Genomic DNA, 72089 nt, shown 5'->3' with positions numbered 1-72089 from the left:
CCTCAGCTTATATAGCTCATTCTGAACTGAATTCAGCTTTTCAGATTTTTGAACTTTTTCCCTAAACCTCCTCCAATTATCCTTTACCCAACTAGTATACCAAAACAATTTTAAAAAAATCAACCTTTTATTGAAAGAGTTGCACCTGGCATTGACTGTGGTACCTACTGCAAAACATCCTTTGCTTGATGGTTTCCGATGTAATGGGAAGAATGAAAAGTCTAATATTTGCATAGTGTGCAGTTTCAGGACATCCCATTACGTTGAGCCTATAATCATGCCTAATTAAGGTTATATACTCTGTGTGTTTGTGCTAATTAGCTCATCACACAGAGCTCCTTTCAAAATCGACTTCAAAGGAAAAAGAAAATCATCTACCAAAGTAAGTGACTGCTGAAGAAGAATCTATCAATCATCTCACTTCGAAAGAGAATTAAAGAGAAAGGAAATGATATGCAAAGTGACTGGAAAGAAATTTTAGCTTCATTACCATTAAAGGGTGAAAATATGGGCTGGGCAAGAACCCAGTTAAATAAATGTGGTAGATTAATTTTCAGTCCCTAGGAAACTATAAGCCAATCATAAAATCAGGTAAAAAATGGATGCTTCTGAGCTGTGGACTTTGTCAGTCCTTTAGTGGGGAAACAGAGTAGGTTCCTCCTGGCTTTTCAGTTTACATTGTGAACAGGGTTGTCAGGGAAGCAAAGTTGTATTTGCTGATTTGGATGACAATGAAATGCAGAGCCTGCTTCAGTTGAAGGGTAATCTTTGCCTGTCACAGATTTAATTATATAGAGATGAAAACAAATATTTTTGAATGAATAAATAATAAGTCGGCTGGGCATGGTGGCTCATGCCTGTAATCCCAGCACTTTGGGAGGCTGAGGCGGGCAGATCACTTGAGGTCCGGAGTTCGAGACCAGCCTGGCCAACATGGTGAAACCTCATCACTACTAAAAATAGAAAAATTAGCTGGGCGTGGGGGCGCACACCTGTAGTCCTAGCTACTCGGGAGGCTGAGGCATGAGAATGGCTTGAACCTGGGAGGCAGAGGTTGCAGTGAGCTGAGATCACACCACTGCACTCCAGCCTGGGCAACAGAGCGAGACGTCTCAAAAATAATAATAATAATAATAATAATAAGTTAACTGTGGTCACAAAGCGATTTGTACAGGGAATCTGTGTTCTAATTGCCTAAGCTCTTTATATGATTACATCTTTTGAATATCTTATCTCCACTTATGGATAATGTTCTGTTATTATATTTTGAATTTTAGACATTATCATCTCTGATTGTCTGTCAATGTCCTTAGCTTCTCACTCCTAAAAGTAAAATTAAAGTTGGATTTTGTCTTTTTTCTTAATCCCTCAGCCCTGTTGTAACACAGCCAGCCACAAATAAATTTAAGTAAGTGGCTTTATCAAAAGCCAAAAATAGATGCTTTCAAAATAGGTAAGCTTCTTATTTTACAGATCAGGAAACTGATATTGAGAAGGCAATTGACTTGCCCAGGGTCTCATATTCAGATCTTATTCTTTCATTGTCAAGGAGAAATAAACAGAAAGGGAAGGGTAAATAGTCCCATATTTGACCCACGACACCCTCCCCACAATGTACCCCACCTGAATGGTACATTCAGGAGTGTACCTGATTTCTATTTAGAACGAGCTGAGATTACCCAGTACCATTTCCATTTTACAAAAGAAGAAACTTCACAAATCACTAATATTTTCTTGTCTTAGTGCAAGGAGAAGGAAATCTTGGACATGGACTACAAATCATCTTTAATGCTGAATGAACCACCCACCTACACCCCAAAACTTGCTAGCTATCTATAAAGAGTAACATTGGAAGTGCCAAACATTTGATGGAACCCATTTCTTCCATGATATTTGTGGCTGATATAATCTCAGCCTCGAGCATTTATTTCAGTTTCTTGGTTACAGAGACATTGCTTTCATATTTTGAGCTGTGTTATTTTGGGCCCTGCTGCGACTGCCACATTTCAATGATGCCAGGCCCTGACCCTCTTCATACTTCCAGTTCAGAGGAAATGGTTAAGCCCAAACCTTGAGCACAGAAAATATAGAAAAAGAGTACCTATACTGTTTACAGTGTGAGTGATAGCAGCTGTGATGCTGGAAAAGGGTGTGTTAGGTGACAAGAAATACAGGGTGTTTGCACAGTCTGTGGCAGGCACTGACTCCTAGAGCTAGAAGAAATGTTAGTGAGTTCTGCTGTCTCATTTTAAAGAGAGAATATGAAGGCCCAGGAAGGTGAAATGATTTACCCAAATCACCCACACAGTCTGCTGGTGGCAGAACCAAGATGAGAGTCCAAGGGCCCTTGACTCTAATGTGATTTTCTTCTCACTGCCTTTACCATCATTCACCATCTTCCCCAGAACCTCTTGAACTGGCATGGCTTCTGGCTCTAGTTTTCTGCCCAGTTTGCAACTTCAAACCCAGCCCCACCAAACTTCCTGCTAGGTCTTGGGTACCCACAAACACAAATCAGCAAATCATTTAAGTAAAAAAACATATACATATGGTCTCATAGCAGCATTAATCACAACAGCCAAAGTGGAAACATCCCAAGTGTCCATCAACTGATGAATGGATAAGCAAAATGTACTCTATCTACACCACGGAATATTATTCAGCCATAAAAAGGAATGAAGGTGCATGCTACAACATGGGTAAACTTTGAAAACATTATGCTGAGTGAAATAAGCCAGACACAAAAGGACACGTATTGTACGATTCCACTTATATGAAATATCTAGAATAAGCAAGTCTGTAGAGCCAGAAAGCAGATTATTGATTGCTAGGGAATGTGAGAGGGGAAAATGGGGAATGACTGCTTGGCGGTATGAGATTTCCTTTTCGGGTAATGAAAACGCTCTGGAGCAGCATAGTGGTAACTGTCACATGATGCTGTGAATATACGAAATGCCACTGAATTGTACACTTTGAAACGGTTAAAATCGTCGATTTTATGTTATATGCACTTTACAACACACACGCAAAAATACGGTCATATTGACAGATTCTATAGGCATTCACCGTCTCAGAAAGCACACCATTGGTCTTACAGTATTATTGGCCATGTTTTACTCTCCTCTGAATGTAATCTGGCCAAATCTGAATCCACGTTCCACTTCTTTCCAAGTGTCAAAAGAATGAACTGGTGGACACATCCTCCATGGGCTGAGGCAAGGAAGAAAGATTCTGGTTATTTCTCATAATCTGCAATTCTGATCCCACATCACACTGAACCATCACCAGCCAGAATCTGAGATATGGATCACTGGCTCTGCCCTCTGCTGGGCACAATTTTCTAACAGGTTACTCAGCTGTGGACTAACTAAATGAGATGGAGGGAAGCCATGTTAGAAAACTTTGGCCCAATGAACTGTATTATTCCGGTGTGCTTTAGGAGAATATGATTTAGAAGGAGCTGGTTACATTAAGTAGCTTTCCTTAGTAGACCCATTTCACAGATTATGTTCTAAGAGGAAAATCTCTGGCCCAACACTTCAGCCATAAGGAAGAAACTAAATAATTGTATTTACATGGTCACGTCAGAACCTGTTGAGGGTAATAAGAGTAATGCACTGTAATTAAAACCGAAGCTCTTTGGTTTTTGTCTGGCACACGCATAGAGCTCAGTTTCTGTATGCACCTAATAGGACCATGTCATGGCAATGACATTGTCTGCTTAGAAATCCATTGCTTATATTTTTGTTATTTCTCAACATTATTTAGATTCAGTCTGATCACATAAAGTTCTTGCCACATGCAAAGTTTGAACTTTGTAGTTCTGGACATTTCTGTTCCATCGGTTAAGAAATGCTGACAAGTAGAAAACACCAGAAACATGTGTTTCCTGTGCTCTTAAAATATAAGCAGGTCAAGAAGCTTCCATCAAATGCATCTCCTGCATTTCATCCTTTGGATAAAATAGACAATTGTGAGCATGAGAACAAGTAAGTTTATTTGGAATTTTAAGCTCACAAAAAAAAGCTAAAGGAAGTTATGATGTTTAAAAATTAAATGTTTGCCACTGGAATTTATTATCCTGATTTATAGGATAAATTCAGTAAGCAAGTTTATGATCATGTTGCCAAATAAATGCAATTCTTTTTCTCATCATTTGTAATCACTATTTCCGTTTGAGAAAATAAATCACTTCCAAATTATCTGAATCTCCCTCCAAATAACCAGGCTTTTTTTTTTAGTTTAACATCATAAAATGTCTATGTAAGTGAATGCCATTTGTATAACCTGATTTTACTCACTGATTTCACTATCTCCTGTAGCAAAGAAAAACTGAAAAAAATAAGTGAAATCCTTAAGATTTTTATTTTAAGAGAATGAGAGTAAAGAAGAAAATGAGAAGAATAAGAGAAATGACAAACAAATGAAACAAAGGAAGAAAGACAAAACAGAAACTTTAAATGAAGGATAATTTGCATGTATTCAAAGAAGCATCGATTCTGACCCATCTGACAGAATTAATCAGCAATAAGAGAACATTGGTTTTTATTGTGGGTGGAACTTTCCTAAAATTCCCAAAACCTCTTGATATCACAAAACCCCAAAAAAGTGCTCTGCTAGATGTTTTTATACAAAGAATGTACAGATAATGTCACTCTAGTACTAAATTTAGCAAATAAAATTGATTGATTGATAAGATTCATTGAATCTATTTTAGAGCCTTTAACTCAAATTTCTTCAGCATAAATGGTTTTTTGAAGTCGCAAACCTAAAAGGAAATTCTTACTTAGATTTAATCATGTTTCTGTTGACACTGAGTCAGATAACAACTTTTTAGAAATTTATAGCAGTTTGAGATGTTACCAAGATTCAATGCCTCAAATCGTGTCGTTCCTGCAGAGAGACCTCAATTTGAAGCTTTAAAGTTTGAAAACTCATCACAAAATGTACAAATTATTTCTTTAAAATATTTTCAATAAATTCTGTGTTAATCGATCCTACCCACTGTTTTCCAGCAAACATTTAGCCAAGCTAAAGGACATAAGAGGAAGATAAGAATTTCTCATGCTCTCTAATTCCAATTAATCACACTGGATTTAGTCATAGCATATGAAAAGTAAGAAAGGACACCTGTAAAATGCATAAAGTAGTTACCCAAGATTTAGGAGGTTTTAGTTATAGGCCTGGCTCTGATGCTGCCTAAATGTGAATTATTTCAGTTATATAATTGCATCAGAGTTTTTCTCACCTGAGAGATAAGAAGGCACTATTAGGAAGGATCTCTTACTTTCAACTCTCAACAATTTTTAATTAAAAGTGTATTTTCCCTTCATGATATATAAATTTTAAAATCAGATTAGAAAATCATATTTAGAGTATGATCTGCTTTGTAAAATTAAACCAAAAATATACGTAGAATTATATATAGTAACATCTTAGTGATGCTTACATAATTTTTACATAAAATTTTTATTTTCTTATTTTACCTATCTGTATTTTCCATTTTTATGAATGTATATGTGTTACTTTGTGGTTAGAAAAAAAGATATTACAAACAACAAAAATTAAGTCCTTTTAATGTTTACATAACACTAAGTATATGTCAGGTCATCAGAACTTTGGCATTCCGGTTTTTGGAGAAGTTGAAAGGAGATAAGAGATGGATTTAGCTTCTTCTCTTTCATGCAGAGATTTGAAATCCAAGATTAGTCTATATGAGAACTCTAGTTTCTAGAATATACATCAAAGAAGCAATTTCTCTAGCACAATGTATTATACCATCGGCTTCTCCACTTTTTTTACTCCATCATCATCACAATAACCGTAAAGCACTTCTTGTGTTAACTTTCCTGAAATGCTATAAAAGATACTGTACACATTAAGAAACACATTCTTTTCCCCAAAGATAAATTACATTATTGGATATGGTCCATCCGACATGCAAATAAGTGGATTATGTGACCTATATAAGAGTGACACTTTAGTGGAGCAAAATTTTTTTAAGCTTTTGAAACCACAACCAAGGTATTAAAGACATCCATCATAGGTAAATTTTAGAAAGAGGTAAATTTGTTTAATATTTACCTGAGCTATCTGGGCCCAAACTCATTGAGACCTTGAATATGGGAATCAGAACTTTAAGGTTCATCTCTTACTGGTTGTGACCCTCAAAGGCAGAGAGCTAAGCCTGGCTCCACATCAACTGCTGACTTTGCATTTTCTGAGTGCATGTCCTCAGTTTCTAACTTTACAGAAATCATACAAGATACACCAAGCATGTCAGGCAGACTACCTTCAGTTTACAGTGGACTTCAGATGTCAAGGGTTAAAACTGTCAGAATCAGGTATCAGATAATTCCCAGAAATTCCACATTCAGTATAATAAATTAGACATGACCTTGAGCATACCATGGACAGAAAATTAAGGGACCAATCTTATGCAATTTTAGAATAATTCTCTGGCTGATTCCTCTCTGTCAGAATAATATTCCTACTTAAAGATACGTATAGTCCAAGGCTCCCGACCATGCCAGCCTCTTCTCTGGCAGAAGGAGGCAAAAGAAGGAAAAGAGGCTCATCTTTCTTTAGCACGTGGAGCCCTTTTATTTACCTAAGTTTAATACAATAGTATAATATTTAAGGAGACATCTCCACCAGTAACAAGGAGAATCCCAGGGAAATGTAAGCATGGCTGGCTCCCCACAGCTCATCATAGCTTCAAGAAACTCTCAGTAATGAAAGGTCAATTGTTTCATCTTTACAGGAAGGTGAATATAAAACTGCCAGTCCAAGTGACTGTAACCCTTCAAATATGTCAGTTTAGAAGGCTATAATTTTCCAGTGATGCTGTCCTTGTTCAGAACATCTCTGGGATACCTCTTGGAATTATTCTCACTTTTATAGGGGAGAAAAAATGCAGTGTGTTATTACTTTGTGATCGTGTCTTCGTTTTGCTACAAAGTGGAAAACACCTGGTTTGGTCACCAACTGTCCTTAGTTAATGAGAGAATTGTTGGGGGAAAAATCAAATTCACATTCAAACAATAAATAAGCGCTGCCTTTCAAGATATTGCAAAGATTGTGCTACAGGTCTTTGAATACCAGAAACATTTTCAGTTATGGCAGTGTACCACTAGAAAAAGAAATGAGCTATTACATTTTGAGAATTGAGGAGAAGGCATGTTCCTGCCTTACAACCGTACAAGGCAAGTAGAGATGGAGAGGAAGGAGATTTCCTCCTTACCTACCACTTGTGCAGGACTGCAGCCGAGTATCAGGCCCCCCTGGGGGATCAGAGCAGGTGTGATGACAAACTTTTACCAGGCATAATTCGAATAACCGCACTAGAACCTAAAGAAAAGATAACGCATACAGGCAGGCATATAGAGCACAAGAAGGAAACCAGGCAGGCAGCTGGATACGTCTTCATTGGGAAGGTGGGCCCACAGATGGGTGAGCCCCAGCTCCCAGGATAGAAAGATAAGAGTTTGGGTCAGGGCTTCTGGCCTCAGCGAAAAGAACTGGTCAGAGCAAGGCAGCCAAGAGAGCCAAAGCAGAAACTCAGTCCTCTCAGATCCAAGCAAAAGGGACCGTGGAAAAGCTGGGCCTTACCTGACTATGGAGGCAGTCCAGTGGCCATTTCCAAGACCAGGAGCCATGTGAGAGCTCAGCGATGTGAAATGCACTGAATCCAAGTCTTAGATAATGACTAGGGCTAAGGCTCTTTCAACGAAGTACTGAGACGTAAAACCTTTATAACTTCAATTAGGACTGAGGTGAAACAGAGCCCAGAGTGAGGTGAGACAGATGGGGGAGCTGAGATATTAGGAACACAGATGAAAGAAATTGATCAAGATAGAGATAAAAGACATAAATAAAGTCTGCTTAGATGCCCAAGCATCTAAGGAGCATCAGAGGGAGGCTCAAGGTCTCTCTCCGAAGAGACAAAAACTAATTTAAATTCTGATACGATTATTTTACTCTATTGGCAAACCTCACATGAAAAATTCCATGTTTCCTTTCCTTTCTGAGTTTATTGTCCTTCAAAAGATGCTATTGTATTCCATGGATTGCTGGGATTTGCCAGTTACTTTTTTTCTTTTTTTAATTCAACTATCCAAGGTTAGTAGGGTTGAAACTAGACCGTGGTTTTCAAACAGCAGACGAATTGAGACCAGACTACATTCTAAACTCCCCCACCTTCTGGTTTCATTACGCTCTTGAAACCCAAGTCAATTTTATAAAAAGAGTTGATAAAACTGGTCTTAATTCTTAGCAAACCTGACCCAGTTAGAACTTGAAGCTGGAGTGAATTCAGTTTTAATTTGGGGTGCAGTGCTGACAGTAGAAGTGAAACTAAATTTGTGCAAATGTGTAAGAACTGAAGAGGAGGAAAAAATTATTATTAAATGATAAATATATTAACCCAGATCTCTGAGCAGTGAGTGGACAACTGTTAAAAAAAAATATATATATATATATATATATATATTCCAAATCTAAAAACCCAGAAATTACTCTAAGATCATAATTCTAAAATAATGTTTCTGATTAAGTTCAAACTTTCCAAGAACATTCACCCTTGATCTGAAACTGAACCTTGAGAAATTTCAAACTAAAAGTCATCATAAACTCCTGGCATGAGAATTATGTTTTCATGATGGAACTATAGCGTAATCATTGTCAGTTACTAATTACCATCTTGAGACAGAGTCAGTGGGGCCAAAAAAGAAAGAAAGGGAGAGGAGAGAGAGAGAGAAAGGGGGAGAGAGAGAGAAAGGGGGAGAGAGAGAGAAAGGGCGAGAAAGAGAGAGAGGAGGGAAGAGGGAGGAAGGGAGGGAGGGGGAGGAAGGAAGGAAGGAAGGAAAGAAGGAAGGAAGGAAGGAGGGAAGGAAAAGAAGGAAAGAAGGAAAGGCAAGAATTAAGTTCATGCATTCTCAGAGCAAGTTACTTTGACCCTTGGAAATAAGACACTATTAGTCTTATTCTGAATGCTTCTCAGAAACATCATTTTTCTTGGTGTGACATCTGACATTTGGATCAATCCCAGAGAGCTCTGTCACAAAATAATGGGATCGATATTGATATCCAATGTCCACTGTCATCATTTCTCTAAGCCAAGATTCCCTAACCTCAGAACTGTTGATATTTTGGACCAAAATTGGATTAAACAAGCACGAATTTTGTTAGAGGAATGTCTCTAAAAAAATATGGGGAGGGAGATGAGAAAATCTGGAAGAACCATCAGATCATGATGAAAATTTGACCCCTAAGTGAAGGATAGAAGGAAGAGAAGTTGGGTGGAAGGGGTCTAGAACCTAGTGAAATCTAAAAGGTTCCTGACAAGACTGTCAGGGCATCTTGATCTGAGGTGAGCACCTGGAACAGGCTTGCTTTAGCATTCCCGCCCTGCTCAGTCACTGGCTGGAAGCAGCTTATAGGAAGCAAGACCTCAGCATAAACAGAGCACCATAGACTGAATGTTTCTGTCCCACCAAATTTCAGACTTTAAATCCTAATCAATTGGATAGTATTTGGAGGTGGAATCTTTGGGTGGTGACTAGATCATGAGAGCAAAACTCTCATGAATGGAATTAGTGCCTTCATAACAGAGACCCCAGAGAGTTCCCTCTCTCTTTCTCCCACCATGTGAACACAAAGAGAGAAGATAGCTGTTATGAACCAGGAAGTTATCTTCTCTCACCAGACACCAAAATGACCATTGCCTTGCTCTTGAACTTCCCAGGCTCTAGAAAAACAAGAAATGAATTGTAGTTTATAAACCACTCCGTTTATGGTATTGTTATAGCAGCCTGAATGGACTAAGACACAGGGCAATGGATGCCAGAGTGAAGCGGCTTGGGCCTTTGGTCCATTACACTACTTATAGGAGAGGGTCTGTAAGGCTTATCCTCATGGATGCCATAGTCCGTCCCTTATGCCATGCTGATCCGCTTGTCCACAAAAGTTCAGGCAGCTCTTCTTTAGTGATTCCTGTGAGCCTTTCTTCTTCAGAAAAAAACTCAGAAGAGGGAGATTAATGGGATGGACAACTCCCATCACTGTGACTGATCAAGGCCACAACTGGTCCTCCTCTCTCCCTCCTCCCCAAACCATTCTAAATGCCTTTCCCTCATTCTCAGCTATCATCTCGGCAGGTCTTGGTGGTTTACCTGGTCATGTGATCCAAGCCTTAATACCTGAGGAGTGTGTGCCCTTAAGAATCATACCCTTCACTGTTTGGAGTTGTTACACGGTTGTTCACAGTTATAATGGGACAAGAATACCAGGAAACACCTAAGTGGATCACCTGTTTTCCACCTGTATTCCTCCCTGTCACCATTGTATAGAACCAGCCTTGGTCTCCTTGATTGGGACCTATTATCCCTGCCTGTATTTTGACTCTGATTCCTGCCTGTTGGTCCTTGGAAACAGGACTCCAAAGTGTCCTACCAGCCTCTGTAATGTGTGGTTCAGTGGGACACTTGGGCCTTCTAGCAAGAATGTGCACCCTTGGGGGACCAAAGTAGCAAAGGCAGGAAGCACAAAATCCCCAAATGGGTTATTGGAAGCTATGGTAGATGGACCCACTCTGCTTCCACCTCTTCACTTCTGAACTCAAGTTCTCCTCTTACTGAGGATATGGTATTATATAGGAGTCTCTGATTTAATAAATGCATTGCATCCTTAAGGATAATAGCCCATTCTTTCTAAGTGTTTCCTCCATACTAACATTTTAGCTGCAAATTTTGAAGGCCATTGCAGAATCCTATGATGCCAGCTGCCTATTGGGTACACAATGTGATATGACCAGTGGATCCCATGAACATGAGTCCATTTCAAACCTCCTTTGATGTAAAGTGGGTCCATTGGTCAGATGATATTAAGAGTGAAGTTCTATGTACATGGACCAGGCATTCAGTAAGTCCCAGGATAATAGTGTTGATATGATGCCCCAAAGGCAGAAAAAGCAAATCTACCCTCAAAATAGTTATCATTCCCTGTGAAGATGAACCACTGGCCCTTTCAAAATTGAAAGGTCTCAGTGTAATCAACCTGTCACCCAATTGTGCCATATGAGAAGCTTGGTGTTGCTAACAATTTGTACACTCATTAAAATAAGTCACTAAATCTACTTTGGTAAGTGAAAATTCATACTACTGAGCCAAAATGTCATTTCCATCTCTTCTACTCTATTCATATGTCCAGCATATCAGTTCTGGGGTGACCAGTAATGAAGGCTGGCTAATGTCAAATGACCAAATCACTTTGTTCATTTGGTTGTTCAGCGCCTTTTCCATGGTGGATGCTTTCTGGTGGGCATTAATGTAAGATACAAAATCTTTGCACTTTGTGCCCACTTCCATATGTCTAGCCATAAGATTCCAAAGACCTCCTTTTCTCTAACCTTCCTTCCAGGTTCTTGACCAGATGGCCAGGCCATTGGTCACCTTCCAGGATCTATATTCTCATTTCAGGCCACTTCTCCTTCCACACAAATGGATGATCGGGTACATGGCTCATGTCTATGTCCATTGGGAACACTTTTCCACCTGACTGCCTTCAGGGCCGCCCCTGAATTAGGCTATAATGCAGCTACTGTCAATGTTCAGTTTGTACCCAAGTACCAAGCCAAGCCACCTGTAAACAAAACTACGGCTTTTTCCTCCTCTTTCAGTTGGTCAGCTGAAACACCAATTATAATCCCAAATTTGGCCATACGCGCAAGCTGAGGGAGGGGCCCTGGTGCAATTGTGGTGGGTGATGTGGGAGTCTGGGCCACCTGTTTGTTTAGCTTGCTCATATCCTCTCATTCTTCTTGGATCCATCTCAGATTTAGTATTTCCACCTTATGATGGACTGTTTCTGGGTCCATATGACTTTATGGCTTGGTGAAGCCAATAGAACCCAGTTTATAATGAGAAGTCCCAGATGCACAGTGACTTGGAGTCCTGTGGTCAAGGGTTCTACCTCTATCATGGTCCAGTAACAAATCAAGAGCTTTTTCTCCAAGGACATATTATTCCCTGTTGAAAAGGGCCTGACTCCAGAATCCCAAAGGTCTTCATTATGATTCTCCTGCTGGAGCATACCATATACTCCACACTGCATCTTTTCTACCACTGATGCCTTTGACACAATAGGATCTGCCAGATTACATGACCCAAATAGCACAGGGTGCTGCACCACAGCCTGGACCTGCTGTGGTGCCCTTTCCTGCTCTGAACAGTACTCAAAGCTGGCAGCCTTCCATATCATCTGGAGCATGGGTGGAAGCAATATCCCTAGATGTGGGATGTGTTGCCTCCAGAACTCAAAGAGTCCTACCAGATGTTGTTTTATTTGTGATAGGGGATATAAGATGCAGCAATTTTTCTTTTGCTTTGGAGGGGATATCCCAGCATGCGCATGACTACTGAACCTCTAAAAGTCTTCACTGAAACTTCCCAACCACTAGAGCACATATGTTTTCCCAAGACACCACACACTAGTCACCTCTTGCTCAACTTGTCCAATCATCGTGATGTTGTCAATGTAATAGATCAGAGTGATGTTCTGTGGGGTGTTCAGGCAGTCCAGTTCCTTCAGACTCACCATCACAGAGGGTGGCAGAAACATAGACCTGAGACAAAATTGTAAATGAATATTGTTGTCCCTCCCACATGAATGCAAACTGTTTCTGATCGTCTTTTCTAATGGGAATGTAAAAGAACATATTCACCAAATCAGTGTCTGCATACCGTGAACCTGAGGCCTTATTAAAATGCTCTAGGAATGATACCACATCTGGGATAGCAACTGCTCTTTGGGCTGATGCTTGATTAAGTCTATGGCAGTCTAGAGGACCACCAGAATCTGTTCAGTTTCTACGGAACGAGATTGGTGAATTAAATAGAGATAAAGTAGGAACCACCACCCCTGCATCCTCTAGACCTTTAATGATGGCATTTATCTTCACCATCCTCTCACTCCAAAATATATGATATTTTGGATTTATTATCTTGAATGAAGTGAGAAAGATGTTGGACAATTTGAAAAGTTTCAATTTAGCCTACTTTAATAGCTCATATTCTACAGACCAGGAAACCTATGTGGAGGTTACTACAATTTCCAAATATATCAACTCCAATTGTACATTTAGGGACTGGGAAAACAACCACCTCTGGATGGGTTCTTAGGATTCTATCTATTACATGACCCCCACAGGCTGTCATTCTAACAAGGGGTGCCATGATGACACTTTAGGTCTCCAAGTACTGATGTCAGCTCAGACCCTGTGTCCATTAATCCCAAACATGAGTGGTTGTTCCCCTCTTCCTCATCCGTGTAAGGGATCATAAGTCCCTTGGGGAAGGACTGAGGGAATTATCTCAGTATATTCTTGCCATAGTGCTGAAGGGTCTTTCCTCCTAGTACCAGGCCACCTCTTCAGTCAATGGGTTACAAATCTGAAAATTGGCTCAAGTTCAGGAACTGCACAAAGGATTGTGGCTTTTTATTAGAGCAGTTGTTCTCAGTCTCCTGATCCTCTGCTTTTACCTGTATTTTTTTTTTCTTTTTACAGTCAGCCTCCTGGCTTCCCAGAGCTCCATCATCCTCATAGATGTCAACAAACTCAACTCTGTGACTACCTCTCTTGCCATAATCCCTTACCTGCAAAGGAGGAAACCACTGTGGTGCTCGTGCCCCTCTCACCAGCATATTCCTTATAACCCTAGTGAATGATTTTCCCTCTGGTCCCTGTCATGGAACATCAACCTCCTCTTGGTGGGTCTTCTGGTCTCACATAATATATCCATTCCAGCGTCTCTACCTCTTCAGTCCCTTTATTCGTCTACCATCTGCCACGGTAATTCAGGCACTTCCACTTCATGAGAGTTGGCTATTTTTTTATCCAGGCTTCTAAGAGCCACCCAGCAATAAGTTTGCCCTATCACCCAACAACTTTTCTAGGGTGTTAAATATCAGGTCTCAAGAAAGTGCCCTTAGGTCAATGAATTCTTGCTTATCTAGTCTTACATTTTAGCTTCTTTGATCAAGCACCCTCAAAATCAAATCCTAGGAGTATTCCCCTGGCTTCTGCCAATTAATGCTGGCAAACTATTGCAATTCCTTAGGCATAGAGTCTCTTTCTTAACTTACCAGGCCCAGCATGACCTCAATCCTAGTTATTGGCTTGGCAGGCAAGAGAGGAGGTGGGGGCAGATTCTGAAGTGGCACCTCTTACAGGGGTGAGATTTCTATAGCATCTTCCAGCACTGTAGAACTGCTAGCCTTTACTATGGAAGGTGAGCCACATCTGCAAGCCCAGAGGATCTGAGGGGGTTGAAGAATGAACATCCTCAGGGTGCCATCCAGATGTCCCCATCCCATGTTGCAGTATTCTGCAACAGGGTCCCACCAGGTCCCTGACCTTTGCATAATATACCTGCTTTGGTTGAGCATTCAAACATCTCTGAAGCTCTGTGACTCTAACAATTGAGTCTTCATTCTGCCCCTCAGCTACATCTATCCTACTGCTGGGGATCTGGGCCACTTTGAGGGTGATCACAGAGGTTTTCTGGCTCACAAACTTAGCAATAAACTGCCTCCACTCCTTAGTCTGCCAACATCCTTTTGTGGGGCATTAAAGCAACTGTCTCTGTATGCATTATTCCCTCCATATTTTTTAATATCTTGGATCACTGCACCTTACTCACTACTACCCTCCACCTGAACATTTTCACAGGCCACCAGTGGTGAAACATTTAGCAATTTGTGCCAGGGACAATCTGTAGTCGCCCGCTAGCCAAGACTGTGTCCTTTTCACCTGCTATTTGGTGGAAAAGCCAGTCCCAAATTCCCAGCTTACAGCCTGTTTCCTCTGAAAAACAAGTGCCAAAATGGGATTAAACATGCAAGGATTGTATTAGGGGAAATGTCTGTGAGATAAAATGAGGAGGGAGCTGGAAAAGGCTGGGAGAGACATCAGACCGTTATGCAAGAATCGGCCTGATCGAGAGACGGAAGGAAGGCTGGGTGGAACCACCCCCAACTGCCACGTAGTAGAGGAAGGTTCAGAAAAGCCTCCAGAGAATTATCATGCTAAAAACAGCTATCCACGGAGTCCTGCATCTCCCAGGAAGGGGCTGCCTCAGTATCCCTGACTCATTCAGTCATTGGCTAGGAACAGCCCATGGCAAGCTTGAAAGTTTTTAACCCATCCTGGCTAACATGGTGAAACCCCATCTCTACTAAAAATACAAAAAATCAGCTGGGCGTGGTGGCGGGCGCCTGTAGTCCCAGCTACTCGGGAGGCTGAGGCAGGAGAATGGCGTGAACCCGGGAGGCGGAGCTTGCAGTGAGCCGAGATGGCGCCACTGCACTCCAGCCTGGGCGACAGAGCAAGACTCCGCCTTAAAAAAAAAAGAAAAGAAAAGAAAAGAAAGTTTTTAACTGCACCACGAATACAGGGATGGACGTCAGAACACAGCATCTGGGGACTTTGGTCAGTTATGCTCCTTGTAGTTGGAGGTCTGGAAGCCTGGAAGTTTGTGACTTTTTTACTGTGAGCTCATCTTACTGGAGTTGTTTACTGTTGACATTCCAGGACATTCGGGTATGGAGATGTTCTTATCAGGCAGTTTCTAGTTTGCTTCTGTTGGAGCACTATGTGTTTTACCAGATAAAGACTACTTTTTTTTCTTTTTTTTTTTTTTTTTTTTTTTTGAGACGGAGTCTCGCTCTGTCGCCCAGGCTGGAGTGCAGTGGCACCATCTCGGCTCACTGCAAGCTCTGCCTCCTGGGTTCATGCCATTCTCCTGCCTCAGCCTCCCGAGTAGCTAGGACTACAGGCGCCCGCCACCACACCTGTTTAGTTTTTTGTATTTTTAGTAGAGACGGGGTTTCACCGTGTTAGCCAGGATGGTCTCAATCTCCTGACCTCGTGATCCACCCACCTCAGCTTCCCAAAGTGCTGGGATTACAGGCGTGAGCCACCGTGCCTGGCCAATAGACTACTTTTAATGTGATTTCCTTGGTTTGGCTTACCTACTCTGTGCAGGGAGTTCTAATTCAAACCCCGTGGACTTTTGTAGTAGGCTTCCTTGCAGCCTCCCCAAACAAGACAGAGTTTTTCTAATCGCTGCTTCATGGGTATGTACCACAGTCATTCATGGTTCCTATGTGTATGCAAGAAATGAAATTCCGTATTTCCAAATAACTAAAAGTGAAACTGGAATGTTCCTTAAAAAAGAAATGATAAATTATTGAGGTGATGAGTATCCCAATTACTCTGATTTGATCATTACATGTTGTATGCTTCTATCAAAATATCACATGTACCCCTAACTATGTAAAACTAGTATGTATCCATCACAATTAAAAATTTTAAAACTTTAAAAAAGAAACTGGTCCCAGGTTTTATCTTAATATTAATTTTCAGGCCAGCCTTGGTGGCTTACGTCTGTAATCTCAGTACTTTGGGAGGCCGAGGCGGGAGGATTGCTTGAGGCCTAGAGTTCGAGACCAGGCTGGGCAACAAAGTAAGACCCCGGCCAGGAGCAGTAGCTCATACCTGTAATCCCAGCTCTTCGGGAGGCCAAGGCATGCGGATCACCTGAGGTTGGGAGTTCAAGACCAGCCTGACCAACATGGAGAAACCCCATCTCTACTAAAAATACAAAATTAGCTGGGCGTGGTGGCACATACCTTTAATCCCAGCTACTCGGGAAGCTGAGCCAGGTGAATCACTTGAACCTGGGAGGCAGAGATTGCTGTGAGTCGAGATCGTGCCATTGCACTCCAGCCTGGGCAACAAGAGTGAAACTCCGTCTCAAAAACAAAACGAAACAAAGCAAGACCCCGTTTCTACTAAATAAATAAATAAATATTTAAAAGATTAATTTCCAGCAACGGGACCATGAGTCAAAGAATGTTATGGCTTTTGATATATATGTAGAAAGTATTAGGCAAAATGCATCAGTTTACATGCCCATCAGCAGCCTATAGATTTTGCAACTTTTCTAACATACCTATCTTTTAAAAAAAAATCTGCTAATTAAATAAAGGTGAAAATTTTCTGATTGTTTTATTCTGTTTTTATTCATTGATTTTGGGTCATAAAACTGAGCATTAAATGACCAAAGAACAACAGTGACCTGAGGTGCTGACCTGAGGACTGTTTAATAATAGTCCACAGAATGGTCAGGATGAAGACCCAGTTTCTCTGGAGGTTGCTGTCCACCTCTTGAATCTTCCACCACTTGCACCCTGCTCTTTGGTCAGACCAATCCTGTGAACCTACGAGGCTCTCTGAAACTTTGATTTTCTCCTTCTGCCTGAGCTGCCCTGTTTTTCATTAACCTGATGAAGATCTACTTTTTCCATGCAGTCTTTCCCCTCTTCCTTTTCCCTCATCTCCACCCCGGTAGATTACCAACCACTCTTCTGCCATGACTGGATCTTATAGTTACTTCTGTCAACATCAACAACACTCCATTGCCCTTGTTAATTTGCAGATCTTCTCCCCATATTCTATTCCTTAAAGTCAGGAACCACCTTGGTTTTATTGTTATGCCATCAGGATTTTGAACAGTAAGTGTGCACACAGTAGATATAATAAATAAAGTGTTCCAGAATTACCTATGAGAGGGGAAAAAAAGTGGCATAGCTTTACATTCATGTGTTTTTTTTTTTTTCTTTGTCTGCCCTCTTTGCATTTCTTTTCTTTGGCCAACCAGCACACTCAAGTGTCTACCCATCTTATGTTAGCTTCTATAAGGCAGCAACAAAACCCTCCTAAAAGGTTAAACGGTCTAAGCCTAAAAGGTTTCCTAAAAGCCTAAATAGTCTGAGTTCACATGTTTTGGAGGTTCCAGGCAGGTATCAAAAAATCACAATGAAAACTCAAATAATCAGGCACCAAAATGTTTTTTTAAATGCAGATATACAGTGTTAGATAGAAAAACATATAGATGCCAAATCAGAACTTTCCATTTTAATCTAGACACACAGCCCTACTTTTACTAGGATGCTAGCAGGAATGCTGCTAAGACTCAAAGCTGCTCTTATGAATCTGTAACTTCTAAATTGTATTAGAGTTGACAGCACTTGCTGAGCCTCTGCTGTGCATTAAGAGGAGGCTTTAAATGATTTCCTGATGTCCATGGAAAAGAGACTTTCAATGGGATTGAAATTGATTAAACAATAATAGAATGCCATTTTTAAGATTCATATATCACAGCCTTTTTAGCTTTAGGTGAAAGCAACCTGAAGTGAAGTTATAACTTTCATGAACATATATACAACCCCGGCCATCTCCAGCAGACAGTGCAGCAATGCTCTTTCTCTCTCATTCCCAGAGTAAAAGTAGCTTAACAAAGAGCATGGAGTGTAAAAGGGAAGTCCCAAGGAGAAGGCCTTCATCCCTTTTACCACCTCTATTCTCCACAGTTCTAAGCTCTAACACTGGTCCAGAAGAAAACTAAGTCTTGTCACGTACTTGAATGTGGACCATTACTTTAACCCTAAAAATGCATGAGGAATTGGATCTGCTTGGAGGAAATCACATAAAAACATTTGTAAGCTGAAAATATGTTAAAAACATTTTAAAACATAATAACCTAGAGTTTCTGTGGCTTTGCTAAGCCAAAAGAGGGGAAAAAAAAGGAAAGAAAACATACTTCTCATTTCTAGATTTGCATCATCTGGAGTAACTGAATATATGCCCAAGAGACTTCCTTGGGTCTCAGGCTCCAATAAAGTTGAATTTAAAAGAATTTGCACCTGCTCATTTTTCCTACAACTTATAAAGTTATGAGGTTGAGTGGAATTACATCTATAAAACAGAAGAGAGTCTTGAAGCAAAGTCTGGTCAGGAGAGAAAAGGAAGCCAGAAAGGCTGCCTAACAAAATCCCTGCTTCTCTCCTTTCACCCTACAGCCCCTCCGTCAGCAAGTACAGTTGAGTTCAAGGCACCTCCTTATTTAAGTTACTTGAGTGACTTGAGTTCCTGTTCAGTTTTGTTTGGTCCTGGAAGATGGACTAATCAGAATCGAACATAAAATCACAGGGGGTACTCACAGACTCTAGACCTACCTAAAACAAACTGATAAGTGTTGTCATTGACTCCTACTTTCTTTACCAGGAATTATTACTCACCTGTGCACCATGTAGTCTGAACTAGAAGAAAGTACCATAATGGAAGACATTACCCGTAATGTTTACAAGAGAAGACAACAAGAAAGATGGTTGTGAACAAAACTTATGAAAGCAGGTATTTATATGCCCATACGTAGTATATGGGTAATGAATTAAATGATTTTGATTTTCGTTCACACAAAGATAGTGGAATAAGACTGATGCTTTGGATGTAGAAAAGAAAGATTAGATCATGATCAAAAGAAACCAGTGTAAAAGAAGATGAGGGCAGAAAAGCACTCTGTTACAAAGTTATATACCCGCAAGGAATGTGACTCATAAAACCAAATGGATCCATGAGGAGAGTATTTATATCCATTTTTTGTTATTTTTATTACAAAATCTATGCATGTTAAGTACAGAAAATTTTTAAGAAACTCATATAAACAAGATAATTCCTATACCCATAAATAATGTGTTAGCAATGGTATATGTATGCATACTAAACCATGAGCAAAGGACCCTAGCTGTCTTGTTCACAGCTGATAACTCAGTGGATATTCTTTGGATGAATGAATTTAAGATGTTTTTTCTATGCATATATACATATAAAATGGAGTTATCCCATACACACTATTTTGCACTTGACAGTATATGACAGACATAGTTCCATGTCGAATTATCTCCATGTCAGTATATTTCCATCTACCGTATTTGATTGCTGTGTTTTATGACATGGAGGTACCATAATTTACATGACTGATTCCTTTTCTGTCTGAGCCCACTGGTTGGAGGCATTTCCTCCTTTTTATATTTCATTTATTTGTCCCTCCTTTTCCGTGAGCTCTAATAGTTAATCTCACGCTTTCATGAGCGTTTTGGTTTCCTGAAGAACTTGTTAAAAATTCAGACTCCTGAGCTCCATCCCTGGAAATCTGAATTCATTTGACTAAAGGGGATCATGGGAAACTGTATTTTTTAGAAGATCCTAAGTGATTCATCCACAAGAGGGTGGGAAGACCACACTGTGAGAATCACCATTTGGTCAAGCTACAGAATACTATAGGCATATTTCCACTCCTTTTCATTATTTGCAACCCTCCACCCTCTGGAAGCCCTGACCCGATTTTGAGAGAAATATATAAAAATCTGCTTCCAGACCCCAGAGATGCAAAATAAAGGACTTGATGCTTACGGATTCTTAACCATAGAACAGGCCAACATATACAGTCAGTCAGAAACATGCAGGTCTTATCACATCTGCTGCTTCTGAAAACAAGCAACCATTTGAGACAAATCAGTGACAGAGGGACACCTCCCAGGTTGTGAGAAAATTTTGTCCGCTGATAAAATTCTACCTAATTCCAATTTTACAGAGGCTTTGGATATGTGTGTGTTCGGTTAATTAAACCTTTCCTTCAATTAGCCCATTAAAAAAGTCCAGAAAGATCAGAAAGCATACTGGGAACCTCCTTTATCATTTGTCTCACTGATTTGTCCTCCCACCTTCCTGCCCCTCCACCACTGCCTCTCACCCTGGTCTGTGGCTTTGTGCTGGGAAGGGCTGCCACAGGAAGGGGGATGGAGAAGTGTCACTTACAAAGTGTTTCAGTTGAGTAAGCTCCTTTTCCACAGTCAGACTTGGAAACCCAAGGCTTATTGGAAGCCAAATAATAAATCCTGTGACCAATCAATCACCGCATTAATTGACAAGCATGGGTAGGAACCGTAATAGCAGTGGGAAATGAGGTCTGATCCCTGTAACAAGGAACGCAATGGAGCTGGAATCATGTTCTAGCAGAAGCAGAAATCAGCCAGCTCTGGCTGCCATCATCTCTCCCCAGAATGGCCGCAGCAGCCCTCTGATTGATGTCTTTGCCTCCTATGAGTCCCCTCACCTCTTCTCCAGAGGCTGGTGCAAATCTGAGCACATAAGATGTCTTCTTAAAACCCTTCCATGACTCTCCATGACATCTGGCATAGAATCCAAACACTTTAGCATAGCTATCAAAGTCCCTCAAGATCTAGCCAGTGCTTTTCTCTCTCCAGACTCACCTCCTGTCTCTCCTCCCACAGCCCTCCCCTCATGCATCAACACACACACCTACTATGTGCTCCAGCCATAACCACACTCCGTGCAGATTCTCTGATTCACCACACTCCCTCAACTCAGGGCCTTTGCCACACACTGATTTCTCTGCTTGGAATATTCTCTATCACTCTTGCTGCTTCTCCTCCTGACAAAATTCTGCCTAATTTTTTAGGTCCTATTTTATACACTGTTCCCCCAGGAAGCCTTCTTTCATCCTTATCCCTTGTAGTGGTAGTAGGTTGAATAATGGCTACCCAGAGATATGTCCTAATCCCTGGAACTTGAAAATGTTACCTTACTTGGAGAAAGTGTCTTTGCAGTTGTAACTGAGTTAAGGATCTTGAGATGAGAAGATTACCCTGGATTATTTGGGTGGATCGTAGATGCCATCATAAATGTCCTTATAAAAAAGAGGAAATTGAAGATCATATAGAAACATACAAGGCAGAAGGTGATGTGAAGTCAGAGGCAGAGACTGGAATGATGCAGCCACAAACCCAGAAATGCTGGGGAGCCACCAGAAGCTGGAAGAAACAAGGCACTGATTCTCCCCTAGAGTCCCCAAATGGAGTGTGGTCCTGCCAGATTTCTAGCCTCCAGGACCTTGAGAGAATAAACTTTTGTTGCTTTAAGCCACCAAGTTTGTAGTAATTGGTTACAACAGCCTCAAGAAACTAATATGCCCTCCAACCTGGAAGAGTTCTCTCTTTCCCTCTTTTCCCAGGGTACTTACAGCACTGAACTATTATCACCTATTTACTTGATTTCAGACTCCACGAGATTAGAATTAGGAGCACTGTCTGCTCTGATCCCCACGGTATCCTCAGTGCCCAGCACAGGGCCTTTCACACAGGAGAGGCTCAATAAGTAACTGTAGAATCAATAGATGGATGAATGAATAATGGAATGAATGCATGCATGCACAGGGAAAGCTTTGCTTAGAGCGATAAAACAGGGATACCTAATAACTATTATTTGAAAGGCTGTTATTTAGAGAGGGAGAGGAAATACAAATGTATTGAATGTCTACTGTATCAGCCACTATGCCAGATGACTAATGTCCATTATCTCATTAATACAACATTTTTTTTTTTGAGACAGAGTTTCGCTCTTGTCACCCAGGCTAGAGTGCAATGGCGCAATCTCTTGGCTTACTGCAATCTCTGCCTCCTGGGTTCAAGTGATTCTCCCACCTCAGCCTCCTGAGTAGCTAGGACTACAGGCGCCTGCAACCACACCTGGCTAATTTTGTATTTTTAGCGGAGATGTGGTTTCACCATATTGGCCAAGCTGGTCTCGAACTCCTGACCTCAGGTGATCCACCCACCTCAACCTCCCAAAGTGCTGGGATTACAGGCATGAGCCACCGTGCCCAGCCAATACTCACAACATTCTTAAGGAGTAGTTATTATTGCCCTGGTTTTACAGAGGAAGAAGAAGTAGGCTCAAGAAATTAGGTTATTCACTCATGGTCACATAGGAAGAAACAGACATCTGTGAGGACCCTGGGGTTGTAATGAGACCCACAGGGTGGAAGCCACAGGGGAGGCAGAGTGCAATTTAGAAAGATGCTCTTTGTATTAATAACTGGAGCTATCCAACAATGAAACGAGTTGTAGAAATCTAGCAGAGGATTAGTAACCTACAGCCCATGTACCAAAACAGAAGTGGAAGTTGGCAAAGAGCATGGGCTTTTCTGGGACCCTCTCTCCTGTCTATGGGCTGGCAATCCACCGGCCCTTTCCCTCTCCTGAAGCCTCACTCTAACAAGGACCAATACTCAGCATTAGCCCAAACTTCCTCCCCATCTCCTGACACTAGACCAGGATTCAAACCTTCAGAAAACCACTTTTGAGAGTTCTCTGAGCCCTGCACAACGTTTCCCAAAGTGTGCTTAAGCCTATCAGGTATTCCATGAAAAACGATCTTCCCTGGAAAAGGACTCCCTCCATAAGGACTCCAATACAATGTATGAATAATCCTGTTTTACTTTTTAATAAAATTTCTGAAATTAACTTGTTTTCTCCTCGTTTATCTCTTTCTCTCAAAAGCAGACTGCAAAAGATCAGATCAGTAAGTCAAGAGTGCAGTTGGACTTGTGATCCTCAATCTGATATGACTTCTCTCCTTCCTTTCCACATGCAGAGATACTGTGAGCTTCTCTTAGCATGTTTGTGTAATCACTTTTCTCAATTGTTTGGTATTATTATTGTTTTTCTCCTTCTCTTATCCTCCCTATGAGATTGTATGCTCCTTAGGAGCCCAAGACAATATCTTGTTTTTCATTCCTTGCAGCACTATCTTCATTTCATAGCATGTGGCAGTCAGTCAATTGGACTGCTCAAAGAAGTTTGACTATATTTTATTTTTTAATTTATGTGAATCTGATTATATTCTACTAATGGATTAGAATTTCTTGGTGACAGAGTAATTAGTACTTTCTGAATTCATATTCAATGCGATAACCTCAGTTTGGAAAAATTCAACTTACTACATGCAGAAATCACAACCAAAAATTTAAGGCTTTTCTTTACTATCAGTTTAAACAGTTCCTTTTTATCTTCAGACACACCAATATATTTCTTGATTGTTGTTAGGTTTTAGCTTTAATTTTTAAATTAACACACAGCAAAATTGACTTTTAAAAATGGGTTTACAGTTCCATGAAATTTAACACATGTATGGATTAGTATAACAATCACTATCAGAATACTGAACAATTCCATCATTCCCGAAACCTCTCTCATACTATTCTTTTTTAGTCACACTTGCTCCCAGCCCTAGCCACTGTCCCCATGTCTTTCCCCATCACTATAGTTTTGTCTTTTGGAGAATGCCAAATAAATGGTATCATATGCTATGCGGCCTTTTCATATGGGCTTCTTTCACTCAGCATAATGCTTCTGAGATTCATCCAAGTTATGCGCATCAGTAGTTTCTTCCTTTTTGCTGATGAGTAGTATTCCATTGGATGGATGTCTCATAGTTTACCCATTCAGCTGTTGAAGGGCATTTAAGTTGCTTCTGGTTTTGGTGATTATGAATAGAGCTTTTACAAATATTTACGTACAAGTTTTGTGTGAACATAAGTTTTCATTTCTCTAGGGTAAATGTGCAGAAGTGGGATTGCTGGGTCTTATGGTAAGTGTATGTCTAGCTTCATAAGAAACCATCAAAGTGGCTATACCATTTTTGCTTTCCCACCAGCAATGTCTAAGAGCTCTGGTTGTTTTGACTCTTCACCAGCACTTGATATCAGTATATTTTATCTTAGCCACCATAATTGGTATGTAGTGATATCTCATTGCTATTTAGGTTTTTACAACATTTACACGTGAGGCAACTCAGTCTAAGTTAGGGAGGGTGTTATCTAACAAAACATATGACCCCACATTTTATTTGATTTTCCAACATCCCTAAGAATATAATGTAGCAGTTGCTTTATAAAATATCCAAGGATAAGCTCATCACTGTATCATTTTCCCAATCTATATTTGAAGTTTAACTGTTGGTGTATCGTAGTAGAGCAACTGAATGCTCCAACTGAACCTAAGCAGAAATTGTGCATGGACATAACAAAATACAATTCGCCCCTACATACAGAAAAGGCAACATGGTACAGAGCATGAAAGAGGTAGGTCACTCTTCTATGCATTGTCTCAGAACTGGGTTCCTCTTCCCAGATCCCTTGCTTCCTATACCCCAGCCACACTTGTCCAAATTCATCCCTACTCCAGAGCTTTGGCACAATTTGTCCCCTCTGTCTGAAATGTTCTTTCCCCGTATCTTAGTAAGACGGGTCCCTTCTGGCCATTCAGATTTCTGCTTAAATGTCATCTTATCAATCACATCAATGATCACGCATCCGAACGGTAGCGCCACAAGTCACTCCCTATTTTCATCATGCCGCTTATCATTGCCTGAAATTATCTTGTTAACTGTGATCTGTCTTTCTCTGCCAACTCAATAGCTCCAGTGCCGGGAACAACACTTCATACATAGTAAACACTCGTAAATGAGAGCTAAATGGGTGGATGACTGAATGGATAAACACATGTGTAAGAAACTTTCTTCTTGCAGACACTGCTGGGGGGATGTTACTCATGGTACTTTAAGCATAAGCCCTGCCCGTAACTTGGTCTTCACATCTTTGAAGCATTGATGGGAAGGGTAAAAACTGGAACCATCGTTTCGAGACTGTAAGCACTTTTCTGGCTTGTGAGGCAGAGACTCAAACAAACCTTTGGTACAGACCAATCTGTCGTTCTCGGAAAATCACTGGAGCAGGCCTTTTATTCGTAGAGCAGAGACCCTAATCATAAATACAGATGCCTGAGACAATGTCACAGCAGGAAGCGAACTGCTCTTCTGAGAATGTAAAAGGTTGTCTGTAGGGTGGGCAGACTACGCTTCCTCTGAAGAAACACTTCTTTTCTAAGAATGAACTTGGATGGTGCTGTGCCTGCCCACTTGCTCTGGTTCTCATGGGGCACTGTTTTCTGCACTCATGGGCAGATCTGCTGCTGAGGCCTTGAAAATATAGGACGTACAGATTTTATTTCACTTCATGTAAAAGCGGACTGACCCGGGCTGAGTGGCGCACAATCAGGACTCTGCTACGATACCCCTATCTGTGTTAGTATTGAAGCCGGAGCAACGAACACTTTGAGAAAGGTTTAAATAAATAAATGCATACAGCTGCTCTCACTGTCTTGGCTCTGACATGTTTTCAGAGTGCTCCTTACCAACTGCTTTTCTTCATAATAAAATGACAGTACTTACAACCAACAGCAGCATCCTAAATTATGGTAATAAACGCTTCCTCTTACAAAATAATTTGGTTTGGCTCTTCGGTCACGTGATAAATATTTGTTGAGTACCTACTACATGTCACACACCTTGTAGGCACTGAGAAAACAGTGGTGAACAAAACAGACATTATTCCTACACTCATGTATCTCATAATAGTGGGGAAACAAATATCAAATACAACAATCCAATTACAAACCATGAAGAGTGCGCAAAAGCCATGGAAACATTTAATAGAGAGGCATCGCCCCATCTAAGGCATGAAGGAGGCCATCCTGAAGAAGTCGTTGTTCTTGAGCTAAAATCTCAACAACAAATGGAACTAAACTAGGCAAAGAGGAGGGGAAGAACATTTCAGGCACAGGGAGTAGTATGTATGGAAGTCCTGAAGGAGAAGAGAACGTGACATCCTCAAGGACTGGAGGCCAGCCAGGCTACGGAGGGAGACTGAGGTCCAGGATGAGGATGGAAATGTTCAGGGGTCAAATCACACAGGCCCGTGGGTCATGTTAAGGATCTCTGCCCTTATTCTGAGAGCCATGAGAAATTTTGAAGGGATTTGGGAAGATCACTCTGGTTCAGGGCAGAGCTCCTACTTGAGAAGGCAAGAGGTAATCCAGAAGAAGTATTTAGGAGGTGTACCAATTAGCAAGTTATGGTCCCTCAGCTCACATAGACACTACTATGATTTGTGATGCTGAGCCTGGGAGTCTGCAAACTACATTTCTGCTTTTTTTTTTTCCTTCAACTTTTAAGTTCTGGGGTACAAGTGCAAGAGGTACAGGTTTGTTACATTGGTAAATGTGTGCCATGGTGGTTTGCTGCACAGGTTAACCCATCACCTAGGTATTAAGACCAACATTCATTAGCTATTCTTCTTGATGCTCTCCCTCCTGCCTCCACCACACAACAGGCCCCAGTGTGTATTGTTCCCATGCCCCCTGTGTCCATGTGTTCTCCTTATTCAGCTCCCAGTTATAAGTGAGAACATACGGTGTTTAGTTTTCTGTTTCTGTGTTATTTGCTGAGGATAACGGGTTCCAGCTCCATCGATGTCCCTGCAAAGGACATGATCTCATTCCTTTTTATGGCAGCATAGTATTCTGGATCTGTGTTAGACTCTGTCAGTAGAAGGTGTTAGAGGGAGAACTGCAAGGCTGAAGAAGGAAGCAGGGACTTGCTCCATGTTTGTGTGGATGTCACCCCAGGCTCACTTCTTCACCCCAGCAGCAGCAGCAGGTGTGTCCATTAGCAGCAGCTGAATCCACTTTGCAATTTTTTCAAGACTTGCAGAACCAGCTTCACTGCCCCTTATCCTACTCCCCAGAGACATCAACACTAGCCAACTGGAGACCCTCCTCGGAGGTCTGGGTCCCAGGTTATAAGACTCCTGCAAATTTCTAAGTTTTAGTAATTCTAACCTTTTCCTCTTGTTCCTCCAACCCTAGGAATAGTAGCTGCAGCTGCTTCCTCTGAGATACATTAGCATTCTCCTTTTGTTTCTCAATTACCTAGTTAACTGCATTATGCCTGGTTAACAGCTTTTTTTTTTTTTTTTTTTTTGACGGAGTCTTGCTCTGTCGCCAGGCTGGAGTGCAGTGGCACGATCTCGGCTCACTGCAACCTCTGCCTCCTGGGTTCAAGCGATTCTCGTGTCTCAGCCTCCCAAGTAGCTGAGATTACAGGTGCACACCACCACATCCAGCTAATTTTTGTATTTTTAGTAGAGAGGGGATTTCACCAGGTTGGCCAGGATGGTCTCGATTTCCTAACCTCGTGAGCCGCCTGCCTCGGCCTCCCAAAGTGCTGGGATTACAGGCATGAGCCACCACTCCCAGCCAACAACTCTTTATGTAAAATTCTCTCTGTTTAAATAGTTGATGTGGTTTCTGTCTTCTGCCTGGACCCTAGCAGATACAGGTCGCTACTGCAGCTCTGAAACAAACGGGGATAAAGGTGGCAGGTAAAATGGGAAAATATCATTTTTTATCTGAAGTTTCCATCCCAACTTGATTACTCCATAATTGATTTGTTCTTTAAGATTATGAGGAAAGGGACTTTCTTTCAAGCTATTGGTAAAAAACTGGGTCCATAATAGATATCTAATAAATATTTATTGAATAAATTAGAATAGGCTTTATAAAAGTTTAAAGGGTCTCAACAGACATCTTTACAATTTCTAATTTATTCTACCATCTTGAAATGTATACCCATATATGTTTAGAAATAGGTATATCTAGAGATCAAAGTCATAAGATATAACAGCCCATGCTAAATGTATTTTAGCACAGTAAAATACTCCCATGCTATTTTAGCACAATAAAATACTATATACAGTATATGTACCCTGTACATATAAAATACAGTAAAATACTCCCATGCTATTTTAGCACAATAAAATACTATACACAGTATATGTACCCTGTACATATAAAATACAGTAAAATACTCCCATGCTATTTTATTGTGCTAAAATAGCATGGGGGTAACATCGAATAATTTTAATGCAGAATTTTATAAAACACCCTTTAATCCTACTGGTTGATATGAGGCAAAAGTTATTCTGCCCAGCTTGATAAAAGATTCATTTTAATATACTATTTTCTAAGCAAAAATGAAACAGCTATTGTCTGATTTTAGGACACAACTTTAAATGTTTTAGAAGAATAAAAGTTATGAGCTTTCATTTATCTGGGTTATGAAAAGGCAGACTGATATCCTCAATGCTATTAATAACATATTTAAACTTCTCAATACATCTACAAAAATGTTAACTATTTTTAAAGAAGGTAACTTTTATTAAATTTTTAGTTTAATTTAAACTTGCAATAATGTCTTTCAATGTTCATTTCACTAATCAAGGCTCTCAATTCACAGAACCACTACTCCATGTTCAGTTCACCCATTGTTTTCCCTTGAAGTATATAAATTTTCTATTAGAAAATTAGCCTATTAGATCCTGGCTCCTCTTTCCACATTATGGTATCTAAAGCCACATCATTTTCTCTTATCAGTTGCCAAGTCCTATCAATTTTACCTTCTCAATTCTTTCACATCCGTACTCTCCTATCAATTTCCTCTTCCACCACCCTTTTTAGTTCTTTGTTTCCCCTTACTTGGACTACTGTAGTAACCTCCTAAATAGAGTTGCCGGTTTTAGCAAATAAAAATACAAGAAATTCAATTAAATATGAATTTATTCAGATAAACTACAAATACTTTTCTAGTATAAGTATGTTCCAAATATTTTCCAAATATTGCATGGAACATATTTGTACTAAAAAAAATTCTTGTTTATCTGAAATTCAATTTAACTTGGCTTCCCATATTTTATCTTGCAATCCTAACTCCTAACTCATGTCTTTATCCTCTCCTTGTTTCAATCCACCTTTCATATGTTTCTACATATATCTAAAATACAAACTTACGATCATACCACACCATCACTACCACCCTGTCCATGTTTTTAATTTTTCAGGCAAAGGGAAATGATTGAAGATTTTTAAATATAGGCACTTTACCTTAGTATTTAAGGCTATCATAATATCCTCTTAAAATGCCATCTAGGGCTGGGTGTCGTGGCTCACGCCTGTAATCCCAGCACATTGGGAGGCGGAGGCAGGTGGATCACGAGGCCAGGAGATCGAGACCATCCTGGCTAACACGGTGAAACCCCGTCTCTACTAAAAATACAAAAAATTATCTGGGCGTGGTGGCGGGCGCCTGTAGTCCCAGCTATTCGGGAGGCCGAGGCAGGACAATGGCGTGAACCTGGGAGGCGGAGCTTGCAGTGAGCCGAGATCGCACCACTGCACTCCAGAATGAGAGAGGGAGCGAGACTCCATCTCAAAAAAAATTAAAATAGAAATGCCATCTTGGCATTTTAACTTAATATACCAACTTCTAGAATATATTTTCATCCTTAAAGGTCCACATCAGAAACAGAGAGTAATAATGCCTATACAGAAAGCACTCAATAAATGTTTGCTTTTATTGTAATTTTATCATTATAATTATCAACAGTGTGGAGACTTCATGGAAAAAAGAAAGTGGACAAGAGAAAAATTGGAGAAAAGAATTGATCTGATTCTTACTGCACATTTGCTATATGGAACCCAAGAGCTCCAAGCTCCAATAATATAAAATGATATATTATTCTATAATAAATGTAAAAGTTATTGCAGAAACCAGCTAACAGTGCTAAATCTTGGACACATGAGAAATTAACTAGAGTTTTCCAGAATGGAAAAACCTAGAAACAAGCCACCAGTCACCTATGCATTAGTGAAACGAAAGCCCTCTTCACCCATACCCATGCTGTCTCCAAAAATAAACTGCAGTTCTCTTTCTGTTATCCTTAAGTGTTAATTTGTTCTATTTTTATTGTAGAGCCATTTTGAAATTCTGAGAGTCTGTTCTTTATTCCAAAGCTTGGGCATATAGCTTGACTTTAATGTTAAATACCTATTTTAATTTTCCAAATGTGGTTTTAAAAAATGAATAAATAAAATAATCTCAACCTTCCCAAATAAATTGTATGTTTATTCACTAAAAAAAATTTCCATTGGGGTCCCAGTTTTATATCAAATTCCAATTGGATACAATATTAAGACACGGTAGATACTAATTTTATTTTTAATGGCCCTTTTTAAACACCAGTAACCACAGTGCTTGCATTGTGCTTTTTTTTTTACCCTTAATATCACCTTACATGGAAACTTACCCTGAGAAAAGAGATTGCCTTCTGAGAAATGATATAAAGCAACTTACAGTACGGGTGTTCAGTGACTCAAGAGAGTGAGAGAGAGACAACCTACATCTCCGTGCTCTTTAGATTTACCAGTTCATACATTTCCAAGTACTCTGCATAGATGTTTTCAACCTGCTTCATTCTAAAACCTTCCAAAAACAGTTTTCCTACTTTGAGAACAGTGAGATTGCTTTCCTATTAAGAATACCAGATGTCAGTCATAATGGAATCCCCACCATCGAAATGCTCTGGGACAGTGAAGCGTGGGCATGGTCAGGGCATGTGACCTCATACAACTGGGAAATGACTATTGTTCTCACCGGGTCATTCAGTCCCCATGATCGTGAATGGATGAGCCAGCACCCTCCTCTCCTAGTGTTGCCGAGTGGGCCTCCAGGAAATGAAATGTCTCCACCAACACCAAACCCCAAACCAATGAGAGGAGCAGCATTTCTGGCCTTATTCATACCCAACTCAGCTCTGTGGAAACAAGACTGCTGGCTTGCCAAGAAGCCAGAAATAACATTTCCTCTACTGGTTGAGGCAAATGCTGAGAGACACCTTGAGAGGTTACTGAGTTCACGCTTTTCTACCTAGAACTACATCTTATTTGCAAAATATTCTGGAGGCTCATACTTTGGGTTGGGGGAAAAATAGCACAGAGAAGAGAACTACTTTAAGCTTCATGCAAATTTGTCACTGTATCTCCAGCACTGAACACCGTGCCTGTCGAAAGAGCTGACTGTCAGCTCTTCCCAACTCCACATCCACTGACAACAGACTGGTTGTTTGAAATGAGCCATTGGGAGTATGTACACCATGGAAATCAGCAAACACTACAAGTTGTCCTCCCCTCCTCTCCTGGAGAACCTGTGATTTCACATTTATCAGCCTGACATTGGGCTCAATCACTGTTTATGGTTGAAATGTATGGTGTGCCTATTGTATTCCAGGTGGTTTTATGCCATCTTTAAGTGAGATATGCCAGCTCACTTGATCATCACAACATTGAAAGGTGGAAATTATAACCGGCAGATGTGAGTATAAAATGCCTATGATATATCTCACCCCTTTCAGGGCCAGGGTTCATTGTTATTGTCTTCATTTTGCCATACAGATGAAGAGACTGAGGCTCCACAAGATTAAGTAACTTGTCCAAGATCATCCAGCCAATATGGGGAATATCCAGGACTTGTATAAAGCTTATGGAGAATATCAAGGACTTGTATCAAGGCTGGCTGGAGTGAAACCCCACACTCTACCCCACAACGCCAACTGAACCCTACAGAGACATTGCATGAAAATTAAAATAGCTCCTACCAGCTTAGTTGCTGGAAGCAGTACCACCTTGCCCTTAGACCCAGGCAAGCAGGGCTGCAATTCTGACCCCTCAGGGAACCTCTGCAAGTGGAATGTCTTCTCTGGATCCCTCTCCCATGCCTGGGAACACCCAGAATCAGCAATTCCATCCAAGCAGGAGCCTAGACAGGGACCTATGTTGGCCTCAGTTCCTGTTTCTTCCTTTAGGGATGTTCTCAAACCCTATACCACTTGTAGAGTGGACCACATTGCCTAAGGGATTCTGGGATTCATGCCCATGTGGGGGTCCCAGGCATCCTAGTCAGATCTCATTCCAAGAGGGTGTTCTGGCAAGTAGATTGCTCTTGCTGACCAGTGGGATTTTTCTTTCATGGATTCATGCAGTATTGGGCTGCCAGAATAGTGCCAACATGCTGATTTAGGGTGGACTTCACTCATATCAGACCCAGGATGAGTTCAGGCCTTAGAACAACCAGCAATCCTTGTGGTAGGCAGAATAATGACCCTTCAAAGATATTCATGCTCTAATCCCTGCAACCTCTGAATATGTTACGTTTCATGGCAAAGGGACTTTGCAGATGTAATTAAGATACAGACTTTTTTATTTATTTATTTATTTATTTTTGAGACTGAGTCTTGCTCTGTCGCCCAGGCTGGAGTGCAGTGGTGCGATCTTGGCTCACTGCAACATCCACCGCCTGAGTTCAAGCAATTCTGCCTCAACCTCCTGAGTAGCTGGGACTACAGGCACACACCATCATGCCCGGCTAATTTTTGTATTTTTAGTAGAGACTAGTTTTTACCATGTTGGCCAGGCTGGTCTCAAACTCCTGACTTCAAGCAATCCACCCGCCTCAGCCTCCCAAAGTGCTGGGATTACAGGCCTGAGCCACCGCACCTGGCGGGTACAACTTTAAATCAGGAGATTAGCCTGGATTATCCAGGTGGGGCCAATCTAATCACATGAGCTGTTAAAAGCAGAGAACACTCTTCAGCTGGAAACAGAAGAGAAATGAGGCAGAAGGGAAAGTCAGAGAGATTCAAGGTATGAGATCCATTGCCACTGGCTTTGAAAATGGAGAAAGGGGGATCCAAGGCAGACAGCCATCAAGGACATTGGAACTTCATTTCTCCAACTGCATGGAGCTGAATTCTGCCAACAACTGGAATGATCTTCAAAGCAGATTCATCCCCAGAATCTCAAGAAAGGAACACAGCCCAGCCCACACCTAGATTTTGCCTTATGAAACCTGGGGCAGAGAACCAGCCAAGTCATGTGTGCCTGGACTTGCAAGCTACAAGACTGTGAGATAATAAAATGGATGGCCAGCCTGGGCAACATGATGAGACTCTGTCTCTACAAAAAATAAAAAATAAAAATAAAAATAATTTAATTAGCTGGGCATGGTGGCAAACATCTATAGTCCTAGTCACTTGGGAGACTGAAGCAGGAGGATCACTTCAGCCCGGGAGGTTGAGGCTGCAGTGAGCTGAGATTGTACCACTGCACTCCAGCCTGGGTGACAGAACAAGACCCTGTCTCAAAAAATAGTAATAAAGTAAAAAATAAAATGGATGAGAGAAAAGAAACAGCCAAGCCATGTGTGTCTGGACTTCTGACCTACGTGACTGTGAGAAAATAAAATAGATTGTATTAGTCCATTTTCATGCTGCTAATAAAGACATAACTGAGACTGGTCAATTTACAAAAGAAAGCAGTTTAATGGACTCACAGTTCCACATGGCTGGGGAGGCCTCGCAATCATGGCGGAAGGTGAAAGGCATGTCTCACATGGTGGCAGACAAGAGAAAAGAACTTGTGCAGGGAAACTCTCCTTTATAAAACCATCAGATCTCATGAGACTTATTCACTATCACAAGAATAGCACGGGAAAGACCTGCCCCCATGATTCAATTACCTCCCACAACACCTGGGAATTGTGGGAGCTACAATTCAAGATGAGATTTGAGTAGGGACACAGCCAAACCATATCATGGATGTTGTTTTAAGCTGCTCACTGTATGGTAATTTGTTATGGCAGCAATAGAACACTAAGAGTCCACCATGACCTTAGGGCTTGAGCCACATGAGTAAGCCCATGCATGGGCTCTAACCTGACTGTGTTCTGACCTCAGTGCCACCTCTGGTTACAACACTCAGGGAGGCAGGAATGAAAGCAGGTACCCAACCTTGTCGAACCCCTCCCCCATTGCTAGTGTCCCCTCCACCAACAGGCGCTTCCAAATGATGTTCTCACTTGCTTTCAATTGATGTGGTGATGTCATGCTCTCCAGGGACAGTGTTAGGTTGTACCTGAAATGGGCCACACATCCCTTATGTGAATGAGACCTCTCTTCTATTCTTCCCATGAGACCCTCACCTCTCCTTGCCTCTTATGGCAGTGTATGGAAGGCAGGGATGCAATCATTATTGAAGGAGGTCACATTCTGGGAATACAGTGATTACTACCTAAAAAGTTCAAAAGAAGACATGGTTGGAAGATGAGCTATTCCACATTATGCTATAAAATTCTGAACATGACCAGAAAACAGATTATCATTCACACATTTCTACATACTCTGAGTAAGACTTGCATTTGTGGTCATCTTCAATGAAGCACAATAACAACTTTGGAGATGGTCCAATACTCACAGGCAGCCTGATGGATGATGCTGTATCATGAAGAATGCTGTATCAGCATTAAATAAATAAAATTAGGGAACCACAGAGGCTGGAAGATCTATATTGCTTTAATACAAACAGGTTCTGAAGAGCTTTAGGGTTGTGAGTAAGAACAGCATCGCTACCTTTTGCTCATGGTGGAAGATGCTAACTTAGCCAGGAACAGCATATTTGATGATAAAGATTACAAAGAAATGGTTCCCAGACCCAAACAGAAATCTTAATGTGCACCGATTAGACAAAAAGTAAATTCAAAAGTACCATTTTTCTACACATTGTTCTAAACTTTCATTGACACATCATATGGGCCTTACATGGGTCGATGAATTTTTGTGATACAACTTGTCATCATTTTTAATCAAATTATTTTTATATAGAGAGGCCCACAAAATAATCTTGCCCAGGGCCCTGCATACTCAGAAGCAGCCTTCGTTAAACCCTTCAACAGCAGTGGTGGTGGCCAACTATAGTTCATTGATTGTCCTCAATAAACTTACTTGGCCAACCTTCAACCAGAACTCTCCTCATATCCTAGCCAATTAGCAGAAGCCATACAGGAGGCAGAAGTAGGGGCTTCCCCCAACCCCACCTCCATCTTACTTAGATGGGGGTGGTTGGAGATACTGATGTGGAACTCAAGCTTCCCAGTGTCCCTTCGTACATTGTCAGGGATTCCATTCTCCTCCAACTGCTGGTTAGGGTTCCCCAAGTTCACTGCCTGCATAAATCAAGAGTGGCAACTTTTGGTTGACTTTTCTGTATGAGTTAGTGCCAGGTCACATAAACGGAGTGTAATTGAGTCCAAACCATCAGATCATGGAATGGTAGAGCCATAAAGCACTCGAGAAACTCATCTACTCCAAATACCACATTTTGCAAGTTGGGATACTGAGGCCCAGAAACTCAAGTCAGCTCCCCAAAAGTCTCACAGGGCAGATCCAGGTATCTGCACCTGGATAGGGATGATGGGGGTACAGAAGCCATAGAGCATACCGGTTAGGAGACTGAGCTCTGGAGTCAGATTGTCTGTATTTGAACCTCTATCTCAGTTTTTCCATAAGAAAAATGAGCATAACAATAATAGTACCTAATTCATAATGAAAATTACATGATAAGATAGATGTAAAGAGTTTAGCCCAATGCTGGGCACCTAAAAAGCACTAAATGAAAGTTGTTTATATTACTATATAAGGCTGCTTCACTAGGCAAGTAATGTTGATCGAACTCTACACTGAAGCCTGTACTTAGCAGAGCGAGGCCATTCTGCAGGCATTATTGAGAACCTGCTATATGCCACATACATTGCTGGACCCTGGGGGAGTCTGCACAAAAGGGTTTACTGGAATGACAGACATAGATGGTAGGAGATGCCAAACTCCAACCTAGAGGCCATGTTTGCTTGTGAAACCTGCAATCCCTCCTGCTCATCCAACCCTGAAACTCGCTGAAGTTTGGCTTCTAGCCTTCGCACTTCCTTGCTCTTGCTAAGGTTACAGGATTGTCAAATTCAGAAGACAAATGCCTACCCTTGTCTTTGCTGAGTATTTGCCTTTGTTTAAACAGTCCTTGAAACCCTCTCATCTTGGTGTATTTGTCTGCTCAGGCTGCCATAACAAGACATCACAGACTGGGTGGCTTAAAAACAGAAATTTATTTTCTCACAGCTCTGGAGGCTGGAAGTTCAAGATCAAGATGTTGGCAAGGATGATTTCTGGTGAGGCCTCTATTCCTGGCTTGCAGATGGTGCCTCTTTGCTATGTCCTCACTTGGACTTTTCTCTCAGAGACAGAGAGAGAGAGAGACCTGGTATCTCTTCCTTTTCTTATAAGGACACCAGTCCTATCAGATTAGGGACCTACCCTTGTAACTTCATTTAACTTTAATTGCCTTCTTAAAGTTCCTTAACTCCATATACAGTCAGATTGGAAATTAAGGCTTCAACACATGAATTTGGGAGGTGGGGGAGGCAGGCCATAACACTTTGCTTTCATGACATGGCTCTCTCATGGTTCTCTCCTAGCCCTGTAACCACTCCTTCACAGTTTCTCTGCCTCTAAAGGCTGGAGTTCCCCAGTTCCATTGTCTTCACCCTGCTACACATTTCCTGAGCGATCACACCCCACACCCACATGCATGGTTTTTACTTCCACATCCATGTGGATGGCACCCGAATCTATATCACCAGCTTAGATTCTCTCCTAGCTCCACGTCTGTATATCCCACTACCTCTTGGCCATCTTGTATGATGTCCCACAGAAATGCCTGAGCCTCTTCCCAAATCAACCTAGTGCTTTTCTAAGTTTTTGTGTCTCTATCATCTAAACTAGAAATCTGGGGTTATCTTTGATTCTTTCCTCTTTGTACACTGTACAACCCATGAGCAGGGATGCCAGCTCTTTTGTCCCCTTTATTTCCAGCACTTACTATAGTGCCTGGTTTAAAGCAGGCATTCATTAACTATCATAAATAAAATAAAGAATAAATGCATCCCTCATTCCCTACATCTAATCACCAAATTATGGTGAATCTACTCCCCAAGTAGCTCTCAAATCTGCACCGTTTTCTTCATCCACTGTGCCCCTGCGTATCTTTCCAGGCTTGTTTTAGTCTCCCCGCCCCCCTCACTCTCTCTCCTCTACACACACTCATCCTACACACCAGCCATGCCACCAAATTCTCACACCTCCAGAAGTGTACACATGCTCTTCCTGTGGAAACATCTTGGTCACTCTCTTCACTTAACTCAAGTTTTCCCTCCTACGAGAAGCTTCCTGAACCACCCTCTCATCCAGACCTCAGGCCAGACTCCTGTATATATTACTACTATAGGATGGATCACACTATATGCTAACATCTCTTTTCTTTTCTGATGTCCAACCATCACTGAGGATAGAAACTGTCCACCAGCCATCTCAACAGCCAAGCCACTAAAAATCACGAGAAACAGTGGCCAGAATCACAGACTTTGCAGTCAAAGTGATGTGGATTCAGTCCTAATTCTGCCTCTTAAGCTCTCTGAGCTTTCATCTTTTTATCTCTCAAACGTTGGGGGCAGGAGGGAAATAGATCCGCTTCACAGGATAAGATTGTTAGAGGGATTATTAAATGGGGTAACACATGCAAAGCACTTAGTGCATGGCTTAGTACATAATAGGATCTTGGTAAATGGTTACCAAATGAACTAATTCATTAATGCTGTGAGTTAAGTATACAAGATGAGTAATATTTTTCTATTTCACATATCTACTCCCTACGCTTCCTTGACCAAGATGCGCTATTGTCAATGGGAAGGTGTAAATCTTACTAGAATGATCCCAAATTCATCTGGTGCAATGATGTTGGACTATGTTGAACTACCACCTGGAAAAACTAGACCCACATCACCAGGGTTTAGGCTGAGGGGTGCTCTCTGGAGGGTAAAATGGCTTGTACAACACCATTCGGGAAGCGTCATTCCCTGGCTTCTCACTCTCCCTGCCACATCCTCTCTCTTTTTCTCACCAATATGCCACATGCCCTGTACTCTGGGACTGCATCTCTATGTAAGAGTGAATTGGAAACCTTGGGTGACAAAGTGACACAGTACAAATCTAGTGAGAGATGACACCTTTTTTCATCTAAGCAGAAGTGGCTCATTTGGCTCTACTTCAGGTTTTTAAATAAAATCCAAGGAGATGTTGGCTAAATTGGGTTGAGGAAAACCTAATTATCTCCACGGAAGTTTTAAAAACTAAAGCTCTCCGGTTTGGATGTTTCCAGACACATAGTCGCTATGGTATTCGATTGAAATGGGTTTTTTTCCATGAATGTTTTCCATTTTTCCATTGTGTCTCATGGAAAATAATATTTTACTTAATTAATTAATACATTAATGAGAAACAATGGAAAATATTCATGGCAAGTAATCCATCCCAATCCAATACCATAGCATACCAGTAACATAGGCTTGGGACGGGGACAGGGAGGATGAGTGCAGAGCTAATATCCCTTAAAGGGATTTGGATGAAGCTGAAACTCCTAGTCTAGCAAAACTTGAACAATTACATATGAAGCAGTTCTCACAGTACTGAGGATTTTCAAAAACAGGCAATAAAGGAATAAAGTGTCTCTTTGCTATCACGGTTACCATTGTCGGTTTTTCTTTTGGTTTGGCTGGGATTTTAATAATCTGTGTACACCGAGGCTTTTGTCCTTTCTGGGAGCAGGGGAGTTGGTATAGTTTAGTCCATATCATGGACAGTTGCTCTTCCTTTCAGCTGCCTACCATTTGAGTCTCCTGCCTCTATTTGGAGCGCTGCCTTTCTTATGAGTTTTCATGGGAGGCACAGCCCCCTTTCCAGTATAAAAACTGAGATGTGGTACTACTTTCTCAGCATCCTTTGCAGGTGGTTATGGGCACAGGATCCAGGATCCACCAATCAGAAGCACCCACTCTGGAGTCTGAATCAGATGCTAGTGACACAAAGAAACAGCGACTCAGACCCTTTCTAGAGGTGGCGGCAGTGGCAGCAAGATTGCTTTTCCACGGCAGCAGTGGCTGCGGTGCTGTCCCCAGCCTGCACCTGGAGCAGACATTCTACTGTGATAGCAACAGAATACAGCATCTGGACAGGCCAGTGAGAATGACATCTTCACCAGAGCACCCCGTGGCATGATTTTGGGTATGCTGTCCTGCTACTGTAGCTCCAAGCCTGGTTTTCCAACTCTCCTAGAACCCAGTAAATGAGTTTAAATCAGCTGGAGTCTTCTTGCCAACAACTAAGAATTCTGACAACACCTATAATCGCAGCACTCTAGGAGGCCAAGATGGGAGGATTGCTTGAGGCCAGGAGTTCAAGACCAGCCTGGGCAACGTAGCGAGACTTAGCCTTTACAAATAATTTAAAAATTAGCTGGTCGTGGTGGTGTGTGCCTATAGTCCCAGCTGCTCAGGAGGCTAAGGCAGGAGGATTGCTTGAACCTATGAGTTCAAGGCTGCAGTGAGCCATGACTGCACCACTGCACTTCAGACTAGTGACAGAGCAAGACCCTGTCTCAAAAAAAAAAAAAAAAAGAATTCTGACAGATTCCGAGAGCCTAATGGTGTGGTGGGGGGTGGGGTACATTCATAAAGCTGGAGCTGGGAGTTCCGGTCTCTGGGAAGTATAGAGTTAGTGGTGACACATTCTTCTGATCAGACCCACCACAAGAGAGATGAGCACATATAAGGAGCTTTTAACATCCCAGCCCCCAGACAAGCCAGCTGGAGCACAGTGGGCAATTAGCCAATGCCAATGGGTACACACAGCTACATGCTGAGTGTAGTGTAAAAGAAAAGAGATCGGGCCTGGCACCGTGGCTCGCGCCTGTAATCCCAGCACTTTGGGAGGCCAAGGCAGGTGGATCACGAGGTCAGGAGATCGAGACCATCCTGGCTAACACGGTGAAACCCCGTCTCTACTAAAAATACAAAAAATTAGCCAGGCGTGGTGGCGGGTGCCTGTAGTCCCAGCTACTCGGGAGGCTGAGGCAGGAGAATGGCGTGAACCCAGGAGATAGAGCTTACAGTGAGCTGAGATCACGCCACTGCACTCCAGCCTGGGTGACAGAGTATGACTCTGTCTCAAAAAAAAAAAAGAAAAGAAAAGAGATTGAAGCAACTAACTGCACTATACTGAACATGGAAGTGTTGAGAGAGTAGGCAATAGGTGCCCATGAATGGTGAATATCTGAAACCACAAATTGAAAATCTGTACTCCCTTGGGTCTGTCTCTCAGTCTGTTTTGAATACAGTTCCTATTTCTGCTAACACAACTCTAGAGGTATTCAAATAAGTGGCTCCGACTATTTACTTTTGAGAAATTAATTCAACAGAATTTTAGCAAGAATGTATCACCTACAGAGTAGCAAGCAGGATTTTTTTTAAGGATTCAGATATGAATTAGATGCAGGCCTCAGTATCTCTACATTTATAAAAATGTCATAGTACATGCTCAAACAGTACTTCAATTAATTCCAAGTGTTACATTCTTTTGAAACTTCTCACAATAAATATTTTTATTAGCAATGTAATTTTGTTCTTAAAAAATGCTTCCAAAGTATATGAAAAGGGTTTATTTTCTTTTTTGAATTTTTTTTTTTTTTTGAGACAGAGTCTCACTCTGTCACCCAGGCTGGAGTGCAGGGGTACCATCTTGGCTCACTGCAGCCTCCATCTCCCAGGTTCAAGCAATTCTCCTGCCTCAGCCTCTCGAGTAGCTGGGATTGCAGGCATGCATCATCATGCCCAGCCAATTTTTGTATTTTAGTGGAGACAGGATTTCATCATGCTGGCCAGGCAGGTCTTGAACTCCTAACCTCAGGTGATCCGCACCCCTCTGCCTCTTAAAGTGCTGAGATTACAGGCGTGAGCCACTGTGCCCAGCCTAGAGTTTATTTACATAGATAAAATATACCCATGCATTCTTGTAAATTCCCAATCTAAAAAAATCAAGTATTCTAGATACAGAAAATTTGTATCTGGCCTATAGATTACAAACTTTCAAAAACAGAAGATAAGATGTGCCTATTCTTTAAAAAATCTGTTTCTTGGAAAATTCAGAAAAATTCTTCACCTTCAAGATTTCTCAGCAAGTGCCTTTGGAGTGACATTATGAACTCTGATGTAGATGTCCCAGTGCCAGGTAAAAGAGAAGAAAATCCTTTATGCCGATTTGCTTAACACACAGCTTTGAGGGGACAACAGGAGTCAGAGTTCAATGTGGCTTCTTTCTAAATTAGACATACTTCTAATGATGAGAATGAGAATAAATTCGATTTCACCACAGACCCTGGGAGTGTGGATGGCGGAGCCTGGAACCAGCCTGGCACACACGTGACCCTCTCAGCAGGGCCAGGCACAGTGTGTTTGCAGGCACTGACATCTGTCTTTGACCCCGCCTTCTCCACCCCATTGTGTAATGTTAATATCTTGTTCCACCAAGAAATCCCGGACGAGCTCTGCTGCGGCCTCACAGGAAGCTCAGAGTCCAGTTCAAGTCCTCTGATCCTCATGTTTGCTGTTACTCTGGGCCTGCAGGTCCCTCAGACTCCCCGCAGGCACCCCCTATGTTTGGTGTCCAGCTTGCTTGCTCCTCCTCCACGGGTCCTTGTACCAGTTATTAGCATGAGACCACTTCCTGTCCAAGCACTGCCAAGTCCCAGATAGGCAACTCCCAAGGAAGAGACACAGAAGCTCAATGCTGTACAAAATCCTGTGATCTGGGGTTTTGGGGTGACAGTGTAGACCTTCCCTTCTGGAAAGCAGTCGCCTCCATCCACTTGCCCCACAGCTGCCCACGTCTACACAGGGCCCCGCAACCAAGATATTCTGGCAGAACTCTCCGAAAACTTATTTAGTCAATAACGATGTATTTTTAAGGTTTCCAAGCCCAGTTTTTGCTCAGAAAGTAACCCCACAGGCTCCTCCACACTGGTACAAGAGGACCACCTCAAGATTGGACATGATCTGGAGAAAGGGTGGGGGGGCTAGAGATTGGGTTATAAAAACTATTGAGCCACGGGGTTTGGAGAGCTTTCTGGGCGGGTGACCACATCGAGGTGCCATGAGGATGGAGCACCGTGGGAGGGCATGAACACTCCACTCCACATATACCCTACCCCTTGCCCTATGCATCTCTTCCATTTGGCTGTTCCTGAATTGTATCTTTTATAACAATCAACTAAACATAAATAAAATGTTTTCCTGAGTTTTGTAAGCCATTCCAGCAAATTACCAAACTTGAGGAGGAAGGTCATGGGAACCCCCAATTTATAGCCAGTCAGTCAGAAGTACGCATGACCTGGGATTTGCAACTGGTATCTGAGATGGCAGCAGTCTTGTGGGACCGAGCCCTTTAACTTTGGGAGCTGATAGTAACATCAGGTAGACAGTCTCGGAATTGAATTGAACTGTTGGACACCAAGCTCATGTTAGAAAATTGGTTAGAGTTAGAGAAAACACCTCAGAAACATCCATGACTCCACTCCATAAATTCCAAAGCAGTAGAGTGCCTGCTTTTCCAGGAGCCAATTTACTTTGCTATGCCTTTGCCAATGGAGAAAGTTAAATGCAAACACCCCCAAAGGCCACAGACCAATAAGTCATAGTCCAGTGTTTGAGGGATGAGGAGGTATGTTAGTTTCCTCAGGCTGCCTAACAGAATGTCACAGGCTGACTGGCTTAAACAACAGAAATGTATCTTCTCACAGTTATGGAGACTAGAAATCCAAGGTGAACTTGCCACTGGGGTGCTGTCTAGTGAGGGGTTTCTCCTTGGTTTGCAGATGGCCACCTTCTCACTGTGTCTTCCCATGCTCTTTCCTGTGTGTACCTGTCTTCTTTCTTTAAATTTTTTTTGAGACGAAGTTTCACTCTTGTCACCCAGGCTGTAGTGCAATGGCGCGATTTGGCTCACTGCAACCTCACCTCCCGGGTTCAAGCAATTCTCTTGCCTCAGCCTCCTGAGTAGCTGGGATTACAGGCATCCACCACCACACCCGGCTAATTTTTGTATTTTTAGTAGAGACAGGGTTTCACCATGTTGAAGGCTGGTCTCAAATTCCTGACCTCAGGTTATCCGCCCATCTCGGCCTCCCAAAGTCTTTCTCTTCTTACAAGGACATGAGTCCTATTGGATTAGGGTTCCACACTTAGAACCTCATTTAACCTTAATTACCTCTCTGAAGGCCCTGTCTCCAAATAGAGACACGCTGGGGCTTAGGGTTTCAACATACTGATTTGAGGGATGGGGAGGACACAACTCACTTCATAACAGGAGGAATGCCTCTATTTGTTCTCCAGCACCAAGCTGCACCACGGCTTCCAGTTACTGGATCAGAGAATTATAGAACATTAGAGGTGGGAGGAACATTAGCTGCTTCATCTAATAGTGAGGAACTTGGGTTCCAGATGGGTGAAGTGGCTTGCTCATGGATATAGCTACTGAGTGGTAAGTTTGAGAATGGAACCCAGACTCCCTCCTTCCAGGTCAGCGCTCTTCTCCACTGACTTGCGCAGGCTCCCAAAGGGAGCTCCTAAGAGAAGACATCAAGGGTTCAAATCTTGAGTTACTAGTAAGGGAGGGCTTTAGAATATTACCTGCTATCTTATCATGAAAGGTTTTCCTCAAGGGAGCCATGAAATATATGATCAGTAAAAACTCAGTATATATTCCTAAATACAAATGCTTGGGATTTTCTCCTGTCAAACTGATGATCATGGTGCTAGCCAAACTGGATTCAAAGATTTTAGCCAACTGTGTATGTATAGCATGAGCAACTCCCCTGAGCTTATGAAGGTTTTCTCAAACTTACAGGGGTGTCAGTGACCCCTCTTATTCCTTGACCTCATCCCCCAGGAAACCTACTATTACCGTGGTACAGCCATAAAGACCTAGCTTCCTCCCCTCCCCTGGGTCATTCTCAAATCTCTTCGGTCAATCAGGAGTCAAATGACCAGGCTTGCCTCTATGCCAGTTCCTATTTTTGTCCTAGCTTTGCAGAACCAGGTGCTTCTTGCTGGCAACCAAAAGCAATTCTCTCATGAACCTCAAATCGTGCTGACAAGACACTCACATGGCCAAGGGCCATGTGAGGCAACAGTTCTCTGGAAAACTCTGGAGTGGTTTTCCAGGACCATCTTGACACCAACAGCTGAGCTAGGTGTCCCCTGACAGCTGTGCTACCCCACTTTAGCACATCGCAGAAGCTGAAACCCAGGACTCCTTCCAGACCCCGCTTTGTGCATTCTGTATCAGCCCTGATCCTTACCCATCTCTCCAGGACTCATCTTCTCTAATTCTCCCCAAATACTGCAGCCCAATTAGCCTCTTGGATTACTTTTTCTATTTCTCTTCTTCAAAATTAAAAAAAAAAAAGAAGTTGAAGGGTTGTACTGCGACCATAATTAATCTTTCCAATTCGTCCTTGCACTGTGGGAAATAGCTTATCCCAAGTAATGGAAGGAGAAAAGTCTCCTTCCCTTTTTCCTGAGTTTAGTGGTCTTGTCATGCTCCAGCCATATGATTCTCTGCACAATCACCATCCTACTCCACCCTTGGGGGTAGGAGGAAAGACAGAGCTTGCATCCCAGAGTGCTGCCCCTCCTGTCCCCACAGGACCAGGGAGGAATCAGAAAACAGGGGCCAAGTCCATTGCTGTACTGGGAAAATGACACCCACAGTATTCTATCCCTCAACTCTACCATGAGTTGGTGAGTTGGCACATTTGGTCACCTTTAGCCTAGCTTCTAAAATAAACCTCCACAGAAAACTTAATAATGGAATAGGTACAGTTTTGTTACTGTTTTCCCCTCTTGACTCCTCCAATGGGTGCCTCTTCCTGGATAAGGGGGATGCAGGCACAGTGCCGTACTTGCAATAGAAAGAAGGCTGATGTTGGACACGGAATCTGAGCTCCTGAAAAGTATGAATATGATGCATGGCACGTAGAGCCAATCCAAGGGAATGGGCAACGCCTCTTTGAGGAAGTGAGTTTTAAGCTGAGATATAAGGAATGGAGAGGAGTTCCCAGGGCACAGAGAGTTTCTAGCGGAGCAGGCAATAGATGCAAATGCCCCTAGTGATGGAGACCACAGTGCTTTCCAGAAACCGAAAGAGACTCGTGTGGTTGAACCAGAGAGAAGGAGAGGGAGCTTAGCATGGAAACAGGCAGGTGAAATAGACATGGAGATTCAAAGGAAAGAAGCTAGCTATGAGGCAGCCTTGTGGGAAACTGTGTCCTCTTTCTGCATGAAACTCTCTTGAACTGCAGACACAGAACATAAGGAGCACCTAGGTGGTCCTTTCCAGCAGCGTATCCCCTCTTCCTGTGACTTTCATTTCTTTTCAAACCCAGAGCCCACCTCATTCCCTCTAAAAAGTCCTCCCTGATTTCCTATGTCTACTGCCCACCTATCTGTCCTGCCCTTCACAGCACTTCCCGGTTTCCTTTGTCACAATCAGTGGCTTTCCCTACCCTAGTTGATGCTAAAAATAAAGCATTAGAACAATAGAAAGCAGAAATCACTGCAATTCCTGGTCCCCTTTTCCTGTAACCTGAGGGAAAATGCAAGCCTCACAGGATATTTCAAAATGATGGCTTCGTCTTTTAATGCAGAGGGAAGAATTTCCTGGCTATTAAAAACACTTTAACAAATGGAATCCAGGCACCCAGGTCCTTCCTCATGCATGTCTCAATACAAATTTCCCCCCTTGTTCCAAAGAAATAATTATTTATCATCACAAAAAGTGTTTTATCTACCAAAAACGAAAACAAACATACTGAAAAAATGAAAAATGGCTTTTGTGGACAAAAAGGAGGAGGTGTGACTAGTTTAACAAAAACATCAGCTTTGTGTCTGATGGTATCACAGCCTACTCCCCTGTAACTGCAATGAAACATATAAACCCATAGATGGCAGAAGGTGACTGCTAAGTAAATACCTAGTTCCAGACCTCACAGAATCAGGTCTAAACAGCTCACGGCGGGAGCTTCGCGTCCATCCATCTTTGCAACAACCGCCGTACTGGTAGTGTAGCTTCCACTTCCCTATTACAGTTGGATAATCATAGAGGAGGACTCAGATTTCACCATTTTCAAAAACACTTTCTGGCATTTTAAATTCCATGCTATATGAAAATTAGCCCAATTCCTCACATCCTGGTGCAATCATCCCAGTCCCATCTTCAGTGAGCGACATCTGGTACACATGCACTACATTAGAATCCCAACTAGGTAGGCACCGTGGCTTATGCCTGTCATCCCAGTACTTTGGGAGTCCAAGGCAAGCAATTCACTTGAGAGCAAGAGTTCAAGTCCAGCCTGGTCAACGTAGTAAGACCCCATCTCTACAAAAAATAAAAATAAAAAAATTAGCTGGGCATGGTGGCACACACCTGTGGTCCCAGCTACTCAGGAGGCTAAGGCAGGAGGCTTGTTTGAGCCCAAGAGGTTGAAGCTGCAGTGAGCTATGATCACACTATTGCACTCCAGTCTGGGCCACAAAGCGAGACCCTATCTCTAAATAAATAAATAAGAATTCCAACTCTTCCTCATGTCTGTCCTTGGCCTCTGAACTCCCTCCATGTTTTCCACAGTCTCCCTCAGTTTTAGTGCCAAGACCTGGCCACAAACACCAAATCAGTCTGGGCAGTGACTATCAGAGCTGCAGGGTTTACTTCAGTTTATAGCTCTAAGTCTTGATTATATTTGTTTAGTGATAAGAGTTTATCAAGCCTGATCTTTGCTTTAATGAATCCTCACAATGGTGCCATGCACTCAATTCAGAAGTGAAACAAATTTAGATGCCAAGTGGCTAGCATTTTCTAGCCTGTGACATTGGGCCAAAATGGTCCAATGAATTTTCAACCCATCCAGCTGTGCTTCCCCATGTATTCATGTGTGTCCTCCTAAATTGGTTCCTTTTTTTTTCTTTTTTTCTAATTTCCAAAGTTTCCGTGGTGATCCATGGTCACTTTGCTATTAACTATTATTGTTAAGATAATTTTATTCAGGTGTAGTGGCACGCGCCTGTAGTCCCAGCTACTGGGGAGGCTGAGGCAGGAGAATCGATTGAACCCAAGAGGCGGAAGTTGCAGTGAGCTGAGATTGTGCCACTACACTCTAGTCTGGGTGACAGAGTGAGACTCTGTCTCAAAGAAGAAAAAAAAGAGAGAGAGAAAGAGAGAGAATTTCCATTTCTTAGGTATAATCAAAATGTCAACACTACTACCTTGACCCCCCCATTACAGAGCACTTCCAGGGTGCAGGTACCTTCCTAAAGTACTTGCTTCTACATGTTAATTCAGGTAATCCTCACAACAACCATATGAACTAAGCAAAAGCATTGTTATTAATCCCCAATTTACAGATGAGGAAGCTGAGCACAGAGAAGTTTAATAATTTCAATGAAGGTCACACAGAAAACAGTAGAGTTGGGATTTGAGCTCAAGCCACCTGGCTCTGTCTGCCATGTTCTTAACCACTATGATAAGTCTCACTTTGAACTATCACAGGGGCCCAAAATGAACAAAGTTCATCTTCTCTCTCCCTGTTGAATTTGTGACAGGTTGGTTTGAGGGTGAGCATGGGAATGGAAATAGCTACTGTCTGGAACCTCATGGTGTGGTCTTTACAAGTCCAGACTGATCAAAGAAATCGACTACAGGCCCAATAAGACTGCCCACAAGCACTTGGTGAGCCTTCCTAAGGGCAGAGCCAGAAGTTTGATTAGTGGAGCTCTGGTTACCAAGGGTAGAGTGGGGTATATCGCTGGCTTAGCCTCCTATTTTTGTTTCTCATTTCTAAAATAGGGATAATTCCATCCAGCTCACTTCAGCATATATTGAACAGAAATCCCTGAATAGATACAGTGGGCAGCATCAACCAGCTAGAGAGTCACCTGGATCCAGAGGAGGCAGCCCCTCTAGATCAGTTCCAACGTTGGCTTCAACAACTACAAGTCTGTAAAAACAACATAAAATACAAAATGTAAAGGGCAACTGGCAGCTCCTCAAAAGGTTAAACACAGAATTACCACAAGATCTAGTAATTCCACTTCTAGGTATATACACAAAAGACTTGAAAGCATGGGCTCAAACAGATACTGGTACACCAACATTCCTGGCAGCGTATCCACAAGAGCCAAAAGCTGGAAATAACCCGAATGTCTACCGACAGGTGAATAGATAGACAAAATGTGATATATCTATAAAATAGAATGTAATCCAGCCATTAAAAGGAATGAAGCTCTGATACATGCTTCAACCTGGATGAACCTTGGAAATACTATGCTAAGCAAGATAAGCCAGACGCAAAAGGACAAATACTGTATGAGTTCACTTTCATGAGGTACTAACTTCATAGAGACAGAAAGTAGAGAAGTTCCCAGTGTCTGAGAGCCAGGACAGTGAGGAAGGAGTTACTGTTTAACAGGTACAGTGTACTATTTGAGATGTGGATAATGGTGATGGTTGCACAACATTGTAAATATATGTAATGCCAATGAACTGTACATTTAAAAATGGTTACAATGGTAAATTCTATGTTATGTATATTTTACCACAGTAAAAAATAAAATACAACTTTTAAAAAATGTGAAGTGCCTGGGACATCTGGGAGACCCTGCCAGTTACCTAGCCAATATCTGTTCTCCTCTTTTACTTTATTAACAGAACCTTGATTTGGTGGCGACAGCAATGAGCACGGCTAAAAATCTGTTTCCCAGGCTCCCTGCAGATAGGGGTGGCCACATGACTATAAGCTGTCCAGCGAGATGTAAGCTTCCAGTGCTTGAGTGGGGTTTCTGGGACAGTTCATTAAAAGGTAGGAGCGGGAGATGTCAATTCATCCGTCATGCTCCCTTTCGCCTTTGACCCCTACCTCCTTCTTCCAGCATGAAACAGGCACAATGGCTAGGACTCCAGCCACCGTCTAGGAGGACGGAAGTCAACACTAGAGAGGCAGAGCAGAAACAGAGGCTCCTGACACAAAAGGCAGTGCGAAACTGCTATACCTTTCATGGGATGCTTATCCCTGAACTTCATGGTACCTGAGGGAAATGAGAACTCGTCTCTGATTTAAACCAGTGTTTTTCAGGTTTCTGCTACCTGCGGCTGAACACAACCCCTAACTGATTATTCAGCATGTTAACCGCTACTGCTGTCATTGTTGCTATTGGTTTTATTATCAAGAAAGAGGTGCCCCAGACCAGGGTTGTTCTGACAATGTCAGAAACACTTAGAGGACCCGAGATGTGAAATGAGTTGTCCACAGGCATAATTCATTCGAAGCTGGAGGATCTGCAGAAACAGCCCTGCCTGTCCCGGTGCCACAGATGCCATCATAAAAAATGGAGACATCATGGTGGGTCCCCTGAGGCAGCCATTTTGATTGACGTGCTTTCTCCTCAGAGAGTGAAAGTGTGAAGAGTTTTTTCTCTGCTCCTCAGGGTAGACAATGGACTGGGAGGCATCTGGCTCTTCCCTGCTAGATTTAAAGAGAAGCTGAAGGTTTCTCTAACCACATTTCTCCAGTTCTGATGAAGAGCTCACCAGCATAAACTAGCTGACATCACCGGGGTGAGTCACCCACCAACTCACAGCTCTTTAACTTCCTCTGCTTCACTGACCTTCGCCTGCACTGTGCCCCATGCCACCCACTTCCTGGTGCGGGCACACCCTGGACCTTGTCCTCAGCAGGAACTGTGCCACCAGAATCTTGATGTCTGCTATTCCAGGCCTCACTGCCCCACCCTCCTCTTCTACTCCCTACCCCTCCACTTCCGTTCTTTGGCCTCCTAATGGTCAATCCCATAGGAATGTATGTTAGGTCCAGGAAATTCTGCACTATCTATCAATATTTCAGATGCATGTGTCATTCAACCCAGCAATTCTATTCCTACGCACTTACCCTACAGATTCCTGTAATGCTCTCAATAACACATGCACAAAAATACTTAGTTCAGAAGAAAAATATTTTTAAACAATTTAAAAGATCTGTTAAATTGTTGTGCATCCATTAAATTGGGTGCTATGCAGCCATTTTAAAAACTGAGGCAAAGCTACATGCAGTAATATAAAAAGTTCCCCAAGATACATTTGTAAAAGGAGCACAATATATTATATGCTACTGCTTGTGTGGGGCAATTTATGTAAAAACATAAATATGTATGTGTACACACATACATACACATATATATTAACTGTATGTGTAATATGTATACATATGTAATACCTACCTGTACAATATGTACACACACACACGCACACTCAACACCATTGTACTGTCTCTGAAAGGATATACAAGAAAGTGCAGCAGAAGACAGACGTGGGTGGTGAGAAAAGGAGACTTACACTTTTCACTGTGTACTTTTATACTCGAATTGTATACAATGTGGAGTATTACCTATTCAAAATAGTCTTCAAGAGGATGTTCATCAAGAACTTTTCCTTGGCCGGGTTCAGTGGCTCATGCCTGTAATCCCAGCACTTTGGGAGGCCGAGGCGGCCAGATCACTAGGTCAGAAGTTCCAGACCAGCCTGGCCAATATGGTGAAACCCTGTCTCTACTAAAAACACACAAAAAAATTAGCCGGGCATGGTGGTGCATGCCTGTAATCCCAGCTACTCAGGAGGCTGAGGCAGGAGAATTGCTTGAATCCAGGATGCGGAGGTTTCGGTGAGCAGAGATCGCGCCACTGCACTACAGCCTGGGCAACAGAGGGAGACTCTGTGTCACAAAAAAAAAAAGAACTTTTCCTCTACTTCCTAGGGGAGAAAGTAGGGAAAATTTTTCCTCATAGCTTCACTGCCTCTCTGCCCCAGCCACACACCCATCAATCTACTGTAGCCCATCAGCCACTGTGTCAATCAGTAGCTGACACAGTCACTGCCCTGTCTTTACTCCTTCAGGCCTTATCTTTCAGTGGGCACTGGTGGACTGGATTTCCAGCAGCCCACCAACTCTTTGTCTGTGGCCTTTCTCTAGCCACCAGAGTCATGAGCAGCTCTCCACCCATGAGCACCCCAGAGCAGACCAACCATGGCTGATGGGAATTGGGTACACTGGTGAACACGGGTGCCCGTTGGGGGAGATGACTCTGGGGTGTATTCCACACTGGCTCCCAGAGGGCCTCAGCAGGATTAAGCTCCAGTTGTCCACAGTGCACACCCTTTGTTGGCTTCTTTCTATCCTCTGCCTCACCCCTCCCCTCCTCTGCCAGGATCACCTCCCAGTAAACTTCTTATTTGGACCCAGAGACACTCATAAAGAAAAGATGATGTAACAAGCTGTAGGGAGAGACGCTGGGACAGAGTCTCCCTCATAGCCATTGGAAGGAACCAAACCTGCTGACACCTTGATCTCAGACTTCCAGCCTCCAGAACTGTGAAATAATCAATTTCTGTTGTTTAAGTCACTCAGTCTGTGGTACTTTGTTAGGCAGCCCTAGCAAGCTAATACAGGATAGGTATCCTGTATCCAAAATGCCTGAGACCAGAATTACTTCAGAATTCAATATTTTTTTTCAGATTTGGGGATATTCGCATTATACTTACCCATGCAGAGCATCCCTAATCCAAAAATCAGACATCCAAAATGCTCCAATGAGCATTTCCTTTGAGCATCATGTCAGCACTCAAAAAGTTCCAGATTTTGGAACTTTTTGGATTTGGGACTTTCGAATTATGGATATGCAACCTATATAGTGGGTATCTGCTAATTAGATGGAAGGTCAGGGAAGGCCTCTCTGAGGAGGTAGTATGTAAGCTGAGGCCTGACTAAAGGAAAGAGCCAGCCATGCATAAGTCTAGGGCAGACCATTTTAAACAGAAGGCACAGCAAAGGCAAAGGCCCTAAGCCGTGAATGGACTTGGAAAGTTCGGAGAACAAAAGGAAGGCCAGTGTGGCTAGAGTTAGTGAGTAAAGGGGAGAATAGTACAGGAGGAGGTTGGAGAGCTCAGCTAATGACTCAGCCATCCTTCTGGCCTCCTTATTCTCACCTCCTCCTGCTTCCACTCTGCATTTTTCTCCAAGTCCCACAATCGTTAGATATAGTTATGACAACTGTCACTGTGGAGAATAAAAAAAGGAGAGCATTAGGAATTAGGATTTTAAATGGCATTAATGATGTAGCTAAACTAGAAGACACTACTCTTAGGTTATGTGAAATATTGTGAGGTTATCTGAAATACTTGGTGGATGGCATATTTGCTTGATGAAACACTAATTTCCTGGTGGAGAACAGACCAAAAATCCCTGGGCCAGAAATCAAATACTTGTTTGCCATTTGTTCTTAGATAATAAGTCATTTACTATCTCTGTGTTTCAGTTTTCTAATCTATCAAATGATTATGAAACTAACACCGTCCCTACCCAACTTGCTATATACAAAAGAAGATTATCCTCAAAAGTATCAGAAGGGAAATAAATGAAATCAAATAGAATATTGAAAGAATACCCTATCATTAACAAATAGTATTGATCCCAGAAGTCAAAAGATAGCTTAATATTTAGATATCTATTAACATTCACTATGTTAACAGATCAAAGGAAAGAAGTTGAACAATAATCAAGAAAGATGCCCAAAAGCCACTTGAAAAAATTCAACATTATTTATGATTTTTTAAAAAAAGTTATCAAGTTAAACAATTTTTCTTTTAATTTCCGGCTTGCTCAGTTAGTAACATATCCTATGTGTTTCTTATAAGCATAGTTGTAGGGTGAAGCATTTCAAAAGCCCTTGCTTTTAATGATTTGTAATTTTTTTAAAAGCTACAAAAAATGGATTTCAGTGATAACAAGCATGAAGGAATAGAATTTCATTATTTAACATTATTTTAAAGGCTTATACTTGTTGCGCTATTTTTGTGCATGTTACTGGTCATGGCCTTAATTTACTAATGCACAGTCTTAAATCAGAAATGCCATCTCCAATAACTGTGTGAAAGATGAAAGAGCACCTGCTCCGGAAGTGGGAATGAGGTTAGCAACAGAGAGCCAGGGGCACAAAATGAATTTTGATATATCTTTTTTTTTTTTTTTAAAAGAATGGGCTGCAGACATTCCTATCTCTCTCTAACAACTCAAGCTGACTGTATCTAATTGGAACACAAAGGCCGGTCATTCAGCGCTCCCACCCCTGGCTCTTCCCACTGCTTCCACACCATGGAATGAATGCTGGCAGCCCTGAATCATTTCCAAGTCACTGGGAATGCACTGCGGTCAGCAGAGCTTGTATTTATGTCAACTTTCTTCAGCGCAAAAATGATTTGCCTGTGCTTCAAGCTATAGAATCACAGTGCATTGTTATTGAAAGGGGTCTGAGCAACTCAGTCTAGACCAGTGGTTTTCAACCCTGGCTGCACATTAGGGTAATAGGGGACTTTTGAAAAACTTGGTGATGCCCAGACGTCCCCCTCAAAGTGTCTGATTTAGTTGGTCTGGTAAAAGACCCTTTCTTTTGTATTTTCGAAAAGCTCCCCTGAGTGATTCTAACATATAATCACAATTAAAAACCACTAGTCTAGTTTTGTCTTTTCATTAAATGAGCAAATGTAGGCCCAGAGTGGCCAGCTATGTCATGGCAGATAACATCGACTTACAGTTAATTCTTGTGATAAAAAAAAAAAAAAAAAAAAAAAAAAATTTGTCCAAAACCTTTTTTCCCAAAACTTGGAAATAACGCAAAAAGATGACTTGTGTCCATCCAATCCCTTATTAAAACATTGCTTTTAGCCCATCCAAGGATCATCTGACCCTCTAGTGGAAAGTAACTTTTACCATTACTACTATTAAACATCTAGACATTTTTAAGCCTGTAAAGGATTTGATGTAACTTGTGGAAAACAAATATGATGCAAATGAGTTTTTTATCATAGAGATAAAAATTATTTCTGTTCAGCTTAGATGATAACCCCAAAGGTTATGATTTTTTGCCCTGTGGGACATTAACCAGTTTGTATGTAATTTAGCAATTTTATTCCAGCATATTTTTCCATTCTCTCTCTCCCCATCTCTCTCCCTTTCTCTCTCTCTGCCTCTCTTCCTCCTTCTAATACGTCATTTGCCTGTCCCCCCCTTCCTTTTTTTTTTTTGAGACAGAGTCTTGCTCTGTCATCCAGGCTGGAGTCCAATGGTGCCATCTCGGCTTACTGCAACCTCCACCTCCCAGGTTCAAGCGATTCTCATGCCTCAGTCTCCTGAGTAGCTGAGCTTACAGGTGTGTGCCACCACGCCTGGCTAATTTTTGTACTTGTAGTAGAGATAGGGTTTCACCATGTTGCCCAGGCTGGCCTCAAACTCCTGGGCTCAAGTGATCCACCTGCTTCGGCCTCCCAAAGTGATGGGATTACAGGCATGAGCCACTGTGCCTGGCCATTTGCCTTCTCTTTGTGTCACTTTCCTCACTGGCTTTATCATTCTTCTGATTACCTCATTAATGAGAAATGAAACTTTGACACCTACTCACTAAGGGGTTATATGAAAACTATGAGTATAAATTTATAATTGTTTTGACACTTATAGGTGATGTAAATTTTATTAAAGTGTCTTAAACCATTCAGAAAGCTTTAATTGGTCATTCAAGGTATACTTTATTTTGTTCTCTAAAAATATTACTCATCAACCACAGTCAGAAGCCATAATGTTCAAGACTTTCACTTCAGGCAAAGAGGAATACCAAAGACCTAATTGATCCTGTCTTGAAAAATGCTAAAAAGTAAATGGGCAAAATATCAGAAAGTATAGTTTTTAGACACTGAACATCAGACAGCACAGGACAGTGATCTCTAAGAGCGGGAAAGCAAATAAGGTGAGCTCTATGATTGTTCCAGCTCACAGCCTGGAAAATTTCCAAGATACCATGCAGAGAGGAGGTCTCATTTAGTTGAGAAGATGGAGCTGGGAGTCTGGAATCAGTAGTGAGAAAAATCAGCCTTATACCAAAGGCAGCTCTCATCCCACCTCACAAAGCTTAAAAGCAAACTTCAAATTGTTTTCAAGTAATGCACATGTATCTCAGAACAAACATTAAAAATATTTATGGGACTATAAAAAAAACCAATACCCAACAAGGTAAAATTTACAATATCTGGCATCCAATCCAAATTACTGGGTATGCAAAGAAACAGGAAAATATAACTCATAATGAAAAGAAAAATTGATCAGTAGAAACAGACCCAGAAATGATAAAGATGTTAGAATTAGTAGAGAAAAACATTAAGACATGTAGTTATGGTCAGGCTCAGTGGCTCACACCTATAATCCTAGCACTTTGGGAGACCAAGGTGGGCAGATAGCTTAAGCTCAGGCATTCCAGACCAGCCTGGGCAACATGGTGAAACCCCAGCTCTACAAGAAATACAAAAATTAGCCAGGTGTGGTGGCATGTTCCTATAGTCCCAGCTACTCAGGATGCTAAGGTGGGAGGATCTCTTGAGCCCAGGAGGTCAAGGGTGCAGTGAGCTGAGATCATGTCATTGTAGTTATTGTAACTATATTCCATATGTTCAAGAAGGTGGAGGAAAGATTAAGCACATTAAAAAGAGACATGAGATCTATTTAAATGACCCAAATAGAACTTCTGGAAATGAAAACTACAACACCTGAAAAAAATACACTGGGTAGGATAAACAGTGGATTCAACACCAAATAAAATAATATTAGTGAACTTGACGGCATAGCCATAGGAACCATGCATAATAAAACTCCTGGAGAAAACACACTGAAAAATGAAGAGAACATCAGACACCTTTAAGCAGTCCAATACACATATAATTGGAGTATTGCAGTCCAATTATATATTATTTTCCTGTTGGAAAATGTGAAGACAGAAAAAATTTTTAAATTAATTTTTTTAGATGTAAATTTGTCTAAAGATATAAACTCACAGATTTGAAGCTCAACCAACACCAAGCTTAGGAAACAAGAAGAAAATTTCATGAAGGCATAATGTTATCAAATTGCTTAAAATAAAGAGAAAATCTTCAAAGCAACCAGAGGAAAAAACCATAAAGTTGTGTTGTCTCCCCCAGATTGTGAAATGTTCAATTCCACACACCCTGGCCTTGGGAAACCACGGGAGGTAGAGCTTGGGACCTGTGGACCTAGAGAACATGGCTTTGCTTTCCAAGTAGAGTTCGGAATGCAAACAATATTTAATATGAACTATAAATATTTTTTCTCATTTATTAATGTTTCCCTTTAGCAGGGCAGGAACTAGCATGAGTTGATGTATCAGGTACAAATTTTAAGGAGCACTAAAAAATTAATCAAATAACATTTTCGTGTAATATTTTAAAGAATTAAAATGAATGCAAGAAAATCATTATCAAAATATCACATTTTTAATGAAGACAGGATCTGACCCTGTGCTTGCATGACTCACTTCCTTCTCCTTGGTCCAAGTCCTACTCTTTAGAAAGAGACCTGACATATCTTTAGGGCAATTTCTTCTTATCTCCCCCACGCACTGCCCATAGTAACTCCAGTCCTCCACCCACTCATCACTGATTTCATTTTGGTGCCAAGACAAGAAACCTTAAGGCCATCTCCTTCTTTCTTTTTTTTTCTTTTTTGAGATGGGGTATCACTATGTTGCCCAGTCTGGTTTCAAACTCCTGGGTTCAAGTGATCCTCCTGCCTCAGCTTCCCAATGTGCTGAGATTACAGGGATGAGTTGCCACACCTGGTCTTTCTTATTAGTTCGTATTTTCTTCATGTTTCTCCCTTCTAGAGTCACAAGAGAATTATCCTCTTCAAGTACAAATTATATTCCTAAAATGTTTGCCTCTGTACTAGAAAGGGTTATCAAGGAATTGGAGTCTTTTAACAGCGGGTTTCTAATCAAATGGATAAAGAGCAAACAAAAATAAACGCCAAGCTTTACTTACTAGCAAAAAGTGGAGTTTTTTAATTCATTGACAGATTTTGTGTGTGTGTTTTAATAGGGCTATTGTGTTGCTATGGTTGCAAGCTTGCATTGGTACTTTCACTAGGAGACGATGTGGTCTGAACATTCCTCCCACTTTTCACATCTGCCCACGTGTTCCACACAGGGATTTGGTAACCTGGCTTCTAGCCCTAGCCTCCTCTGCCACCCCAGGGAGTGCAAATTTTTCAGCCCTTTCTCAGAAAATCTGAATTCCTCTGAGATGTGGTAAAGTTAAACCCTGGCTCCTGCTCAGAATGCAGATTGTCAAACCACAGAATGTTGATCAGCTTCCTGTGTGAGCCTCGATAAATTTTTACCTCTTTGGCATGATATTTATACATGAGATCGCTATGAGATAATTAATTTAATAATGACCTCTTCAAAATGAATTTAGAAATTAATCACTAGAGAAGATATAGAGCTTAAAAATTCTGGGTGTTTTTCTTAAAGCAATCGTTACGAAACATTTTGCAAACTAAGAATGACCTCTTAATGATTCTTCTAAGTTCTAGATATTCATATATCTTTTCTCTTGTCTCTTTTCCTCTCCCTGCTCCTTTTTCTCATCTTTTCTTCTCGTCTCCTTACCAATTTTTCTTACAACACTTACACCCATCGTCCAAGCTTGCCTCTCTGAAATTTGATTCTCAAATCTGATCACAGATGTCTCCTAAGAAGTAAAGAGGCAGTGGGGACAATGGTCCCAAGTATTGTGTCTTCTGGGGACCTGCCCAGTGGTGGCAACTGAAACTGGTTGTCCTCAAGCTTGGGAAGAACTTCTAACCAAGACCTTGGTTCAGGCCCTTATCATTTTTTAGTGGCCTCTGTTCCTGCATCCCTTTTCTAGCTTTTCTCCATACTCCAAACTGAGTGATCCTTCTAAACTGCAATTCCACCTGCATGGCTTGAAATCCTCTAGCGGTTCCCCAATGTCAATTAGATGAGGTCCAAGCTCCATAAAATAGCATTTGAGGCCTTTAGTGATCTGGATCTTCCTCCCACCCTGACCTTGTCTCTCAGGGTTCATGCTCCTCCCTATCCCTAATCTCCCCTTCCCCTGCCTCCCATACACACACACAGACACACAGACACACACACACACACACACACAGCCACACCAAACACACTCCTTACCCAGCCACACTAAACTCTGTATCTCCCAGTCCCCGCAATGCACCATGTTTTCTTATGCCACCATATAAGGTTTTCTCAGCCTAGACTCCCCATTCTATAAAATTATGATATAGTTTCAAGACTAATCTTTTATCTTTGAAGAGTGTTCATAGCACTCTGTCTCATTCCTTTCATTGTCTCTGTTTTTTGTAGCCAAATATATTTATAACTGTTCTGACTATGAATTAGAATTCTCTGCAATGTAATTTCATGGTATTAGGTGCCAGCAGGAAACTGAACACTAAAGTCAGTGATCCACATGTCTGAAAATGTTTGAATGCTTAACACTATGTAGCTCTGGTTTAAAAAGAAATGAGTCATTTGTGGGTCCTTGGGTTGCCACTCTCTGAAATCTCCAAGTACTTTCAAACACGCACATTCTCACATTCACTGGCCTTCCTCGGCTCCCACGTGGCATCACTCACATTCTGATGCTCTGCACAAGATGCTTTTTATATGCAAAAGCAGCAGAAATTCGGGTTGCCTGAGCCATTGGCAAGTGTATAGTGGTTTGAATGCTCCCTGACACAAGTCCACCACTCTCCTGAGCACTCCTGAGTGGTGACCACAGGGCTGTTCTAATCCAACTATGTGAGAAGAGCTGTGGTGGAATGGACAGAGCATGAGACTGCAGGTGACGAGACCTGAATGCAAATTCCCACTCTATACCTCTGCTTCTATCATGTGGCCTCAAGCAAGTCATTTCCCCTCTGTGTGTCTCAATTATCTCATCTAAGACCAGTGAGTTGGGCAATATCAATATTTTTCAACTGGAACCATAGACTGCCTGCATCAGAATCACCAGGGCTGCTTTTTGGCAGTGTCGACACCTCAGCCCCTCTCCTGACCTAGTGAATCACATTCTTTAGCCGAGGAATGAGAAGAGAGTTTAGAGAATAGGAGAGATCCAGAGTCAACATTTCTAATAGCTTCTAAAGTAACTCTTGTGGTTACCAAAATCTGGGACCCACTGAAATAGATGATCTCTTAAGCCAGGCTGTCTACCAGGCTCTTGCCACACAGTGCTAACTTTCTATCTGTTGTGAGATGTACCACAAATAAAAAAAATTATGAATGATTTTTCTAAAATATTATAATTTAGAATTGTATTTAGAATATAAAATTTAGAATTGTATTTAAATTTAATTACAGGGGATTCAATGTAATCACTATAAATTGCACCACTTCTATTCATTCATTTTCCCTTTCATTTGCTTGAGCAGGAAAGCAAGGCACAAATTTACCCCAAAACTCCAGAAATAGCACATAACCTGCAGCTTATTTTACCTATTCACAGGCTATTGGAGCATATCTCTTTGGTGCCAGACATCACCTGCCCTGAATTCACCTGATTTCAGCCATGACAGTGGTGGGGCAGTTCATGGGAGCTCAAATTTGTCTTCAGCTGGCAGTGTCCCACCTCAAGCACTCACCAAGTAGTTTGTTTGATTTTTTAAATAACAGCCTATCAAGATAAAATTCACAGTCTACAAAGTTCACTCTTAAAGTGTTCAATTCAGTGGTTTTAGTATATTCTCAATATTGTGCATTAATCAGTGCTATCTAATACCAGAGCATTTTCGTCATCTCAGAAAATACCCATTAATGGTCAATTTCCATTTCTTTCTCCTCCACCCCTGGCAACCACTAATCTACTTTCTGTCTCTATAGATTTGTCTTTTCCGGACATTTCATATGACTGGAACCATACAGTACATGGTGTTCTGTGACTGAATTCTTCCACTTAGCATAGTTTCCAAGGTTCGTCCATGTTGTAACATGTATCAGAACTTCATTCCTTTTTGTGACCAAATAATATTCTCTTATATGAACGTACCACATTTTGTTTATCCATTCATCCCCTAACGGACATTTGTTTCCACTTTTTGACAGTTATGAATGACGTTGTTATGAGCATCCATAGTATGTGATGAGTGTTTTTCTTGCTTTTTTCAATAGTCTCTTTGTCTTTCAAAAGTTTGACTATAATGCATGTATCTAAGTGTCAATCTTTTTGAGTTCTCCTGCTTGGAGTTTGTTGACCTTTTTGGATGTGCAGATTAATGTTTTTCATCAAAGTTTGGAAGCTTTTAAGCCACGATTTCTTCAAATATTTTATCCCCTTCTATCCCCTTCTCTTTCTCCTGTCCTTGGATTCTGATTATTTGTATGTGGTATGCTTGATGGTGTCACACAGGTCTCTGAGGCTCCATTCATTTTTCTTTATTCTTTTTCTTTCTGTTCCACAAGCTAGGCACTCTCAGTTGACCTGCTTTCAAGTTCACAGATTCTTTCTTCTTCTAGTGCAAAGCTGCTGTTGATACCCTCTAGAGAATTTTTCATTTCAGTTGTTGTACCTTTTTCTTATTCTCTTTGGATTGCTGTAACAAAATACTATAAACTGTGTGGCTTATAAAGAACAGGCCGGGCGCAGTGGCTCATGCCTGTAATCCCAGCACTCTGGGAGGCCAAGGCGGGCAGATCACAAGGTCAGGAGATCGAGACCATCCTGGCTAACATGGTGAATCCTCATCTCTACTAAAAATATAAAAAATTAGTGGGGCGTGGTGGCAGGCACCTGTAGTCCCAGCTACTCGGGAGGGAGCCGAGATTGTGCCACTGCACTCCAGCCTGGGCGACAGAGCAAGACTCCGTCTCAAAAAAATAAATAAATAAATAAATAATAGAAATTTATTTCTCACAGTTCTGGAAGCTGGAAGTCCAAGATAAGATTGCTAGCATGGTCAAGTTCTGGTGTGGGCTCTGCCCTCATGATCTAATCACCTTCCCAAGGCCCCACCTCCAAATACCATCTCACTGGAGATTCAGTTTCAACATATGAATTCGGGGGACATAAACATTCAGTCTATAGCAACTTTCCAAGCCCTGAATTTCTATTTAGTTCTCTTTTTTCTTGTAATTTATAACTCTTTGTTGATATTCTATATTTAATGGGCCAACATTCTTATACTTTCTTTTAATTCTTTAGACATGGTTTCTTTGAGATCCTTGAACATATTTATGATAACTAATTTGGAGTCTTTGTATAGTAAGTATAACATCTGGGTTTCCTCAGAGGCAGTTTCTATTGACTGCTTTTTTTCCCCTGTGTGTGGGCCATACTTATGTGAGGCCTTGTAAACCAACAACCTTGAAACCGAGAATTATGAAAACACAGCTGAAAATAGCAGCTACTGCAGGGTGCAGAACAGGCTCGGAGTTCCCCAAAAGCCCATCCCTGGAGAGCTGTCACTACTTGATCTGTCAGGCTTATCGTTTTTTGCTGAAAACTAGATATTGTAAATTATGTGTCACCTCTGGAAATCAGATTCCCCTTCCTTCCCAGGGTTTGCTGTTATTGCTCTTTGTTGTTTTTTTATTGCTGTTGTTTGTTTAGTGACTTTCCTCGACTAATTCTGTTTAGTCCATATTCTTTGCCCTATGCAGCCACTGGAGTCTCAGCTTGGTTAGCTTAGCGGTCAGCTCATAACTGGACCGAGATTTCCTTAAACTCTTTGAACCAGTGATTCTCCCAGTCTTTGCCTGTGGCATCTGTGTGTGTGTTGGGTCACTCCTTCAACATTTTACTTATTTTATTTTATTTTTTTTGAGATGGAGTTTCACTCTTGTTGCCCAGGCTGGAGTGCAGTGCCGTGATCTTGGCCCACTGCAACCTCTGCCTCCCAGGTTCAAGCGATTCTCCTGCCTCAGCCTCCCGAGTAGCTGGGATTGCAGGCACCCACCACCATGCCCAGCTAATTTTGTATTTTTAGTAGAGATGGGGGTTTCTCCATGTTGGTCAGGCTGGTCTCGAACTCCCGACCTCAGGTGATCCCCCGGCCTTGGCCTTCCAAAGTGCTGGGATTACAGGCGTGAGCCACCGTGCCTTGGCCCACATTTTAGCAGCCATTTCCAATTCTGCCTTTGCTTTCACTTCCTGCATATACAGAGCTTTAAAGTCAGCCACAGGTGAGAGCCTAGGGTCTTCCAGTACTTTCCTGAGCATGTACACAGCCCTATGCATGCATGTGGCCTTCTAGATTTGTAGGAATATGGCAAAGCTTTTCAAAACCCATACAGTTATCTAATTCACCAGTGTTCCTCTTATATTTTGTGCTTAGCCTCTTGTTAGCCTGAATTTGTAATGGCACCTCAGGTAATGCAATGTTAAACAACTGCCTTTTGCTTATTGTTGATAAATGCCCTATGGGTAGGGCTGGTTGCATGGAACAACCTCTGAGTCAAATGAAACAGACGAGCCCTGAGCTGTCAGGTCAAATAGTGACAAATTCTCTAGGGATGGGCTTTTGGGGGACTCCGAGCCTGTTCTGCACCCTGCAGTAGCTGCTAGGCTGTGTTTTCACAACTGCCGGTTTTAAGGTTGTTGATTTGCATGGCCTGACCGAGCTGTGAGAGTGGGATGGAATTAGGGCAATTTGGAATGCCACAGGTCTTGCTCCTCTTACTGAGATTCAGCTGTTTTTCTTGAGTAAGCACCCAGACTGCTGTAAGACTTTAAGTAATTTCCAGAATTCTGAAAAAGTTGATTTGGACAGTTCTCACTGCTTGTATGAAAGAGCAGATTTCTGAAGGTCTTTACTCCACCTTTCTAGAAGATCCCCTCACCCTAATTTGTTGGTTTTGTTTTTGTTTTACCTCATGGCTCTCTCTGAATTCCACCTCACCATGTGCAAGCATAAACACAGAATTTCAGAGCAGTAAAGCTCAGGGAAATCCTCAAGAGCATGTGACTGGAGAACCCTTCAGGTGGATGCTTCTGAGAGGCATTTGGCATGCTTCTCCACGGTCCGGGGAGAATCAAGGCCCCCTTGCTTAATGTGACAAACTCCATCATGTGCCCTTATCTTAGTTTTTCCTCCTTTCCCGCCTTATCTCATCACTCCTTAACTCCTGCTTCATAGAATCACCTCTCAAATAAACTGCCTGGGCCGGAAGCAGTGGTTCACGCCTGTAATCCCAGCACTTTGGAGGTTGAGGCGGGTGGATCATTTGAAGTCAGGAGTTCAAGACTAGCCTGGCCAACATGGTGAAACCCCATCACTACTAAAAATACAAAAATTAGCCGGGCGTGGTGGCACACACCTGTAATCCCAGCTACTCAGGAGGCTGAGGCAGGAAAATCACTTAACGCTGGGAGGCGGGGTTATGGTGGGCCAAGATCATGCCACTGCACTCCAGTCTGGGTGACAGAGTGAGACCCTGTCTCAAAAAAATAATAATAAAATAATAATAATAATAAACTGCCTGCATCCAAGTCCTTGTTTCAGGCTCTGCTTCAGAGAGGGCCCAAACTGAGACAGCTACCAGCTCTGGTGAACTGCATATAGTTCTGTGACTCATGAATAACCGTGGTGCTTTGCTTTACCACAATTTGCTGTTTTTGATCAAATCTGGATACATTCAGTGGAAGTATGTAGCACTCATGTGTATCCCAGCAAAAAAGAGGGGAATGGGCATTAAGAAGAGGTATTCTAAAACACTATGATTTCTAGGACAGAAAAAGAACAGCCCACACATCAAGTTAGGAGGAAAAAACAGGATATCTCCATATGCCACAACTCCTGTTTTCCCTAAACCTGATTTTATAACCAGAAAAGCAGTTTCCCAGGCACTAAGTTCATCCTGCAACCGGCTAGAATGAGGCAAGCTCCTTCTTGGTTGAGCCATCAGATAATTACCACAGAGCCATGAGAATGGTGATTTGGATGCTGACAACAGAAATAATCGTCACTATTACTGACTGCTGACCATGCTAGGCACTGTGCATGCATTTTCTCACAGGGCCCTCATCATAACCACTGAAAGCTTGGACTACTCCAGCTAATGAGTTACCACCTGATGGGAACATGCATCTGGGTTGCCTTGCCTTATTGGGTGCCAGAAGGCCATGGTGTTAGTCTAAATTGAATTTGGATTTACATAAAGTGCATGTGTATCCCCAGACTTCCAAATGTTCTTTTAACTATATAAAGTCTCATTGGCAGCATCCTTCCATCTGGAGATTCTTGTTGCTATTCCAAGTGGCCACAAGATGCATTAGCCACTGAGACACATGGTTACTGTTACCAGGTACTCACAGAAAAACTTGCACCTAGCAGTTTCCACCAAGAAGCCTACCAACGGACTCTGGAAAGATTTAAGGGGTCCATGTCATCACCTCACATAAAGGTAAGGGGTGACTTACTTACCAGCAAGAAGCTTTTCAGCTATCACTAGGCAAGGAGTATGGCCTGTCTCAGTGGCAGAGCTAGTGAAAATACAGGTCAGGCCACCGATTCAGGGAACAAAAGATATCTTTCAACTAAGGATTTAGCACAGATGATAAAAATTAATTTAAAAATTGTAGAGACATACTCAATCTACTTTTAGGGATAAACCACACACAGTTTTCTATGCTGTTAATTGTAAGTAGCATCTAACACGCTGTGGCACCAATTCCTCCTCACCAGAATTATTGTGAAACCCTTCCCCAAGCGTGGTTAGTACTAAGCTGGGCACCTAATGGGAAGAATAATAACAACAACAATGTTCTAATTTTTTTTTAGTATCTGTTAGGTGCCAGGAACTTCACATTCATTATCCCTTACTTTCAGAAGTACCCTCTAAGCAAATTAAGTAGTACCCCTGAATAGTCCCCATTTAACCTGTGAGGAAATTTCCAATCAGAGAGGTTAATTTGCCTTACTATATGATATTTAAATGAATATTTGTGTGAGCAAATAAGTGAGGATGAATGAATGAAATTAAGTAATTAAGTGAAAGGGGAAGCTGGGCTGTTCTAAAGCTGGTCTAGTAACGCTTCTGCTTTTGTCATATTAGTAATGAAATAGTCTAGCTTTTTTTTTCTGCCTTCTCTTCAATATTTCATGTCAGGCTGGCATTTCCTCATAGTGGATCCAAAATACTAATTTCAGAGCATATTCGTATTTTCCTATCTGCAATGCCTTATAGTTCTGTTTTTTGAATACAGAGATTTTTGACCCAAATAAAGATATTGTATTTCTGCCCTTAATAGTCCACATATGGATGAAATGCCATAAATAGTGAAAGAACTCTAAAATACCTTGACAACATGCTTATAAATGTTTTTTGTCAAAGGAAACTTTTGCACTTAAATTTTTTAAGTTTCTCGGGGTTTTTTAGGTTTATTGGTTTCTCTTTTATCATAAAATATTATAAACTCATTACAGAAAGTTTGACAGAACAGAAAATAATAGAAATAACTATTTATAAATACACATAATATCACTTTTGAAAAACAACCATTGTTAGTATTCTGGTGCACTCTATTTCCTTTTGGTCTTCTTTCTGTGCATGAGACTTTTTTCTGCAAGGGCAGGAGATACTTTTATACCTATCACTTCTTGTTTCTCTTAACCTTTAGTGTTGAAAAGGGGTTGGTCACCCTATAGTCTTTTTAAACATCATTTCTAATGACAGCCAAGAAAGATATTTATTGCATTATTATCTGGGCGGCAATATCTATGTCCAACAATTGCAGAATAGTTAAGTATATCTACTTGAATGCATCTAGTACAAAGTATTTTCTAAATTTACATTTATTTCCTTAGAAGGTGGAGATATATACAATTCTTCACCCCAAAATTTATGAGCTCTGCCCCATCTTGCTTTGTGGTATCTCTGACTATTAAATATTAACTTTAACAGGTTTGGTAAAAGCCATCCCTTAGTTTCCTAATAGTTTGCTATTTATCTATTTGATGTCCACAATTGCTTAAACTTGCTGCCTTGAATACGAGAGAAAAGATGGCAGATATTCCTAAAGGCTCTTCCAATTCTCAGGCCTGCCAAAGGACCAAATTGCCAGTTTTCCCTGCTTATTGCAGCAAGTGAAACAATACAGTTCAAAAACATAGAAAGGCAAGGCTAATTATATCCCTCCTACCCCCCACTTCACTTCCACCCCCTGAGGAGACCCATACTAACAATTCAGTGGACATCCTTCCACCTTTTTCCTTCTTCCTGGTTCATAACACCACTACAAGCATGCATAAAGAGACACGTTAGAGATTCTTACTAAGCTATTTCCAGATGAAACTATACAGTGTTTGCGATTTGCTTAAAATTGTTTATTTGCTTAATTTGCTTGAAAATTTATTTATATGTAAATATACACACACATACATCCTTTTACGTAAATAGGATTATATTTCACATGGTGGGCCCTTTTAAAACAGCCTCTGTTTTTCTAACGTTCTTCTATCTCTTACATTCATGTCCATCCAGTTATCCTGACCTACTCTCCACCCTCACACCTCATGTTAACAACCAGTGTGTGCCCTTCTGTACTTTTTATATACACATAGCCACATACAAGCATATTTATGCATATACATATATACACAGATATTCATAAATCATCAGATAAATGGTAGGATTTTGACACTGGTTACTTTACAAGCATGGGATCCTACTATGCTTATCTCTTTACGTATCTGATTTTTCTTCTTCAACAATAATTTGTGGCAATCCCTGTGAGTCAATTGTTTTCATTCTTTTTAATGATTACATGTTATTCTATGATGTAAATGTACTCTTATTTATCTATTTCCTTATCTTTACTCATTTACACTATTTCCAGTCTTTTATCACTAGAGCAATGCCAAATAAACATCTCGTATTCATGTTCTTACCTACTGCTGCTTATATTTCTTTCTTTTTTTTTTTTTTTTTGAGACGGAGTCTCGCTCTGTTGCCCAGGCTGGAGTGCAGTGGCACGATCTTTGCTCACTGCAACCTCTGCCTCCTGAGTTCAAGCGATTCTCCTGCCTCAGCCTCCCAAGTAGCTGGAACTACAGGCATGCACCACCATGCCCAGCTAATTTTTTTGTATTTTTAGTAGAGACGGAGTTTCACCGTGTTAGCCAGAATAGTCTCAATCTCCTGACCTCGTGATCCGCCCGCCTCAGCTTCCAAAAGTGCTGGGATTACAGGCGTGAGCCACCGCGCCCGGCCTACTGCTTATGTTTCTATGACATAGGTCCTCCACAGTTGGGATTGCTGCATTAAAGGATATATGAATTTTTAGTTTTAAAAGATGTAACCAAATTGCTTTCTTCACAGCCTGTAAGAGCTTAACAACATAAATGTATAAGAATTCGCATTTCCGTCTCCATCAACAGTGGGTGTTTCATACCCCTCATGCTAACAACAGTTCAGAAGAGAGATCCCTTATTTCCACTTTAATTTGCATTTTCTGCTAGCTAGTTTAAGCATCTTCTCAACTCTTCTTATATCATATTGACTATTTAGATTTGCTCCTTTAAGAACTATTTACTCACATTATTTGCTCATTTTTTTCCTATGAGTTTTAAATAGCCATCTGAATTACAAATTTTTTCCAACTCTCTCATTTGCCTTTTGAGTTTGTTTATAGTATCTCTTACCTGGTAAAGAGGATTTTTGGTGTCTTGGTTTGTTTGTTGGGTTGTTTGTTTTTGAGCCAGTGGTATAAAACTAGCTCACTCTAACCTTACATTCCTGGGCTCAGGCAATCCTCCCACTTCAGCCTCCAAGTAGTTGGAACCACAGGCGCCTGCCACCACACCCAGCTCATTTAAAAAAAAATTTTTTGGACCAGACGTTGTGGCTCATGCCTGTAATCCCAGCACTTTGGGAGGCTGAGGCGGGCAGATCACAAGGTCAGGAGATGGAGACCATCCTGGCTAACACAGTGAAACCTCATCTCTACTAAAAATACAAAAAAATTAGCCAGGCGTGGTGGTGGGCGCCTGTAGTCCCAGCTATTCAGGAGGCTGAGGCAGGAGAATGGCATGAACCTGAGAGGCGGAGCTTGCAGTGAGCCAAGATCGCGCCACTGCACTCCAGCCTGGGCGACAGAGCGAGACTCCAACTCAAAAAATAAAAAAATTTGTAGAGACATGATGTCGTTATGTTGCCCAGGCTAGTCTTAAACTCCTGGCCTCAAGTGATTTTCTCATCTCTGCCTCCCAAAATGCTATGAATACAGGTGTGAGCTACCTCATCCAGTTGTATTTTGTTTTGTTTTGTTATGCTGCAAATATTTGTCTTTATATATCATATAGTAAAATATTTCTGCCTTTTATAGCTCCTGTGTTGCCTGTCTAGTTAAGAAGTTCTTCCCTCACCTTCCAAGTTATATAGTTAAGTCTCCTAGATTTTTTCCTAATCTTTTATGGTCTTTCTTATCACAAAGTGCTGGAATTACAGGTGTGAGCCACAGTGCCTGGCCAATTTTAGCTACTTTCTACATTAGTTTTCTCTTAGGTTATATGCAGTCAAATAGTATAGTGCATTATCCACTTTTAACTATACATAGTTAAATGGATATAGTTATCCATTTCCATTTAACTATACATATTGCAAGATTCATTTCATACCATTAATTTCTCCCCAAAGTATCTTCTCCTATCTTGAGGTCTTTGGATTTATCTGTTGTTTGCTTAAAATCTTTCCGCAAGTAAATTACTCAGATTTTGTTAAGGTCCTCTTTGATTATTTTATTTACTCTTCCTCTCTATGGCTGCCGGCCCCGGTGGTGAAGTGTTATTTTCTTTGGTCTCGTCTTGAAGATACTTTAGTAGTAGCGGTCTTGAGAGTGTTGGAAGTGCAGCAAGCTCTGATCTTCTGACCCATTGCATCACTGAAAAAGTTTCTAAGCCTCTGCTGAGGAATTGGGAGGATATTCCTCTTCTCCATGGGCCTCTCATGCTCACTCAACCTCAGAAGTGGAGAGAACACAGCCTTCCCCTTCAGCCTCCTGGGAACCAAAAAGACAGGCACACTCCTGCTAACCAATGTTAACCTTCTCCCTGAGTGCCCCATGGTCCAAGCCTTCCTCAGGAACTGCAGCTTTCAAATCTTCCCCAAGGTTTTGCCTGGGTTTTATCTGGCTTTAGGGTAGTAGCAGGATTGGAAGTTTAGCTACAGCTCTCTGGCTGATGCCCTCCAGGCTCCACCTACCTCCCAGCCCCAACTCCTAGTTAGCCAGGAAGAGGTTGGAGGTTGGAGTGTTTAGTAATTAAAGAGAAGGAAAGGTGAGACTTGCTGAGCCATCATCTTTCCAGCATGCCCTGTTCCATGTTTAATATATACCTTGATTATGTAAATATCCACAACGATTTAGTGTTGTCCTTCACTGATGTAGGATGTGCTCCTCCTTCAAGTAGCTCCCTCACCTTACCCAACACCATCTGACCCAACTCCATCTCCTTCAAGAGCTTCCTGCTTAGTTGATGCACCAGTAAATCCAACTCTAAGGGATCTGGTTCAGAAAGCACTGGGGGCATTTATATTCTTTTATTTGAACACCTTTTCTCTAGGGGTTAATTCCCCACTGTGTGTATCTTGAAGTGGAAGCCAGAAGGACCCAATAATTTCCCTCATCCTTAACACATAAAGTAAAGGACATTGGTTTCGCCAATCAGATGCTTTCATCAGACACTTCGACTCTTGTGGTGGTGACACAAAGATCTAGGGATGGCTGAGAAATTGTATGTGTCTCCAGATGATCTGGAGAGTCTTCCATTTGATTAGGTTCATTTGAATTTAATCAATGAGGTCATAGTCAGCAGATCAGTTAGCACAAAGTTGGTTTATTTGTTAGGATTTGGTTTAGCAAATAGTCCCAAAACAATAGTGACTTAAATAAAACAGCTGTTTATCTCCTCCTCATATGAATAAAGTCCAGAGGTAAGAGGTCTTAGGCAGGTATGAGCCCCTCTATGGGGTCAGAAACCCAGGTCCTTCTATCTTTGCTCAGCAGCACTGTAGTTCTGTCCTTGTCTATATTTTCCAAGGTGACTTGCCATTCCATCCACACTACAAGCGCAGGAAAGAGGACCCCAGTAGGACACTCTTTTCCCTTTGAGAACATTTTCACAAAGTTACAAATTAACCTCTGCTCACATATGATTGGCCATTATTTAGTCACATGCCCATACCTCACTGCCTATATCCTAGGTACCTTTGTACCCAGCTACGAATTTTGTCGCTATGGAAGGAGTGAATAAATACTGGTACAACGGAAGTTTCTTCACAGTTGATGAATAAAATCAACTTTCTATGAAAAATGATTTTCTACTTTAACAGCTTTCCTCATTGAACACTCTACAAATGTAATCTTTTATAACAAACATTCAAAGTCCCAAGATTATAAGTCAGCAGGTTTGGAAACTATTAAAACTATTAAAATTCCATTATTTCAGAAAAAGTCTTTGTTCTTTTTATCAAAGAGCAGTAGACAGAAACTCAATATAATAAGAAGAAAGGGAATAGAAACTAACCCAAATTTTATGGTCCCTGGTAGGCAAACATTTTCTAACCTGCTTTCTTATCTCTCACAACAAGATGTCAAGAAGCCAACTCAGAGTTTTGTATTCCCAAACACATGTATCAACAGTTTTTTATTATCTCAAGATTCCTATTACTAAAGATTTTAATTTATGACTTCAGCTTAATTTTAATCATGGCTGAATTAATGAATTTGGGGCTTATGTTTTTTTAGGTCTACAGTCATCCATTCTTCTGTGCTAGGGTCAACTCTAGTTGTTTTATAAGAACATCTAGAAGTGCTGTCTGCTTACTGGGATTCTCCCACAGCACATGATTAGAGAAGGTGGATGACTGTATTTAGATGTAAATTTTCAGTGGATTTCTCAGGTTCCTCACAGCCTTAAAGGCTTATCCAGGAGTATAACCTAGAGTTCACTAGAAGTAATATTTGTGAAGGACTCTTCATTGCATTGGGCACACTAAAAGTTTATCCTCAAATCAAACCATCAGAAATTTGTACACTTGTGTTTTGTGCCTTGTAGAATTAATTTCACTGATGTGAGTTTTGGCATTGCGTCATAGATATTAAAGTGTATTGTAAAGAATGGCCCTGTGAAACTTGTTATTGTACTTGCAGTAAAGATGATGTCAAGGACATTATTCACTGACTTTCCCTGTGATTCATAAAAAAATTACTATTGTCTCATCCTAAAGAGTAGTAGGTGGAATCCAGGGTGGGTTGGCTTCAGCTGCCCTGGCATATAGGCCGAAGGGCAATTGTCAGGATAATGAATTTTAACACTGCCTAGAGAACAGATGTTTGGAAATCAGAGCATTTGCTTGTGACATAAAACTCAGAACACAACTTCTAAACTTTGAAATTACCTCTATGGATAGAGCTCCAAGTGCATTTTCAGGACAGAAGAAGCAGATCATGACCTGAAATAAACATAGACACACACACACACACACACACACACACACACACACACACACACACACCAGTGAAAGAGGAGAAATAGAAAAGCAGATCAGCCCAGGGGAAAAATATATCAAAGAAGTCCATTTCCACCAGAAGCCCTCCTTGCTTTGGCAATCATGGGATACTCAGCCTGCTTTCCTGCTACTGCCAGACAGCCTACAGGAAAAGCTGCTTTTAACAATAATTGTCAGCCTGGAAAAGTTTTCCCCAACCCTTGTTGTTGGCAGCTTGGGGCAGAAATAGGAGCTGGATTGATTTTTGTTTTTTAGCAACTGCTAAACCTGCAGTCTGAAGGTCAATCATGAAAATAGGAGAATCTGCATTCAGACTGACATATAAAAGGAGAAAGGGGATAACAATAATAAATAATAATAGAACCTACTTCCTAGAGCTATGAGGGCTAAATGAGGTAAT

The 72089-nt window shown here is 41.5% G+C and overlaps 3 annotated features.

Annotated features, from left to right (window-relative positions):
- Positions 49293–50492: an enhancer, noted in NCBI's record as "P300/CBP strongly-dependent group 1 enhancer chr2:204675919-204677118 (GRCh37/hg19 assembly coordinates)". NCBI's record gives its function as "activates an origin of replication core promoter dependent on BRD2, BRD4, P300/CBP, MED14 and CDK7 cofactors, with strong dependence on P300/CBP, by STARR-seq in HCT116 cells {active_cell/tissue: HCT116}" and the evidence as "EXISTENCE:reporter gene assay evidence [ECO:0000049][PMID:35650434]".
- Positions 61549–61698: an enhancer, noted in NCBI's record as "active region_17015". NCBI's record gives its function as "activates an Ori minimal core promoter by ATAC-STARR-seq in GM12878 lymphoblastoid cells {active_cell/tissue: GM12878}" and the evidence as "EXISTENCE:reporter gene assay evidence [ECO:0000049][PMID:35858748]".
- Positions 61769–61858: an enhancer, noted in NCBI's record as "active region_17014". NCBI's record gives its function as "activates an Ori minimal core promoter by ATAC-STARR-seq in GM12878 lymphoblastoid cells {active_cell/tissue: GM12878}" and the evidence as "EXISTENCE:reporter gene assay evidence [ECO:0000049][PMID:35858748]".

This window comes from Homo sapiens, chromosome 2 (assembly GCF_000001405.40).
Source record: "Homo sapiens chromosome 2, GRCh38.p14 Primary Assembly".
In the NCBI taxonomy this organism is placed as follows: domain Eukaryota; kingdom Metazoa; phylum Chordata; class Mammalia; order Primates; family Hominidae; genus Homo; species Homo sapiens.
The sequence above is the reverse complement of the archived record's forward strand: the minus strand, read 5'-3'. Positions and strand labels throughout refer to the sequence as shown.